Genomic DNA, 71,897 nt, shown 5'->3' with positions numbered 1-71,897 from the left:
CAGGATGGGTTTTCTACTACAAAACCAAGAGGAAACATCACTTGGATGGATGATATTATCTACGTGATCTCATCGTGCAAAGAAGGAACAAGAGAGGGCTAAATGCTGCTCATGTTTTGGGAAACACAAGATCTGGATGTAGGACACTTAAATTGAAAGCAAGGTAAACATTGTCATGATGGGTAAAAACTGCACTCCAGATGAAACGAAACATCTACACAACTATTCAGCCATTGTGGTGTCCAAACTTTTCTATGTGGAAGTCCCAAACACCCTCCTGATGCTGCATAAGAAGTCAACTTTTCCATCAGTGTTTTTTTATGAGATTCTCAATATCAAGTTATAAAACACTAGCGATGAAGTCCAGCAGAAAGTCTTTCTCAGCATTGGAACAATATTCACCTTAAAACTGTTCTTTTGTGGTAATCTGAAATTTGGGAATCCTGAAAGCCACCGACATCGATCAGAGGAGTCATCTTACTATCGATCTAGTTAAACACAACTTCATGAAATGTTGCATTTCAGCTGAAACTGAGAATCAACTGCAGCAGTCAGGGCAGGGCAGCAAAATGAAATCAAGAAAGGAGCAACTCTTCTTCTCCATAAACTCTCAGAATATACAGAAAGACCAAGTTCTGAGAATAAAAAGACTCCAAGTGCTGGAAACAACAAACTACAGCAAAACAACTGCCGTGTGGTTAGGCTGTGGTTTCTGAAATAGACTTTGTGATTGCACGTGCACTCAAAAATGAATTTAAACAATGATATATTTACATTTATGCAACATAATTTTAATATGAATTTATTCATGAATTTCCTAACCTAAACTCTTTCTGTGAAAGCAGAGAATTTGCATTTGGGATATTGTTTGATCTCCCTGAAAGTTGGAGACCCTTTGCAAGTTCTAAGGAAATCGAACCAAGAAAGATTTACCATTTATCCCTCAGCTGCCTATTTGAAATCTTAAAGGGATGATAGTCTGGGAAACCAAGAAGGGGGACCCATGAAGATTTGAAATCACCAAGAGAACACTCAGTTCGAAGAGATAATGAGAAGTCACAGACCCTTCCAGGTACGTCTGCTCCCAACAATAAGAGTGACTGCATCAGCTCAGCCTCTTGGCCTGAAACCACACGGGAAGACTCAAACACGGACACAGACATGGACGGAATGCAGACCCAACTTGGCCCTCTGCTCAGACCTAAGAGCAAAGGACCTTTTGTCTGAAGAGTCACTGTGATCCTGGCCAAGGGCTTCCCCTGCTCTCACATGACCTGGAGTGTGACTGCAAACACAAAGCTACAGGAATGCACTGGATCAGTTTCATCCTCCATGGGCCTGAATCACCCACCTACTTTAGCCCTAAAAAAACTAGTTCATCTGAAATTTCCAGATCAGATAGTTCCATATAAACTGCAAAGCTGGGAATTATCTGGTTAACCAGCTAGCTTAGGCCTAGTCTAAAAGGGAGTACAACCTGGAGTCTCCAGGAGAAAAATTCTTTATCCTTATGTTCAGTCATTTTGTGCGGCCTGGGATTTAATCATTTCCTTTGAGGGGGAAAGGATTATGGTGAAAACTCTCATCAGTTATTTGATATTCATGACACCCTGGTGCCTTTTCAAAGACTCATTTGAAGAATGAGAGTTAGAGTGGAAAGAGCATGGGTTTGGGAGTCTGAAGATATGGGATCGAATCCTGACTCCACCACTTCCCAGTTGCGTGACTTGAAGCAAGTCACTTAACTTCTCAGTGCCTCAGTTACTGCATCTGTAAAATGGGGATTAAAACTATGTGCCCAGCGTAGAACAACCTCATTACCTTGTATTTACCCCTGTGCTTACAAGTGTTTGGCACGTAGTAAGCGCTAAACAATTACCAAATGGGAAACTGGTTGTCAGTCACCAAATTTCTTGATTAAATTCATTTCTCATCATGAGAGGTGAATTAATAAGCAGTAAGAGAAACTTGGAAGCATTTATTAAAACTGCAAATAATTCATTAACCACATCTTAACAGTATCTTATTAACATTAGGAAATCATTTCTTTCCATAATCTGGGTCAAAGGTGGCATCCAGTGAGAGGGAAAGCTGATCAACGGATGACTAGTCCAAAAAGATGTGGACGCTGATGCTTCTGTCTCCCTTCAGGTCTCATATTAATCCCATCCCCAACCAGAACCACTGTCCACGTTCTTACTGATGCCAAAATAGGAGGAAAACTGACAGCTATCTTGAGTACTGTCCAAAATTGATCTTCTGAGGACTCTGTGAATATTTCCCAAAGTGTCTGAGCAGTGGATGATCCAGGAGGTGATTGGCAGTTATGGATTCCATTGGGTCCAAAGAAAAAGGTCACACAATGTTCTTCTCACAAATATAGTGTCTGTCCGTTGCACAGTCTCCCACGTATGCCGAGTCCCCACTTCCATATAGCACACAGCTTCCTCCATATCCTAAATCAACTAAAGAGAGACTATGGGAAAGAAAGATTATTTATTATAAATTCCAGATATTCTTCAATCTAGGATTCTTTGGGATGCTTTTAAGTGAAGATCTACATCACTTAGGGATCCCAGTGCAGTTTTCTCCACTGATAAGACATCACAGGGGTGAGGAATAGATCGCTTTGATGGTGAAGAGGATTATCACAGTGTCTTCAAAGACCAGCCTCGCTGTCTAGCCTCTCCTCCCTTAGTCCAATTCCCGGGCAATTATTCTTCTGCTAAACCAGCCTAGTCCTGAACACCAAGTAAAACCAAATATGTCCATGTTTATGAGGGAGTCGGAAAAGGTAAAGAGTCAGGAATTCTGGCTCCACCCAAGAAGGGGTTCTTAATTAACTTCCATTGGGTTTTCCATGGGGAATTGACTCAGGGAGAAATTCCAAGGAGTTGTACAAGGGAAAACAATGAAAATTGATAGGTGCACTTTCCATGGCAGAAAAGTGTTGTGGTTCCCTGTTCACAGCATTAAAGTGAGAACTTACCTAATTAGACTAATGCCTTAGTAATTAATAAATCAGGTAGCTCAGGAGTAGGAAAGAGTTCCACTCAATGACGAAGGAGTTAGGGACCCATCAGAATAAATGATCAACTCTCACAGTAATGCAACCTCACATGTTGAACATGCTGAATTCAGTGGATAAAAGGAAGAACAGAGGTGTTGATTTGACTGATATTTCCAGAGGGAAGAGCATACACAGAAAACTCTCCTCTCTCCTGGAATTGATTGATGACTGCGTACCTGCTATCCTGCCCCTGCACTGCTGTGATGATGGACAGACTTGAATCTGTGGCACCTCCAAGAGTGGATGAGAGAGGCCTAAAGACCTGAGGATATTTCCCAGAGAAATGTATAGGTTCAGACTATTTTTTCTTCCTGCTGCCGGAGCTGACATTGCCTCATGTCTCTGTCATTGCCCTATCTCGGGGTTCAAGACCCTTTTCACTGGGTCCGCAGGAGTGTCCTGGTGAAGCAAATCCTGGACAAACTCCAAGGTAAGACAGACAGACAGACAGTCCTCCTGTGACTTAACAGCTTACTGGAGAATTCTGTGCCGTTCTCCCATTGCCAGGAAGCACGAGATTCATTACGAATCAGTCCAATCCACCCATGAAGTGTCAATAATTTCAAGAAATCCTGCAGAATATCACCAACACAAAAGGTGAATTTTCCTCCCTTTATTAGAAGGGCACTGGCTGATCCCTATTGCTCGTTGGCCACCACATTTCATCCACCACTAAACATGCACATTCCTCCTAATTGGACCACACGAGCTTCCCTTCACATGTCGTCTTTAAACCCAGCCAAATCAGGAAAAGTGAAGACTTACCAGCTCTTCTGTGCTGTCTATGTGCAGAAGATTGGATTTCTGGGATGCACAAGCTTGCTTACTCTCCTTCCAAGATTTCCTTTCAGTTGAGTAGTGATAACAGCTCATTTTATAACGAAACCACTTCCCCGGACACTGGGAGAAGGAACAGTCTAGAAAGAGAAATGATATTACACAACAGAGAATATCTTTATAGAAAAGAGTGACTATCGTTAGGGAAAAGATTTTCAGCGTCAGCCCTAAGTCCAAACTTCTTCATTCCCTTGACAATATCAGAGCTACCTCCTCTACAAGTCAACCAGAGGAAATAAGACATGGGTCTTGTCCAGGGATGTGGCAGTGTGGACCTCTTCAATCATCTTTACTGACTTCACCCCTCCATATTCATCCCTCTGCTGATGAAAGCATGAGCAATTAGTTGCACTGTGGACCGGGAAGAGAATGGCTGGGAAAGTCACGTGACTTGTCTGTATCTCAATTCCCTCATCTGCAAAATAGAGATTTAATACCTATTGTCACTCCTACTGACTCTATGATCCCCAGATGGACCTGATTATCCTGTATCTACCCCAGTGCTTAGGAGAGTGCTTGGCCTATAGTAAGTACTTAACAAATACCACAATTATTATTAATGGTTGGGAGGTGGCAAAGGAGTATGGGAAGCAGCATGGCATAGAGGATGGGCCTAGGAGTCAGAAGGTCATGGGTTCTAATCCTAGCTCTGCCACTTGTCTACTGTGTGACCTTGGGAAAGTCACTTCATTTCTCTGGGCCTCAGTAACCTCATTTGTAAAATGGGTATTTAAATTGTGACCCCATGTGGGGGAGGGACTCTTTCCATTTTGATTGGCTTGTATCCACCCCAGTGTTTAGTACAATGCCTGGCCACAGAAAGCCCTTAACAAATACTACAGTTATTATTCATTATTTTTATTACTAGAGATCAGCTTTGAATCTGAGAAACGGGAAAGAACTGAAAATTTCTGGATGCTGTGGTCTCACCTTAGCTTCACCAAGCCGCGTGCCTTGACCCAGATAAAATCCCTGACCTGAATTAGCCCTCCCTAAGCTTTGGTGTTACCGAAGGACAGGACCTACTTTTTGTGAGGTCTTCCAACTCTGCATTCAAAGACTTGTTTTGAGCTTCAGAACTGGGCAATACTATGGAAGTGAAAATTAAGATGACTGTTAACACCGTTAAAGGTAATACTTCATTTTCCCAGACAACTACATAAACAAAAAGCTGTGGCTTCAGAGCATAAGGAAAAAAAAATCCCTTGATCCCACAGCTCCCTCCAGTTATCACCCCACCTCCCTCCTACTATTCTCCAAGCTCCTTGAGACAGTTTTCTACACCAGTTGCCTCAAGTTTCTGTCTTCCATTTCTCTCCTTGACCCTCTCCAATCTGACTTCTGTCCCCTTCACTCCACAGAAACCACCTTCTCAAAAGTCATCACTGATCTTCTTCTTGACAAATCCAACGGCCTATATTTCATTCATATCCTTTGCAACCTCTCAGATTGATTGATCTTTGATAATTGGCTAAGGAAATAGCAGAGCTATGGCTGCTTCCAGATATTAGTGGCAGGTTTAATTCCATTCCACATTATCTTCGTCCTATGTCTACTGTGTATATTTCTCTGGCATTGTTATACTGTTAAACCTGTAATCATTTTATCATTATAATACTGGCAACATGCCTGGAATATTGTGCTCCTAGGCCGTAAGCTCGTCCCCTAGACTGCAGCTCACAGTGGGCAGGAAGTGTGTCTACCAGCTCTTTTATGTTGTACTTTTCCAAGCGCTTAAGCCCAATGTGCTGCACACAGTGAGCATTCTACAAATACGAGTGATTGATGAACCTCCCTGCATCCTCCACTTATCATACCATCTCTTTCATGATGTTACTGTTGTGATCTCTGTGGTCATAAACGTTTTCCTCCTTGCCAAATCTAATAAATTCTAGAATTTCTTAATCTTCCTTGACTATTTAGCCACTATTGGGTTTTACCAATCACAATTCTCCATGGGTCCTCTCTGACCCCTCTTTTTCCAAAACCTTTGCTGGATCCTCTCTTCCCTTCTTCCCTTTTCTGTGTGTATCCCTCGAGGGTGTGCTCTGGGTCCCTTTTTCTTCTCATTCTATCCTCACTCCCTTCGGGAGCTTATCTCCTCACTTGCCTTTAGCCACCTCCTATATGCAAGTAACTTTCAAAACGATTTTCGCTAGCTCTTATCTCTCTCCTGCTCTGCCATCTCATGTTGTCTTCTGCCTCCAGAATATCTCCAAATGGACAGCCAGCCATCTCTTTAGGCTCAATATATCTAAACTCAAACTCCTTACCTTTCCTTGTAAATCTACTCCTCAACCCGATTTTTCCATCACAGTTAACATCACCATCCTCCCTGTCTCCAAGGTTCGCACTTCTTATTTTAGTTCTGCTTTCAGCTTCTACTCTCTCCATTCCATACTTGACTCTTCTATCCAGATACCTTGTTTAAAAATTTTCTCTGCATACGTTTCTCCTCACCTCAAAATTATGCAATGTTTTCCCACTGTCCCTATCAAACAGAAACTTCTAGCAATTGTCATTAAGTGCCTCTGCCAGCTCTCTTCCACTTATCTATCCATTATCCACTCTCTTCCTACACCAAAACCTAGCTCACATTTCATTTCTTCTTCTTTCTTTTGATAAATTTTGTGTGGTGTCTATCTCCTTTATTAGATTGCAAGCTTTTTGAGAACAGGGATCATGCATTCTACATATACTGCACTCTCCCAAGGACTTAAGACAGTGCTTTGCACAAAGTGGGCACTCAAATGTGACATTGATTAATCAGGTGATTGAAAATTAATCAACAGTTAATGAGAGCCATATCTATATAGAGGCCATATCCACAGTACTCCAAACAACAGGTTAAATTGGAAACGATATTTATTGTGTGGCACACCCAAGATGCCCATCCAATCACCCTTCCTGGAAGATTTTATAAAGAGGACAGGTTCTTCTTCTTGAAATATTGTAATTGTTGTTCTGCTCAGAGTTTAGGGCAATGATTGGACACCCACTCCAGTACCTTCCATCTTTAGAACTATAAAACTAGACCTTTGGGAATGGACTTTATCTCTGCCAGTCAATTTAGGTAAAAATGATTCCTCTGAAGGAAGAGTGACTGAATGGTATGCTACTAGCCTGAAAGAGTTAACACAGCTCTGCTCTTGCACCAAAGACATCAATTACCCATAAGGACCAACAAAAATCTGTGTTTTCAAAATGAAAATTTCCATGTCTGTTTGATATCATTATACATATGATTTTATTATCCAGATACTCACACTGAAAAAAAGTGACTGTCATAGATGCCACGGTGACCACCAGGACAAAACACAGGATCCCCAGTACCCCAGCAATGAGCCTCCATGAGGGAGACCAGGAATCTATCAGAGTGGGACAAAGAAGATGCTCAGAAAAATACTAGAGAGAGGAAACAACAGGTGGAGGGAGTGGCAGCAAGGGGCTCTGGCTTCTGGGTTCCATTCCCCAAGTCCAGGATGAGAAATCTGCCCCAGACTAAAGATCAAGGATTAGAACACAGTTAGCAAGCAGCATGGTTTAATGGATAGAGCACAGGCCTGGAAGTCAGAGGGACCTGGGTTCTAATCCCGGCTCCTCTACTTGGCTGTTGTGTGACCTTAGGAAAATCATTTCACTTCTTTGTGCCTCAGTTCCCTCATCTGTAAAATGGGATTAAGAGTGTGAGCCCCATGTGGGATAGGGCCTGTGTCCAACCTGATTAACCTATAGCTACCCCAGTGTGTAGAATAGTGCTTGGCACATAATAAATGCTTAAGAAGTACCATTATTATTATTATTATTATTCAACTATAAAATGAGGATTAAACTGTGAGCTCCATGTGGGACAGAGACTATGTCCAAACAGATATACTTGCATCTACGTCAGCACTTAGAATAATGTTTCACACATAGAAAACACTTATATTATTGTTATCATTATTATTATTATTACTAACTCAGGCTCCACTGAGAGCCCTGGGGCAAGAAAGACAGTCCTTGGGATGCCAGAAAACTCCATTCAGAGAGCCCGAATGTGGTCAACTGACCCTCTACCCCACTCACTTGAAGATTCGATATTTCACACAAGTGATTCCTTCATAAAGGAGAGAAGAGCAAAGCCCACGGTGTGAGCTGTTCTTAGCCTACCATACCTGTGCTCTGCCCAGCCTCACCTCTCCCTGACAGTGGGGCATGGCCGTGCAGGGTCAGCTCTATGTAGGTCACCTGCTGCTCACTCTCTGCACCAGCGGTCTGGGCGTCCTTAGACTGTCTGTGCAGCTGATGCTGAGACGGCTTGGAATTTTTCAACTCTGAATAGGTCGCCTGCTGCTCCAAACCTTTATTTGTGATTTTCTTTGACCTTCTGTGCTGCTGCTCAGAAGACTTGGAATTTTTCAACTCAGTGTAGGTCACCTGTTGCTCACTGGATGCATCCTCATTCTTGTGTTTCTTGGATTTGCCATGTTGTTGTGGGAATGAGTTATGAAGATTCAACTCTGAATAGGTGACTTGATGCTTTACCATCTCTGAGGGAGGGAGGACAGAGGTCAAGTTCTAGACGATCAGGTGGACTGTGATCACGTTGGAGAGGGAAAAATCTAGAATCGGGGGAGATACAAGTCTAGCGTATCAATCAATCGGTGGTATTTTTGAGCACTTACGATGTGCAGAGCACTGTACAATACTAGAGAATTAGTAGACACGTTGCCTGTCCCTAATGAGCCGACAGTTTAGAGGGGCCTGGGGCTAGGAAGGGCAGAGGAATCTGGGATCAGTACCATCCTCCTATCTCAGTGAACTGCAGGCGGGATGCAAAGGTTCTAGACCACTGTCTTCAACAGTCTAGATGGAAGAGAATCTTGAATTAGAGAGGATTAGAATCTCTGTTTCTCCAGCCCCGTTAAATATAGAATATAACAGACGTTCCCCTACCTCAACGAGCTCACAGTTTATAGGGGAGTCTACAAGTGTAAGCTCTAGAGGGGCTTACAGTCTGTTTCTTCCCATTAGAGGATTCTTCAGCTGAAACCCTGACTGGGCCCCACTCCTCCTTACTCCCTTCTCCCGGCTTCTGGCTCCTCAGCTCGCTAGTCCTCTGGTCCTCACTCTGTGAACCTCAGTGGAGGTGATGGAAAGGGTCTTTTTCACCACCAACCCCTTGCCCATATCCTTTCTCTGCCCTGGATCCCCACCCCAGTTCATATCTGACAGACCACTGCTCTCCCTAACTTCAAAGCCCTGTTACAAATCACATCTCCTCTAAGGGGCATTCAGGCAGTCAATCAGTCGGTGGAATTATTGAATGCTTACTTTGTGCAGACCTTTGTACTAAGCACTTGGAAGAGTACAGTACAAATGAGTTAGTAGACATGTCCTGTCCACAAGAAGTTTACAGTTTAGAGGCATTAATATAAATGAATTATGTTTGTATACATAAGTACTATTGAATGAATAGGTGCTGTGGGGCTGAGGGTGGGATGACTATCAAGTGCTTAGAGGATACAGATCTAAATGCATAGGTGATGAAGAAGGGAAAGAGAGCTTACTCAGGTAAGGCCTCTTGGAGGACGTGTGATTTTAATGAGGCTTTGAATGTCAGGAGAGTGGTGGTCTGTCATAAACTAAGAGAGAGGCAGATCCAGGTCACAGGGGATATGTGGGAAAGGGGAAGACAAGAAGATAGAGTTAACCTGGAAGGCTGAAGGGCAGAGAAGTGACTTTTAGTGATTTTTGAAGGGCCAGTGAAATGTCTTCTGTAAGCTTATTGTGGGGAGGGAAGATATCTTCCAACCCTGCAGTACTGGACTCTCCCAAGTATTTAGTACAGTGCTTGGCACACGATAATCACGTGGTCTAGTGGATAGAGCATGGGCCTGGGAGTCAGAAGGACGTGGGTTCTAATCCCAGCTCTGCCATATTTCTGTTGTGTGACCCTGGGCAAGTTGCTTAACCACTCTGGGCCTCAGTTACTTCATCTGTAAAATGTGGATTAAGAGTGACAGCCCAATGTAGTCTGCATGCGTCCACCTCAGTGTTTATTATAGAGCCTGGCATACAGTAAGTGCTAAACAACTCTGTAAAGCTGTCAAAGGGCAGGGACTGTCTCTATCTGTTGCCATTTTGTAAAGTTCAAGCGCTTAGTACAGTGCTCTGCACATAGTAAGCATTCAAAAAATACTATTGAATGAATAAACAACTAACATCATCATTACTATCATCATAATTACTATTAAGTTCCTTCATTATTATCATCATTATTGTTAATTAGTATGTGCTAATGATGATTTGTTTGCACCCACCCCAACACTTGGTACAGTGCTAGGCACATGGAAAGTGCTTAATAAATTCCATCATTATCATTGTTATTGTTAAGTTCCATAATTATTATTATTATTATTATTAATAAATAAGCTGTTGCTTATGATGACATCTCCCATTATTAGAAATACTGAACTTTCTGTTGCCTTCCATGGCTGTTCCTATTGTTGTTTAGAACCTCTCGCAACCTCAAGCCCATTGAAATGCTTTTAGAGCCACAGGAATTCAGGATAAGGAAAACTACGAAACAAATTTGGAAGCAACACATATGGTGGAAAAGAGTGTGGGACTTCGAAGTCTGAAGACCAGCGTTTTGGTCTCAACACTGCTACTGGCTTGCTGTGTGACTTGGACACAGCACATGGACACTTGGGCTCTTTGCCTCAGTTTCCTCATTTCTGAAATTGAAGCTCAATACCTGCTCTCTCTACCTCTAAGATTAGACCCTTAAGACCAGGGCAGTGTGCAAGGTGATATCTAACCCAGCCCCTAGTAGAGCACTTCATATAATAAGCACTGAATACCTGACATCATGTTTAATTATTACTATTAAGTCTACTTGCTAAGGTAATCTTTGTGGAGCCCAACCCAGCATTTATCTTCAGAATTTCCAACTCCATTCACCGCCTTTCTACAATTAACTCACCATCATTGTGATCCTGTCTTAAACATATCTATACTATAAGCCCATTGAGGGCAGGGAATGTATCTACCAACTCCGTTGTACTATACTCTCCCAAGTGCTTAGTACAATACTGTGCACCTAGTAAACACTCAATGATCACCACTGATTGGTTGATATTATTTTTTAAGGCAAAATTTAAAACCTAACATAATTAAGTTCAACTCTGCAGCCCAGATCTGCCCTCTGGAGAAGGGCAGAATTACAATCGCTGCTTTGGATGGCACTGTAGGAAAACCCTGAAATAAAATCCCATGAGGATTCCTTTAATTAAAGATATAGAATTTAAATACAAATGTCAAGTACCTGTTGTGAGAAAATATGTCCCAGTTCCGTTGTTTCTGATAGGTGGGTATGGGTGTTGCAATTTTCATAGGCGAATCTCAAATTTTTGGAATGATCCTTTGAGTGATGAGGGTAAATCCTGCGGGAATGTACGCCGGAGAGAGAGCCACAGCAAGTGACCCCATTGACTGTCCTGTGAGCAACCTTCACACTGAACCACCAGTGGAAATTCATGCACTTTGTTAGTGCTCTGGACGAGACCACCCAGGAAATTCTGATGTTGCCACTGGGGTGGAGTTAGCTCCACCTCCCGAACACTCTCTGGTAAGAGGGTTTTGATCTTTCTGGTCATAAGTGATTTTGAAATGATGTGAGCTGAATTTGAGATTGCTTAACTCTTACTCTGTAATCTGAGACTAAACTCAGACTGTGTCCAAGGCTCTCGTAAGGCATCAGGTTTAAAATCCACCCACTGGGCCATCTCTTCACAATGATGGATTTTCTTGTCTTCTTCAGGGTATCACGGTATCTTCTTCTATATCATCCCCAAAATCCGTACTTTCCTATCCATGCAAATTGCCACCGTGTTAATACAAGTATTTATTCTATCCCACCTTGGTTACTGTATCAGACTCCTTGCTGACCTCCCTGCCTCCTGTCTCCCCTGCTTCTAGTCCATACTTCTCTCTGTTTCCAGAATCGTTTTTCTACAGAAGTGTTCAGTCCATGTTTTCCCACTTCTCAAGCATCTCCAGTGGTTGTCCATTTACCTCCACGTCAAATGGAAACTCCTTCCCGTTGGCTTTAAATCACTCAATCATCTTGCTCCCTCCTACCTCTCCTCCTGACTCTCCTACTACATCCCAGCCCACCCACTTTGCTCCTCTAATGCCAACGTACTCATTGTACTTAGATCTCGTCTATCTCACCACTGACCTCTTGCCCTCATCTTGTTTCTGGCCTAGAAAGCCCACTCTCTTTATATCTGAGAGACAGTTACTCTCCCCCCCGCCCCCGACTTCAAAGCCTTATTGAAGGCACATCTCCTCTGTCGCGAGGTCTGCAAGAGTAACCCTCATGAGAAGAGACTAGGCAGATACTGAAAATGAACTGGGCAGCAGAGTGAAGTATGAACTAGAGTGGGGAGAGAGAAGGCAGGGAGGTCAGCAAGGAGGCTGATACAGAAATGCAGGTGGGATAGGATGAGTGATTTGATTAAAGTGGTAGTAGTCTGGATGGAGAGGAAAGAGTGGATTTTAGCGATGTTCAACTCAAAATCCTTAAGGTGAAAAAGGGTTTAATGTAGAACTGGAAAATAGCCTTCTCACAGGTTAGAAACTCAAAAGCCAACTCCACAGCCATTGCATCCCCTGAAATGATTCATTAATAGATTTTCAGAAGGAGCATTTACTGTGGAATAAGTAAAATGATCATCTGGAAAATGATCCAAATAAGAAAATAAGAGCATAGAAGATTCCGTTAGTCTGTCAAACCAATGGTCCTTTCAGTCCAGTAATGTCTCCAAAACTGCTAATAAAGGAGCTAATAAAAGAAGAGTTTGATTGTTGCCCGGCATGAGGCTCTAAACGTATCACCTAACTCCATAGGAATAATTGATTATGGCATTTGCTAACGCCAAACAGTTCTAAGCCTTGTGGTAGAATCAAGATAAGCAGTTCCAGAACAGTCCCTGTCCTGTAGAAGGTTCACAGTCTGAGGAGAAGGGAGAAAAGGTATGGCATCCCCATTTCACAGCTGATGAAGCTGGGACACAGTGAAATTAAGTGACTTATCCAAGGTCACACAGCGGGCAAAGCTGGAATTAGAATCGAGATCATCTGATTCTCTCTTTCCACAAGGCCACACTGCTTCTCCAAACCCCATTATGGAGCACTCGGTCATTAATCGTTTAAGTAATTCTCTGCCCAGTAACTTTCCTAACTAAACCCTCATTCCCCCTATTCACCTTCTCCTTTGTATTACAACACTTCAACACTTTGATATTCACCCCATTCTTGGCCCCACCGTATAGCAATTTTGTATATATCTTTATACTTTACCCTTTCCTCTATTTTTAATCTATTTTAATGCCTGTCTTACCCTCTAGGTCTGAAAGCTCCTTGTGACCGGGACCATGTCTACCAACTCAATTGTGACATATTCTCCCAACCACTCTGCACACAGAACAGTGCTTTGCACACAGTAAGTGCACAATATGAACTACTGACTGATTGAATGACTGATTGTGTTCCAAGTTCTATATGACTTTTATGTTCGCTCTAAAGCACCTTCTTTTATTACATTTGAATTCAGCAGTGTTCACTAAAATATAAATATAAAACTGAAGATCATGTTTCGATAGGTATTTCCATATCTCGTATTGTAGAATCTGGTGACCTACAGTGAAACTGGTGACAATTTTCTAAACTTCTCCCATGTCCCCCCTTCATCACTGTCTTTCTAGTCCATGGAGTCCTAATAATAATTAATAATTATAATAATGATTATGGTATTTGTTAAGGGGTTGGATACAAGCAAATCAGGTTGGATACAGTCTCTGTCCCCTGTGGGACAATTCCCATTTTACAGATGAGGTAACTGAGGCACAGAGAAGTGAAGTGACTTGCTCAAGGTCATACAGCTGAAAGGTGGTAGAGCTGGGATTAGAACCCGGGTCCTCATGACTCCAAAGCCCGTGCTCTATCCACTGTGCTATGGTTTGACTGTATCTTTTTCCTCCATCTAGCTGATCATGTGATTTCCTGTTTGCTGTAGCTTTTGCAGCTCTGATGGGCAGAAACCAGAACTGCAGATGCCAGCCATGGTTTTATGAAATCTTTAGAAAGATGTGTTCTACTGTGTTCTCATCACCATTCCTGATGTTATCTGACATTTTGCTGGTGTTTTGGCTTCCACTGCATAGTGAAAACTGATTTTATCAGACAATTCATGGAGACAGTTCCCATCTCTGAACTGCATCTGAGGGGAGAGGAACCATCATCCTGTAGGTACAGTTGATACGTTGGATTATTTTTCCCTAAGAGCATCACTTTACAATTACACATATTGAGCTCCTCTGCAATTTTTCAGCCCATGAAATCACATTGGCACTTATCCTTAGCAGACCACAATTTCAATCCATCAAAGGTATTTACTGAGCACTCACTATGTGCAGAGCACTGTACTGAGCAGTTTTACCTAAAAAATGGACATCTTGCTGTGTACATACTTTATATTTTTCGCTGAAGGATCTCAAATGATTAATCAGTGGTGTACAGTGGCATACGCTGATGAGCTGTAGATCCACCCTGAGGAGATGAGAAACATGGAACTGAAGAGTGAGGGCAGTTTTGCAGGGGAACAAATAGCTTGAGTCTTTGAATCTGTTTTAATGTCTGTCTCCCCATGAAGACCCTAAGATTTTTGGAAGGACTTCATCTACAGCACTCTTGGGTTATACTTTCCCTAGGAAACTATGCTTAGTTCTAATTTTTACAACTGATGCCTTGTAATGAAGTTCCTAAAGTCAGTTTGGTTTAGTAAATTTCCTACCTGTGCTCAGTGGTACAAGCCACGGCTTGCAGTTATTGTTTTGTTTCATTTTTTATGATGTTTAAGCACTTGCTTTGCCAGGGACTTTATTAAGCACTGGGGTAGACATAAGCCTATCAGGTTGAACACAGTCCATATCCCACATGGGACTCACAGTCTGAGGCACACAGAAGGTAAGTGACTTGTTCAAAGTCACAAGAGACTGACGATGGAGGCAGGATTAGAAACCAGGTCCATCTGACTCCCAGGCATGTGCTCTATCCACTAGGCCACACTGCTTCTCACACTAGCTAAGGTAAAGAGTGTGAGCCTGGGATTCAGAGGAATTGGGGTCTAATCGCAGATCTGCCATTTACTTCTGGGGGAGCTTGGACAAATCATCTAACTTCTTGTGTCTCAGTTTCTTTATCTGTGAAATGGGGATTTCAGAGATCCCTCATAGTGACTGGTGACACAGATTTAATTCTCTTAGTGTTTAGGTACAAAAACAGTTTGAGTACATCAACTTTGTAGAGTCCTACAATCATACCTATGAGACCACTGACAAACTCAACTTTAAATGTTTCCTAATATTTCATCCTTCTCACTAACTAGGCACAGTCTATGAGAACAGTTTGATAAAATATGCATCGTTAATTATCATTTAACCATTGGCCACTGACATCTGTTAGCGAACTTTTCATCTATAGTGTCAGGGGGAACTTGAAAGAAGGACATAAAACTGTATCTTCCACTCCCAGGTCCCATGAATAGAAAATAAATGATTCATAGATAATATATTACTAAAAATGAACCTTTTCATTTAACAGTCCATTTTTTTACTATCTAAAGGAAAACTTACCACAATAAAAACTGTTTCTGCATTTTGCCTGCACCTGCTGTACAGCAAAGATCATTTCTATTTAGTTACTGTTCTCTGAACTCTATTTGATCTCCCAAAATATGCATTCAATGACATTTTTCAATAGCCAGTTCAGAAAGACTCTGATTAGGACGTAGCATGTTTCTATGTATTGTAGGATCCACCTCTGAGGAGAGATTGTATGTTTAGGATAATACTGTAATATTGATATCTCGTCTCCAGGGTTTCCTCTGTCCTTGCCCCTCAAGAGTCTGGGGCTATCCTCACTCTCCCGAGGTGCTAAGACTGTTGACGGGGCCATATAAATTACTTAAGGATTTGTAGAAATCCTTCACTTGATGGTGGTCTGCATTGTGTTGGGTCACTTCCACTTGGGTGTCCCCAAAGCAGCTGATCTAAATCATCTAAATTTGCTGGTGTTTAGCTTCCTTTGTCTGAATCATGAGGCACTACAAACTAGATGTGTTAATTGCATTCCGGCAAACAGGCTTCTTATCTCAGATAAATTATCCTTGACCCAATCTTGGTGACAGCCTGATCACGCCCTATGTGCTGCCTGCTGCCTGGTAGCCTGGTTCACAGAAAAATGTCCATCCACATTACCTGGGGTAAGAGCGCCTTCACCCGAAAGGCCTACTGCAACTTAAGATTGCTTCAAACTATTGTTGTTATGGAAAATTTACTTTGGGCTCAGAGAAGACACTACTGAAGTGGAGATTTTGATCACTAAGTGTGGGGGTGGCTGATGAAACCAATGAGAAGCGAACAAAGCCTTCCACGTTGGTTGCCTATAAAGACGGACCCCTGAGGACCTGTTGAATGTATTGCCCATGGTGAGTGGTGCTACAGTAACTTTTTTCAAGGTTTCACAGCAGCCAGAAGGGAAAAGCATAGGGAGCCTGAATCAGTTATAGAGTCTGTGTCCTGGAAATTGGCTTGGTTCTTCCCCACAGATATTGTTCCTCAGGTACCTGGGCTCTTAGGAAGGGGGAGTGAAGCTTTTAAGGTAATCTTCGATCTTAGATAAGGCCAGAGAGAAGAAGCCTTCCTGCCCTGGTGGTCCTTGGGGGTGTGGCAAACTACAAACCAGAAGGGGTGACGAGACAGCTTCCTGTGCAGTGTCAGCTGGACCATCGAACAGTGAGCAGCTGTTCTGCTCTCAGCTCCCAGTTCAGTTGGGCTGAGCAGCAGAAAGTCTCTGGAGTCATCGGTCCAGATTTTTTTCTCTTGAGGGAATTGGTGCCATGGGTGGCTGAGACCTCCGATGCTCACTGAATATTCCTGGATTACCACTTCCACTGATCCCCTCCAGCCACAAGCTCGGGTCCCTGCACCAAATTGCCCCCAGAACGTCTCATCCAAACAGGTATTTGTCTACTTTTCTCCCCTCTCCAGACTGACCTACAGTAACTGCCACCCCGAGAGACACCGCACGTTTGTGTTTCTCAAAGAATTTCTAATTATTCTGTCAGAAAGGTTTCATACCAGTGCAGTAATAGAAGCTGCATATTATGAGATTTTTTATTTCTAATGTTTGCTGAACTCCAGGTAGCCTGTTCAGCAGAATCTTCTGTCTTTCAATCCTTAATTTAGAGTCTGTTCACTCATCACCCAATGAGAGCAGTTTATGGGAAACATTGACCCTAAGGAGGACATTTGCTGCTTCAGGTCACGAATTGACATTTTAACATCTGACTCAAGGAGAGGTAAGAACATAAATACAAACCAGAAGAGGACAGTGAATTGAACAGTTGCTTTTTAAAAGTTCTAACGTCTATAAATAGATCAACAAGAACCTTGAAATACACACCATGCAAAGGTTACTGTAGGTTGCCTGTTACAGTGGCAAGACAGTTTTCAACCTGATTTACCCAGCTGTTATGAGATGTGAATGACACGTAAACATTCCAGACATGAAGTTTTCATCCCATTTTCCTGGCATTGGTAAGAACTTGGCGGCATTTCTGGGTCCAGGACTAGACTCTCCAGAGTTAGAATCAGGAGAGGGATAAGGAGAAGCAAAGGGGTAGAGAAGGTTTGGAGAAGGATCTTAGTTTAGAAGAACTAGAATTATTTGGCCGCTAGAAAAGAAGGATGAAGGGTAAATTGATATGATCTTTAGGTTTGTGATACTTTGTCATGTGCAGAAAATGATCAGCTATTCTCCATCTCTACTGGGTCAGAACAAGAAAACATGAATCTGTTGAAAAATGATCGATGTCATTTGTATTCAAGGAAGAATAAACGGGCAGAAATAGATGATGATATCTGAAAAAGGTATCAGAGAGGGGTATTTCCTGGTTTTTATCAAGACAAAAAAATTGGTCTGACCCAGTGATAACATTTCTATAATTCTTAATCTCTCATGATAACTTTCTGCTCTGGATGTGAAGGTTTAAGAGTGCTCCAGCCTCAATGTGTGCGGACAGAACAGATGATTGTGTGGGGTCTTTTCCAGCTCTAGGATTGTAATGATCCTTAAATATTCTGTGGAGTTAAAACAAAAAAGGAGGCCTGACCATCAAGCCGATGAGGGTCCTGATGGGTTGGCAGGTTGTTCATTCTCTCAGTCAATCATTCAATCGTATTTATTGAACACTTACTGTTTGCAGAGCACTATACTAAGCACTTGGGAGAATACAATACAATAAACAGACACATTCCTTGCACACAGCAGCTCACAGTCTAGAGGGGGAGACACACATTGATATAAATAAATGAGTTCCAAGTATGTACGTAAGTGGTGTGTGACTGGGAATGGGGATGAATGAAGGGAGCAAGTCAGGGTGAAGCAGAAGGGAGTGGGAGAAGAGGAAAGGGGAACTTAGTCTGGGAAGGTCTCTTGGAGGAGATGTGCCTTCAGTAAGGCTTTCAAGTGGGAGAGAGTAATTATCTGTCAGATATGAGGAGGGAGGGTTCCAGGCCAGAGGAAGGTCATGAGCGAGTGGTCAGCGGTGAGATAGGCAGCCCTGAGTTACAGTGAGAAAGTTAGCATTAGAGGAGGGAAGTGTGTGGGCTACTTTGTAGTAGGAGAGTAGCAGAGTGAGATTGGAGTGGGTAAGGGGATTGAGTGCTTTAAAGCTGAGGGTGTAGAGTTTTTGTTTGATGTGGAGGTGAATGGGAAGCTATCAGAGTTTCTTGATGAGTGGGGGAACATGGCCTAAATGTTTCTATAGAAAGATGATCTGGGCAGCAGAGTGAAGTACTACTGGAAGTGGGAGAGACAGGAAGTTGAGCAGGCAGCAGGGTGGGATAGGATAAGTGATTGGATTCATGTGGGGAAGTTTTAATGGAGAAGAGAGTGCAGATTTTAGTGATGTTTTGAAGATGGAATTGACAGAACTTAATGATGGACTGAATAGGTGGGTTGAATGAAAGAGAGGAGTCAAGGATAACCTCAAGATTACAGGCTTGTGAGATGGGGAAGTTGGTAGTGTTGTCGCGTTACAGGGATGGGAAAGTTGGGGGGAGGTTAGGGTTTGGGTGGGAGGATAAGTTCAGTTTTATACATATTATGTTTGAGGTGTTGGAAGGACATCCAAGTAGAGATGTCTTCAAGGCAGGAGGTAATGTGAGACTGCAGAGTGGGAGAGAGATCAAGCCAGGACATGTGGATTTGGGAATCCCCCACATAGAAGTGGTAGTTGAAGCCATGTGAGCGAATGAGTTCTCCAAAAGAGTTGAAGGAGAATAGTTGGAGTTGACAGGAGGACATCCAAGTAGAGATGTCTCCAAGGCAGGAGGATTTGTGAGACTTGACTGTGAGCTTGTTATGGATAGGGATTGTCTCTCTTTATCTCTGTGTTTTATTTTCCCAAGCACTTCGTACAGTGCTCTGCGCAGAGTAAGCTCTCAATAAATACGAATGAATGAATTTATGAGACTAAGGAGAGGGAGAGAGATCAGGGCTGGAGAAGCAAATTTAGGTATCATCTGCATAGAGGTGGTAGTGGAAGCCATGGGAGCAAATGAGTTCTCCAAGGGATTGGGTGTAGATGGGGAATAGAAGGGAACCCAGAATGGAGCCTTGAAGGACCTCCACATTTAGGGGATAGGAGGCAGAGGAGGAGACCATGAAAGAAACTGAGAATGAGTGGCCAGAGAGATAAGAGGAGAACCAGGAGAGGACGGTGTCATCGAAGATGAGGTTGACTAATGTTTCAGAGCCCTCAGGCTGATTTTAGAAATGGAACAGGGGAATGAGGGGAGATAGCAACAGGAAGTATGAAAACCTCATGAGGAAACTACATGTACCTGAATGCCAAACTGTATTTGCAGAGGCTGTGTAGATGAAGTCCCCTATCTATCCCCATCCTGTCCTTGTTTCTGTACTCTGGCTATGCTTTCACCTTCCAAAACTGCTTGATGGAGACCTGCTTTAGTAGCTTTTTGAGCTAAAAAGTGTATTGTCTTTTCAAATGCATGGCATTATAAAGTAGTAAGGTTTGGAAGGTTTAGATTGGGATTCCTGTAATGGAGATTATTGTATGATTTTTCCACTGTTTTTTGGGTTTTTTATGGTATTCGTTAAGGGCTTACTATCTCCCAGGCACTGAACTAAGCACTGGGATAGTACAAGCCAGTCAGTTTAGACACGGTCCATGTTCCACATGGGGCCCAGAGTCTTTTTCCCCATTTTGCAGGAGATATTACTGAGGCTCAGAGAAGTTAGGTGACATGCCCAAGACAATGTAGCGGACAGGTAGCCGAGCTGGGATTAGAATCCAAGTTATTCTGACTTCCAGACCCATGTTTCTTCTCACCTTTATCTCATGTGTCTATGGATATTGATTTTCCTGTGAAACCTTTTAATAATGGGTCATATATTTGAGGTTCAGTTCTTTTTGGATAGAAATCTGGCATGCAATTTCTTCTCTTTGGAGGAATATCTTAAAGCCTCCTTTTCTTCCATGCAGCTTATCCCTCATTTTTTCAATGTCTACCTCCCGCTGTAGTGTACTACACATTGAGCTTAGTACAGTACTCTGCATATAGTAAGTGCTCAATTAAATTCCATTGATTTATTGATTAGTTATTGCTCGTGGCTGGTAGATTAGTATTGTAAATACAGTGGGGATCATAAGATAATTTCAAACTGCCCCATGACCTGACTCACCCTCCTTTCCTGTGATGCATCTGAATCCTAGAGAAGGATTCTTAAATATCCACTAGAGATCAGGAAGACTGTACCAGATCCTGAAATTCCGCTCCTGTCTCCAGCTCATTTTTCACCTCATCATCTCTCCCCATGCAAAGACACCTGCACTCTCTCTCTCATTCATCTCCCCTCTACAGAGATGAGTGAACAACAAGTCTTCTACATGGAATTGAAAAAAAATAACTTGTCACAGCCCCATCCCCAAAGACCAAAGAACAAGAAGAACAAAGATTCAGGAAAGGAGAAGGAACTAAGCTACGTTGAGTTGAAACTGCATAATTCTCAACAGGAGAGCAAACGAGAGAGACTCAAAGACAAAGGTATGGCATGTTAATAATAATAATAATAATGATAATAATGTTGGTATTTGTTAAGCACTTACTATGTGCCGAGCACTGTTCTAAGCGCTGGGGTAGACATAGGGGAATCAGGTTGTCCCACATGGGGCTCACAGTCTTAATCCCCATTTTACAGATGAGGGAACTGAGGCACAGAGAAGTTAAGTGACTTGCCCACAGTCACACAGCCGACAAGTGGCAGAGCTGGGATTCGAACTCATGAGCCCTGACTCCAAAGCCCGTGCTCTTTCCACTGAGCCACGCTGCTTCTCCAGCTGTTAAATGCAGCTGACTTGGCAGAGTGACACGTTTTCCTGGTCTTAGTACAAGCAGAGGTTGGAATGGGTTTCGTGGAGACACGGTTCAAGGCCTCAGATGGCTGATTCTCACAATGCTTGACTCCTCCCTTAACATTCCTCGGTCTTGGGCATTCCTGTGGAGCTCCATTTCCCCGGGAACATCACATTATCTTAATAATTCCCAGGCAGGTGCTTTCAGACTCCAGACTCGGTGGCTCTTTGTGGTTCTGTAAGCTATACTCTGGTCATTACTGATTTTGTCCTTTGGTCTCAGATGGCCCTGTTATCACTGATGTTACCTGAGCCCCTGAGTACAGGGCTCTGAACACAGTAAGCACCCATTAAACACAATTGAATGAAGGAAGGAGCCCACCTCTCTCCTAGAAACCAGGAGAATTCCACTCATGATGGAATTGCCCAGAGACCTAAGCTTTCCCACTGACCTCACAAGGAGCTCATGTCTTGTCCAGGCCTGGGGATTGTATGATTACCAGTGATTGGGACACTGATGAGACTTAGGTCCTGCCCTGCTCATCTCCTATCGCTTGTCAAATCCATTTAAAGAAACTGCAAAGTGACTGAGGAAAGATGAGACTGTCAGTGAAGAGGATTGACCGAGGGGCCTGGTAGTCCAGGATTTCAGGTTGGATTCATGTCTGTGTGTGGAACCTGCCTCACTATGATCATCCAGGACCTCTCCAGTTTCTCACTGGGGCAACTGGGGAAATTCCCCAGGAGTTCATGAAAAAGCCAACTACTGATACTGAGGCTGAGCTTGCTGTCTCTCAGTCAGCGAAAACAGCTGAAGTTTTCTTTGGGAATGACTTTCTTAGCCTTCTCTACTTTTTGGCTCATTTTAGAGCTCTTGTCTCCCTCCCCACTCCCCCACCTTGTAGCTTTGGAAGAGCAGGAAATGGCAACAGGGATTTCTCCACCCCAGACCAGGACTTCCTGACTGAGGGCTTCTCCGGCGTCACTCAGGATTGGGGAGAATTCTACTCAATAATGGGGAGGAGCTAGGACCCCACTTGTTTTGTCTCCATCTCCTCACCTCTCCTTCTGACCAAGAGCACAGGCTCCTAAACTTTCCATCCCGTTCACCTCCCCTCTACAGAGCCGAGTGAACAGCAGGTAACCTACTCAGAGCTGAATAAGGAAAGACTTGATCTGCCATGGCAGGGCCAAACAGTCACAGGGCACGAAGGGCAGAAGATCAACGAATGAGCAGTCAGTGACCTACACGGAGCTGAAATGGCATAATCAACCTCAACGGTGCAGCCCATCTAAGAATGCCCAGAGTAAAGGTTCCACAGGCCACCTGCCCCAGCCTCAGTCACCTGCATGAATCTAATGGGTTTAGGTACTTTACCATCCTTAGCCAAGAGGACCAGCCAGTTGAATTTGTGTTTTTGAAGAATCCTTTTGGGGATGCCTATTAAGTGCAATTTCCCCATGTAATTACAATTTTGTTTTTATTCAGATATTACCAGTAAGGACGGTACTTCCCAATGTGGTTTTTTATCAGTTCTCTTTCTTGACGTGTCTCTGGAATTTCCATATGGGTTTGTTTGGTTTTGTCATTAGTATTGTGTCTGTTATTGTTGGTGGTGTTGTTTGATATCTTTAGCAGGCTAGATCAGTCCAGGGACACCCCAAAACCTCTCCAAAGGCTGACCACTCCCTTTCAAGTTCATAAGGAGCCACCCTCACCTAAAGGAAACCATGGGTTGAAGCTTGAAGGAAGCTCACCAGGATGCGGCTGCTGGGAGGAGGTAGAGACCAGCCAGGGCAGCTGCCCTGTTCTTAACCCACCCCCCTCTCCACACAAATGTGTGGAGAACCTGTGGAGTGCTGCATCCCCGAGCAGACCGTGGGGGGAAGGTAGCTGATGATTCACCCTCCCACAAACAGCAGACTCACAGAGCCCAACTGCCATCTCTTTTGACCTCATTACCACTATCTTCCCCTGCCCTGACATGAGGAAATGATGTTTGTTTGAATTGTGGATTCCCAGTGACAACCTTAAAACAGGCTAAGATTGACAGGTTTTCCAGCAGGATCACATGGTGAGTCTTCTTGGGTAATTCATCAAAGAAATCAAGAAACCTCAAAGCACAACACAATCAGCATCCACTGCATTTCATTCTAATTTGACAATACAAGTATAGCTCTCCTACAATCCCACACACCCCTTCACTTTGCTCAGGATCAACCTTCAATCTTACAACATTACTGTGCAGCTATATTTACCTCCAGTCTCTTGAGACACTTGCAGGGATTGCAGGGATTGATATCCCCTCAAGCGCAGGGATTGTGTTTACCAACTCAGTCAGAGTCTCCCATGAGTTTAGCTCAGTGTGCTCTGCATACTGTAAGGCATTACTTCTGACTCTGTTTTATTTCCCTTCAGATATTTCTGTCTCTTCCCAACAATTTTCACTCCTGCAACTCTGAAATGACGACTAGGTTTGGGACCATGTTGAGAAATGAAAAATAAGGTGCATCTTCAAAATGTAGTGTCAGGAAGTTGTAGGCAAACTCTGCTTCATCATCCACCTTGTACTATCTCCAGATTATAAAGTCCTTGAGTGCAGAGTTAATGTCTCCTTACTCTATTGTATTCTCTTGAGCACATTATGCAGTACTTTGCACAAAAAAATACCACTCATCGATTGATCTCTCCTTCACCCCAGTTCTCATAAACTTATGCTCCAGAAGGAGTCATAGGTCAGGTTAGAAAGTTTGTTAGAGTGAGCAAAATGAAGGTCTGTGTTCTTTGGACTTTTATGTGTTGCCTATGCTTTTTAAACCTCTCCAGCCCACTCTCCATGTCTCCCTCTTTGACTCTTTTTCTATCGGTTATATTTCTCTCTATCATCGACTATAATTCTCTCTTCACCTGGTACCTTTTCTATCTCTCTTCCCCTTTCTTGGCCTATATGTGTCTTTGTATCAGTCAAAATCAATAATTGAGGATGTCAGTTTTAAAGAAAAAAAGATAGAAGATAAGTGAGTCATTAATGGAAATTGCCTAAAAGGTGAAGGGAGAAATTATTTCTCTAAGACGTGTCACGTTTTAGTGGGTGAATTAAAATTTCAGCGCATTTTGGGTGTTTGATGATAGAGATATTTTTTTCCGTTGAAAAGATTATCATTATTGACATTATTATGACCACTATTAGGTTCACAAAGCACAGTCTGCAAGTTCACTGCAGTGACTCTGGGAATCATCTGCCTTGCATTACTGGCCACAGCGGGTTTCTTGGCGGCCCAAGGTAAATAACTTTAAAACCAGTCCTAAAATGGTGAAGAAACTTAGTCTTTTAAATGACTTGCATCTAAAGAATGATCTAAATAGTGCAGTCCTGATAGTGCTTCTTATCTGATTTCTATAGTGATCCAGGGACAAGGAGTTTCTACAAACGTCTTTCTAAACCCATCTCCAAGCAATATCAAAGAGACAGGTAGGTGCAAGCACTGAGCGGGCCGAATAAACACCCCAGAGCAGCTCAGACAGAGACCAAAACTGCTCCTTCTGAGGCTGCAGTGTCCCTTACATGGAACCAAAGTTTTTGTGTGCATGAGAGAAAGAGGTGATAGAAACATTGACAACCAAAGCTTGGGAAACATCTGATTCTGTGCATAATTCTAACCCATTCTTGTTATCTAGGATGTGACTGGGGCCCTTGTCCAGAGGACTGGATTCAGTGAAGAAAAAGCTTTTACCTCTTCTCTAAAGATAAAAAGAACTGGCGCGACAGCAAGAAGACTTGTGCAGCTCTGAATTCCAGCTTGCTGTGGATAGATAGCAAAGAAGAGGAGGTAATTCTGAGGTTTCACATGAAAAGGGGAGAGGTTGTATAGGGATGGTCCATGGATAGTCTCCCTGTGCTCTGGAGCTCTAGTCTTGGCTCTGCTTGGGAGCTGTTGTGTCACCGTTGGTTGGTCATTTAGTCTCCCTGATCTTCACCTTTTCCATCTGTTGTTTGGAGGGAAGAACCCCTGCAATTTCACTGCATTCTGAGGCCCTGTGAGATAATGTGGTTTGGATTCTCCAGGTGAAGGGCAATGTGACTCGAGGAAAGGACTTAATCCAACCCTCTTTGAAATCTGTAGGGTGACCATTATTGAGTACTCACACAGTATTAGACTTTCTAAACCCCAAATCACACAGAGCTGGGCCCTGCCTCCTGGCTGCATAATTTAGCCACCGTTGCAGAATAAAACTAGAGTTAGAGCCCTGGTTGAAAGTCATTCAGTAAATCAATCGGTGGTATTTATTGAGCACTTAGTTCGTGCAGATTATTGTACTCAGTGTTTGGGAGAATACAGTAGAGTGAATAAGAGCTAGAGAAGCAGCATGGCTTAGTGGAAAGATCCCGGGCTTGGGAGTCAGAGGATGTGGGTTCTAATCCCAGCTCCGCCACTTGTCTGTGTGTGACCTCGGGCAAGTCACTTTACTTCTCTGTGCCTCAGTTACCTCATCTGTAAAATGGGGATTAAGACTGTGAGTCCCATGTGGGATAACCTGATTACCCTGTATCTACCCCATTGCTTAGAACAGTGCTTGGGACATAGTAAGCGCTTAGCAAATACCATAATTATTATTATAAACACGATTGCTGACTTCAAAGTGCTTACTTTCTAGAAGGGATTGATTGAGTGAGTATCAAGGAGACTGAAGGATGGTGTATCAGGATCCAGGCTGTTTATAGGAGCCCTGAGACAAGATACTCTCACATCTCCACCTCTTTCATGAGTACCGTGCCTGGGCTTGCTATGATGGGACTCGGTAGGGGCTTGTCTTCAAGGAAGGAAAGACTCAATTTTCAAGCCAGTCCCCAACAGCCGAGTCTCAGGTTAATAATAAAGTGTTCCTGACACCTTTTTCTGCCTAGGGAACTGGGTTGAAGGGGGATGAGAGAAAGAAGAAAAGAGAGACAGTGATTTGTGCCCTGGACTGAAATAGTCCTGGAATAGGGTGGAATGTGGTTAGCAGGTTGAGTCTTCTACTAGACGAGAAGGCTGGGAACCATGGATACTGTCAAGGGATTGGTAACTCCATACCTCTCTGACACAACACTGTGCCTATTTGGTTTGCTTGTGATTCTCAATAGGATTTCGTAGCATTGTTTTCCATCTTTGCATGGATTGGGCTGACTCGTATTGGACCTGCTAGTCCTTGGAAGTGGGAGAGTGGCACAGTTTTCTCCAGTCATAGGTAAGCCTCAGGCTCTGAAAGACTGTTCTATCTCCAAGGGGATTGTCAAATGGGGGATACAGATATTTATATGAATAAATAAATTATGGATATGGACGTAAGTGCCGTGGGGCTGATGAGGTGGTTTATAAAAGGAGCGGATCCAAGTGAAATAGTGACAAAGAAAGGAGTAGAGAGAGGAAGTGAGGGCTTAGTTGAGAAGGTCTCTTGAAGGAGATGTGCCTTCGGTAAGGCTTTGAAGGTGGGAACAGTGATCATCTGTCAGATGTGAAGAGGGAGAACATTCCAGGCCAAAGGCAGGATGTGGGAGAGAGGTCAGTGGCAAAATAGACGAGATTGAAGTACAGTGAGTAGGTTGGCATTATGGGAGTGAACTGTGCAGGCTCAGTTGTTAGTGGGAAATCAGGAAGGCAAGGTAGGAAGGGGAAAGGTAAGTGGTTTAAATTCCATGATAAGTAGTTTCTGTTTGATGCGGAGGCATATGGGCAACCACTGGGGATTCTTGAGGAGTGGACCAACATGGACTAAAGAGTTTTGTAGAAAAATGATCCAGGCAGAAGAGTGAAGTATGAATTGGAGCTGCGAGAGACCAGAGGTAGTAAGGAGGCAGATATGGAAATCAAGGTGGGATAAATCAAGACTTGGATTATCGTAGCAGCTATCACTAATCAAAAATCATTTCTATTGTCCTTCACAGGCTCACTTTCATCAAGATACAAACAGGGGGTAACTGCATCTATCAAAGTGGAAATTATGTCTTTGAAAGTAACTGTGAGGGTCTCAGGTTGTTCATTTGCAAATAGAGGACTCACTAGTCTCTGTCTATGAAAAACCCCAATTTTGGAATTTCATCTCAATCCCATCCCAGGTACCTCCTCACAAAGAATCCTGGATGCTCACCTGGTCAACTGCACTGATTTCTTGGTCATCAGAATGGTGCCCCTGTTTTTACAAATCAAAGTGTTTGTGGATAGAATTGAACATTGTAGACCTGAGAGGAGTATCCTCCCCAGTGATTCAGGGCCTCGTGAGATATTTCCACTCTAAACTCATTGATTCCCACGTGAAATCATTCAGTTACAGCTACTTTAAAGAGATAGTGATATCTCTGTTACATAAAACAACAATTCGTCTTCCACACTTGGTTGTCATGCAGTACCATTCAATATCTTGTGGCCCACCATAAATAATTATTACAGAAGAAAATGAAATTGTCAGTGACTATAATTCTGAGATTCATTAACATATCCCACTCCCTTCAGGCTCATGGCTTCATGAATCCTGAAAAATGTTCTGGAAAAAAAAAGAAGGTAGGCTATTGTAAAGTACCAACTTTTTACAGCTTCCAAATGCTATTCAACTGAATTAGAAAGTCAGAAAAAGACGACAGTGAAAGGTGGTATTTTCACACTCTTTGAATGGACCTCGTTCATTTAACAGGAGTTATTGATTGTCTCCTGTGCCCGTAGGCCCTCAAAGACCAAAAGACATTCTTCCTGCCCTTTGAACAATCTATTGAAGGATGCAGGCACAAACTGTATGCTTCTAGTAGGACAAGAAGAAAAACATGAATAAGTGGTATTTCTGGCAGTGAACGGAAAAATAAATGAGTGGATCTACCATCTCTGTTGTCTTGAACCTTGTTAAGTGCTAAATACAGTGCTCTGCATATGATAAACACTCAATACCACTGAATAATTGATCGATTGCTGAGCACACAGTAAATACTTCACAAATAGCCCTTTATTGTTATTATCGTTACTACCATTATTATTGTTGTTGTTAGATTAAAATTTTTCATATAGAAGGGTTTCTGAGGTCACCTGAGCAGATGAGCTCCCTGAGAGAGAGCATCAGCAAGATTCATTCATTCATTCAATAGTATTTACTGAGCGCTTACTATGTGCAGAGCACTGTACTAAGCGCTTGGGATGAACAAGTCGGCAACAGATAGAGACAGTCCCTGCCGTTTGACGGGCTTACAGTCTAATCGGGGGAGACGGACAGACAAGAACAATGGCACTAAACAGCGTCAAGGGGAAGAACATCTCATAAAAACAATGGCAACTAAATAGAATCAAGGCGATGTACAATTCATTAACAAAAAGATGAATAAGGGATCCAGAGTACATCCTTGTGAGCCTTTGACAGTGCCTGAAAGATGGAAGGAAAGCCAACAGACAGGACTGGAAAACTGGGAAGGAGAGATCAGTGAAGTAGGAGAAGAACTAATTTAGTGAAGTCGGCAAAACTGAGACCTGGTATATTTCAAGGAAGCTGGAGTGTTCCGTAACATTAAAGGTGACTGATTCAGAGTTAAAGGAGGTTTAGAACAGAAGAAGTGCCATTGGCCAAGTGTGGATTGGAGCTTGGAGAGACTGGAGACAGTGGTGGGGAGGGGTGGGGGGATGGGGGAGAATTCATTAGCCACTGAAAGAGTGAAATTTTGATGCAGTGAGGAAAATAGGACATGGACCATAGGTGCCAATTTTTCATTTTGAGGGTGGGAGTAAAAAGGAGATAGAGGACATATGTATCAAACTTTTCCTGGATGACAAAAGGGATCATCTCTACCAAATCCGTTGCTTCCTAATCTCCCAAGGGGTCTGCACACATAGGTGCTCAATAAACACATTTGATAGATGGATTGATGCCCAGGTGGATGTCCAGTTGGATTGCCCGACCTCTCCAAATCCACATCTCCAGACGGGACTGTTGAGGTCAGGGGACTGTGATGTATGACTCTATGTCTGGGCAGTTGGAGTGGCAGGGGTGAATGGAAGGTGAAGGATGGTCTCCAAAAGGGGTAAATCAGTTCCTCCACCATTCCCTGACCAATCCCATGGCTCACCTCGATTCTTGAGCTTTCTGCCTTAATCCTCATCCCCAAACAGTTCAGCTGTGCTTGAGATTGGTGAGAAAAACAGGAACTGGAGCTCAGCAAGTTGGAGCAATAGACTGAAGTCTTTGAACAGTCTTATGTCTATGACAGCTTTGAATGCAGAGGACATCGAGCCGTGGCCGATGAGTTATACATTACAGAATTTGCTCAACCTGGGTCACAGTGGTGCTCGGTTCAGTGTTCGATGTGAGGTTCAGTTAGAAAATATTGCGCTGAAGAGGAATTTGTGTCAGAGCAGATCAGTTAGTCACTAGCACTTATGAGTATCCATAGCGTGGCTCAGTGGAAAGAGCACGGGCTTTGGAGTCAGAGGTCATGGGTTCGAATTTCGGCTCTGCTACTTGTCAGCTGTGTGACTGTGGGCAAGTCACTTAACTTCTCTGTGCCTCAGTTACCTCATCTGTAAAATGGGAATTAAGACTGTGAGTCCCACGTGGGACAACCTGATTCCCTTGTATCTACACCAGCGCTTAGAACAGTGCTCTGCACATAGTAAGCGCTTAAAAAATACCAACACTATTATTATTAGAGAAGCAGCGTGGCTCAGTGGAAAGAGCTCGGGTTTGGGAGTCAGAGGTCATGGGTTCGAATCCCCGCTCAGCCACTTGTCAGCTGTGTGACTTTGGGCAAGTCACTTCACTTCTCGGTGCCTCAGTTACCTCATCTGTAAAATGGGGATTAAGACTGTGAGCCCCGCGTGGGACAACCTGATTCCCCTGGGTTTACCCCAGCGCTTAGAACAGTGCTCGGCACATAGTAAGCGCTTAACAAATACCAACATTATTATTATTATTATTATTATTACTAAATAGCTTGGCTCAAATTCTAAGGAATTAGTATAGAAATGGAATTGCTTGGAGCCGGGTAGAATTAATCTGGAAGGCTGTGTGGAAAAGGTGTGATTTTTGAGTAATTTTTGAAGGACAAGTAAGGTGTCGTTTGGAGAGGGAACATTTCTACCAACACTGTTTATTGTATTCTCACAAGCACTTATTACAGTGCTCTGACACGGTAAGTGCTCAACAGATCACATTGATTAATTGATCAGTTGGTAATGATCACATCGCCCAATCTGACAAATCCTGAAAATTCCGTTGCCTTCTTTGGATGTTCCATCTGATGTTAAGAACCTCTCCCAACTTCTTAGCTTTTGAAAATGCTGTTTGGTCTAGGAACTCGAGATGAGAAAAACTGTGAAACGAGGCTTGGAGGCAGCACATATGGTGGAAAAGTTCATGGGACTTGAAGTCAAAAGGATTTTCAGAAGGTTTTCAGAAGGGTTTTAAATCCACCTCTGCCACTTGTCTGCTATGAGACCTTGGGCAAGCCACTTAACTTCACCACGCCTCAGTTACCTCATCCTAAAATGGGGATTAAGGCTGTGAGCCCACTGTGAAGCAGCATGGCCTAGTGGATAGATTCTCGGACCTGGGAGTCAGAAGGTCATGGGGTCTAATCCCGGCTCCACCACTTGTCTGCTGTGTGGCCTTGGGCAAGTCACTTCTGAGTGCCTCAGTTCCTTCATCTGGAAAATGGGGATTAAGACTGTGAGCCCCATGCGGGAAAGGGACTGTGTCCAACCCGATTTGCTTGTATCCACCCCGCTGCTTAGTACAATGCCTGACGCATATAAGTACTTAACCAATACCTTAATTATTATTATGTGGAACAGGGACTGTGCCCAGCCTGATTTGGTTTTATCTACACCCGGGTTTAGCAGAGTACCTGGCATATGGTAAGAGTTTAAAAAATACCACTAAAAAAAAATTTGCAGCTCGGTCAGGCCTCAGGCATTTCAGTCACTTTTTTCACTGTACCAGATATAAGATGGAGTGGATGTCAATAGACCATAGAACAATGAAAGCAGAAAGAACTTAAAAAGAGAGAAGACACTAACCCGGAGGACGTTGATTCTTCATTAAGAGATTATGTACCTGTGATTACAGCAGTTGTGTCAGTACAGGACCAGACAAACAGTATCACCACACAGCATTTAAGATTGTAATTTCCTTGAGGACAGAGATATGCCTACTTATTGTACTGTACTCTCCGAAGTTTTTGGAACGGTGTTCCGCAAACACAAGAACACTCAGTGATTAACTGCACATCATGGAGACATCCTGCAGATAAATTTAGAATGTAGGTGACACTGTTCCCTGCGAGTCTGGGCTGCCTTACAATCAACTTGCTTTGCAGGAAGAAAACATACACTTCACCGAGTGGAGGGAATCAGAACCAAAGTAGGTGATAGAAAATATCAATCTTGGAGAACACATGGGAAGAATCGGAGTGTGGAAAGAAATGGAAATTGTTTGTCCCAAAGTCTTGGCTCCATTTCTGTTATATCTCTGCTGATTATCAGTTGCAGGATTCTCATGTAAAGTGATGCAGAGTGACAACACAGCAGGACTGGCTAAGAGCTGAGCTCATAACTGTTTTGTGGCTGGAAACGGCTCATTTGGCGGTGGGTGGGGTTGTCAGTTCTGACTAAATCTACAAATAGCAGTAGCTGGTTAGCTAGATGAACCTTGTGCTTGGTAAGCAACACAGAAAGCTCTGAAACAGCTCCCAACTGCATCTTAGCATCTCTGCTGGAAACAGTGAGGAAATGAGCAATGGCAGGGACTTCCAGGATTCCCTCATGCTCAGTATCAGTTTGACCAATCGCAGTTTTCTAGCCATCGTACGCAACCACAAAAGCACTCCAGGATACCTAAATTTGTCTGCCACTGATACCTAATCTGAGATTTTCTTGTGACATAGTTACTCACATTAATTCCCGAGTGACGCCCTCTTTCAGGAGCCTAGTACTCTTTTCTCCAGACTCAGGCAAACTCCTCATATAACTGAAAACCAGACCCCTCAGGTCATGTTTTTTAAAATGAAAACATCCTGATCACCTATCCCTAAACTAGTTCCCATTCACAAATCGAACTCCTGGGAATCCAACTCTCCACTTTGCTTGGCTCCAACTCGCTGACCCCAGCAGACTCTCTGTTTCCTCAGACATTCTCCAAATCTGTGGTAATGTGGAGCTGAGATAACTGTCATTTCCCTTCTACAGCACAGGTCTATTTTTGCCTTAGGATATTGTTCTGGCCAAAGGTGAAATCCTTATGACTTTCACAAAGTTGGCAGAGAAGTCGCCTTCTCTTTTAACTACAGGGGAGATAATTTGATTTCCCCGGTAGACATCCGGCTTAGGAAATAAGAGCTCTTGGAGAAGAATCCTTCTAGGAATCACTAGAGCAGGGAGTGACATTTAACCCACACTCTTTTAGTGCAGAATAAGAGAAACCTGTTGGTTGATGAGAGGTCAATTTCTAATGGCATTAGCATAAATGAAATAATTCCATTTCTCTGATCATTATTTTCTGTGGGTTACGTCTATCATCCACTTGCTATTTAAGGATTTAAATCTTCTTGACTTTTGTCTTGAGTACGTTCCCTGCATCCTGTGTTTACAGCTGATGCATTTTGAATCTCTCTTTTCCTCTCTCTCTCTCCAATATAAAGTATGAATATTTGTATAAATATAAAATATAAATATATCTATAAGTATATGACTATTGAAAGAATACAAAAAGAATCTCTTGATATGTATGTGTATATATATATATATATATACATATATATCTCTATATATATGTATACTGCTAGTTCATGTAAATTGGTATATTGTTGAAGAGCATTGGGTGGTTTGCAGTCTACAGAGCCTCAGCATCCAACACTTAAGGGTAGGACAAGCTACCTGAATCCTAAATACTTCACTTGTCTTCTGAAACTTCAGAATCTAAGTCCTGGGATGGGACTGGCATGTTGTGAGAGCAATCTCAGAGCAAAAAGAAAACCTCCTAAAAAGTTCAGATGTTGAATATAAATAAAGCAGGTGCTAGGATCAGGAGATTCTTGACTCTACAATTCCATAAAGTGGTAAAAAGTGGTTGTCAGGTACCAAGGCCTGGTGTCTAAAGCACGGATCTGAGAGTCAGAAAGACCCGCGTTCTAATCTCATCTCCAGCACTTGTATGCTGTGCAGCCTTGAGACAGTCCCTCAACTTCTCTGTGCCTCAGTTATCTCATATGCAAAATGGGTATTAAGACTGTGAGTCCCATGTGGGACCTGAACCATGTCCAACCTGCTTAGATCATATCTAACCCAGTGCTTAGTACAATGTGGGGCACATAAATGCCATGAAAAAATACCATAGGGGGCAATGGAGATCCAGTAACAGTCAATTCAGATCAGAATGAGGAAGTGACAGCATTAACTGTATCCTTCTCCTAGGGCAGAGTTCTCCAGGAACAGTGCTGTTCACCCAATCCTGTGACGGAAAAGAAAACAATCCCTAAAACCATTTGCTTCTGCCAAATTATAGATATCGGCCAGCCCCAGGCAGCTGGCCATCCACTGCAGCGTTAGGAAATAGATGGAGGAATCTCAGATTCCTGTTTCTGAAGATGTTGGTTCATGCTCAGGCAGTGACAACTTCCTCAACCAGTGATCAGTGATCATGGCCAGGGTGGAATTACAAAATCTATGCTAGTGATCCTGAATGACACAAAAATATTCAATTATTTTGGATCTAACCCAGCTCTTTACCTCTCCAGATCACACCTGGAGAATTTCCAGTACTCTACCAATCTCGACAATAGGAGGGAGAGTCAAGCAGAGGTATACACATTCCATTTGTACCTTGGGCAGTGACTCGCAAGTGGAAGTCAATTTGCTGTGTCAAAACTCACATGTGCTGGGCAGCAGCAGCATAGGAGAGAGTCGAGGGTGGAGACACAGGTTTGTTGCTTGGAAGAAGGCAGCGGTAAACCAATTTCACATTTTAACCAAGGAAACTCTATGAGTACACTACCTGAATGACTGCAGGTGGAAGTGGGGCATTCTCAGAGAGATGAGTCCACAGAATCACTATGGGTCGGAGGTCACTCAACAGCATAAGAAAAGACAAGAGCCCAGTTCTTAATAGAGTGCATGGAACCCAGGAAGGAAGAAATACTACTATCAGCATCATCATTATGATTATTTGGTTATTATTATTAGTGTTATTATTTTCCTTATCACTCTGTAGAACACACACAGTAAATCACTTATATCCACTAATCACTAAGCACCATCTTAAGTCAGGAGGCCTCTTCTCTAAGACAGAACAGAAAAGTTGTACTGAAGACCTATTGTAAAGTCTTCCATACACTCTGTTGCTTAATGACTGTCTCCCCACTCCCAGACTGTAAGCTCATTGTGGAAAGGGAATGTGTGTACTGACTGTTATATTGTACTCGCCCAAGAGTGTAGCACAGTGTTCTGCACACAGTAAGTGCTCAATAAATCTGATTGATTGACTGAATATTGAATGGGTCTTGTCTAATGGCAAATTCCATAGAAAAAAAAAAGTGACATTACAACAGTTGACAAATTTCAATTACCAGAAAGCAAATTGAGCACCCGCAAACCTCCAAAGAGGCACCTAGAGTTTTGCACTCTCTGAGAGTCTGTCTGACTCCCCTACCTTCCATAGAGAACGGCTGAGGGTGCAAACTGCAGGATGAATCCACTGAATGAGTAGAAACACAACCATTTCCAAAGAGGGTGGAGAGCAAGAGGGTCTCCCTGATTATTCTTCTCCTGTCAGCAGAAGTCTCTGACAAGGTTGTTTGAGGGGTTTGTCATGGTATTTGTTAAGCATTTATTATGTGCCAGGCATTGTACTAAGCACTAGAGGAAGCTACAAGCTAATCAGGTAGGATAGAGTCATGTTTTGCAAGGGGCTCACACATGGATTAACTGAGGCACAGAGAAGTGAAATGATTTGCCCAAGTTCACACAGCAGACACATGACAGAGCCAGGAAGAGAACACAGATTCTCTGACTCACAGGCCCGGGATAAATTCACTAGACGATGCAGCTTCCCAAGATTTAAACTGAGCATTTGGTAATTGGTTGAATCTAACATATTCCTTAGCAGTTTGCAGGAGGCTAGTTACTAGAGCTCACACTTCACCATTTCCAACACATCTGATAATACTTCTGCTCATCCTGTTCCCCCTCCATTTCCCGACCCTACATGAGAAGCAGCATAGCCTAATGGGCAGAGCATAGGCCTGAGAGTCAGAAGGACACGGTTTTTAATCCCAGCTCTGCCACATGTCTGCTGTGTGGCCTTGGGGGTGACATAAACTTCTCCAAACCTCAGTTCCCTCATCTGTGGGATTTAGACTGTAAACTCCATGGGGAACATGGGCTGTGTCCAACCCGATTAGCTTGTATCTACCCCAGCACTTAGTACAGGGCCTTGGACATACTAAGCACTTAACAAATACCTCAAAAAAAAACCAACCTCATCCCACATGAGAAATAAATCTAAGCCTTATGCAATAGTATTTATTGAGTGCTTACTATTTTATCTACAATAGAAAAGGGAACTTTACATTTTAACTATCACACCCTCATGACTCTGGCCTCTCAGTGAACTGCAGCACTTCAGTATCGTGCGGCACCATGGGAATTTCCTGTGTGGTTTCAACTAGGGCATCGTATAGCAAACGCTTCGTCTCTCTGAATGCATTCGGCACATTTCTAAGAGTTATCGTAGTTTGTCTTCCTGTCTCGGGATTTACCAGGCCTTTCAAGGTCCTCTCCAGAATGACGAGTCCTCTGAGTGGATATCCAAGCATCAGAACAGGTAAAGATGATTAAAGTATCCGCATTGTCCATGGAAGAACTGAAAATTGATGTGTTATTGCTCTTGGAAGGCGATACAGGAATTAATTAGAATCCCAGAAGTCTGGGGCCAACTAGTATCAAGGGGAGGATTCAGGGAGAATTGTTGCAAAGGAAAATTCTCTTGGCATAGAACAACTGGAATTGGGAAATAATGATAATTAGTAATTATGGTATTTGTTAAGTGCTTTCTATATTCTGGCACTGTAATAGCAAATCAGTGTGGACACAGTGGGGTCCCATGTGGGTCTCACAGTTTCAATCCCCAATTTACAGATGAGGTAACTGAGACACAGAGGAGTGAGGGGACTACCCTAAGGTCACACGGCAGACAGGTGGCAGAGCTGGAATTAGAACCTATGTCCTTCTGACTCCCAGGCCCATGCTCTAACCACTTCATTATGTTGCTTCTCACAATGGTCATGTTCCATCTTTTCATTGTCCATCAATTCATATTGGCCTGAGAAAGTGCTCTTTCTGAGGAGGATTTGATGTATATTGAACATTCTTTGTGTACTATTCAGGTTTTTGAAGTTTAAGATTAAGAGAAGCAGTTATCATCAGGTAATCATTATTTTCCTCACAGCTGGGGAACAGTGCATTACAAGACAGCGAGTGACTCTCTCTTGGGGTTCACAGGTGATGAGAAGGAACAGACTGTAGATTTAGACCCCAGAACTGTATTCCCAGAGTTTGAATTCAGTGCAAAGAGATGTCCAGGGCAGGTCACAGAGGATGGAGAGGAGGATGGAGGGGAAAGCTCAGGGGACAGGTCAGACTGACTCTCGTGGAGTTGGCATGCCCGATCAGTAAAGCCTGGAGAGAATCTCATTTCAGTTCAACTGAGTTTCTTGGTAAAGAAATATGCCAGCAGCTCCTAGGTTCCATGTAGTTGTTCCTTCCCCACAGTTTTGTAGACATTTGAAAACCCCAAAAATCTAATTATGAAAGAACTGCCATCATTCAGTCAATTAATAAATTGGCATTTCTTGTATCGTATATTCACTGTAAAGTGAGCACCAAAGTAAACGTTTGAATAAGTAAAATAGGGGTAAAAGACATGGGCTGTGACCTCAAGGAGCTGACTGTTTAATGGAGAACACATGGAGAGGTACATTCTTTACAGTAAATGGAAGAAAGTGGAAAGATAAAAATACAGCTGGGCTACAAAGGGGTAAGGAAGATAGAAAGGAGAATAATACAATGAAAAAATAAGGAGATTATGTAGATTGATAAATCTCTTCATGCTAAGGATGTATTCATGAACATGAGTGCTAAGTTAAATGTTGGGGAGAGATGAGCTGGGATTTTAGAATTTAATAAGGACTTCCAGAAAATACTAAATCTCAAGAGAGTTTTATAGCTGTGCAGAGGTTTTCTCTCATAGATTGGAAGAGTATCAGTAAGGGGGAAAAAACATGAGGAAAGAGGTGGAGGTGGGAAAGGTAACTGTGGAGCAGTGAGAAATTCGACTTTGTGAGGAAAGGAGATCCTGAGGTAAGGAGTACTGATTCAGTAGCAGCTGTGTCAGAAGGGGAGGATGGATGGAAAAGTTGGAGGTTGATCAAACATCAATCAATCAATTGTATTGGTTGAGTGCTTACTGTGTGGAAAGCAGGGTACTAAGTGCTTGGGAGGATACAATATAACAGTATAAGAGAGTTGGTAGACACATTCCTTGCTCACTGAGACCTAACAGTCTAGAGGAATGGTCAAGAGTTTCTTCTGGATGAGAGGGAAAGGGCTCATGAAAGTACAAATCCATAGCAGGAGAGCAGGCAAACAGAAATCTACACAGAGGTCATGTCTCTGTGTCATGACTTCTTCTCCCCTCAGTCTCTGTCTGGGATCTGCAGAAAGGCTATCCCTGGGCACTAATCCTTCAGACTAAGATTATCCATATTCTCTGTCTGTTGTTGTGAAGCAGTCAGTAACCCTTTGCCTGAGCCTGCTGTTTTCTCCCCCCGAAACAGTTGGATAATTTTTATTATCATTGTCATCATTATAATGTCAAACTGTATTGTTACCTTTTTGCAGCAGCTTGCTATTCTCTCTCCAACCTTCATTGGGGAAATCCCACAAATAAAATCAATAATAACAGTAAATATTAGGGATTTATTTGTTTTTACCAATCGCTGGCCTAAGATCTGGGATAGGTACAAGATAATCTGATTCTGATTCTATTTATTTGCCATTGTTTTAAAGAGATGTTCTTCACCTTGACTCTTTTTATTGTCATTGTCTTGTCTGTCTGTCTCCCCCGATTAGACTGTAAACCCATCAAAGGGCAGGGACTGTCTCTGTTGCTGATTTGTACATTCCAAGCACTTAGTACAGTGCTCTGCACATAGTAAGTGCTCAATAAATACTATTGAATGAATGAATGAATAATCATATCTGATACAATTTCTTTTCCCACATGGGGCACACCAGCTACAGGGGACTGGAGAATAGGTATTTACTGTTATTATTATAATCATTATTTTTAATAATAATGATAAAAGAGGTATTTGTTAAGCCCTTACTATGTTCCAGGGACTCTACTAAGTGCTGGGGTGGATACAAGCAAAGCATATTTAATGCCCACTTTACAATGAGAAAACAGAGAAAACTTTGGGGCACAGAGAAATTCGGTGACTTTGCCCTAAGCTCCCCCAGAAGGCAAGTGGCAGTCAGAATTAGACCCAGGCCTCTTAATTCCCAGGCCTCTGTCCTTTTCACTAGATGACATTGCCTCTCCAAGAGGGTACAAAAGTTTCATGTGTCCCCAAATTCTGCTGGATCCCTGCCCTGTGTCAACATTTCACTCTGCCTGAATCATTCCCTGCTTTGTTTCTCTCCCTTTCAGATTCCCCCTTTCCACCCTGGCCGATCTTGGCGGTGACTCTGGGGCTGCTCTTCATGGTGCTACTTGTGTCCGTCCAGCTACTGCAAGCAAAATGTAAGTGATGGGAAGAACCATTAATAATCCGGGAGCTGTTGACCATTTCATCATCGGCTGAGGAAGAATGAGGACAGTGAGCCAAACATTTGAAAGAAGAAGCAACAAGTCAGCTCCTCCAGAGGATAATGACAAACTTGTCCCTTTGCCATTTTTTTAGGGTACTTGTTAAGTGTTTACTATGTGCTAAACACTGTTCAAAGCACTGGGATAGATGCAAGGTTGGAGACATTCCTTGACTCATATGGAGATCATAGTCTAAATCAGAGGGAAGAGGTTTTATTTCTTATTTTGCAGCTGAGGTAACTGAGGCATGGAAAAGTAAAGTGTCTTGCCCTGGGTTGTACAGCAGGCAAGTGGGGCAGCTGGGGTTAGAACCCAGGTCCTCTGACTCCCATTCATTCATTCATTCATTCATTCATTCATTCATTCATTCAATCGTGTGCAGAGACCTGTACTAAGCATTTAGAAAGTACAATTCAGCAATAAAGAGAGATAATCCCTGCCCACACCGGCTTACAGTCTAGAAAGGGGAAGACAAACATCAAAACAAATAAGCAGGCATCAATATAAATAAATAATAATGTTGGTATTTGTTAAGTGCTTACTATGTTGAGAGCACTGTTCTAAGGACTGGAGTGGTTACAGGGTAATCAGGTTGTCCCACACGAGGCTCACAGTCTTAATCCCCATTTTATAGATGAGGTAACTGAGGCACAGAGAAGTCAAGTGGCTTGCCCACAGTCACATAGCTGACAAGCGGCAGAGCAGGAATTCGAACCCATGACCTATGACTCCCAAGCCCAGGTTCTTTCCACTGAGCCACGCTGCTTCTCTCAAATAGAATTTTATATACACATCAAGACAAGTAAACAGGCATCAATACAAATAAATAGAATTATAGATATAAATACTTACACATAAGATCTTTGGGACAGGAGGGAAAAGAGCAAAGGGAGCAGGTTGAGGTGACATGGAAGGGAGGGGGAGCTGAGGAAAAGGTGGCTTAGTCTGGAAAGGCCTCTTGGAGGAGGTGGGCCTTCAGTAGGACATTGAAGGGGTGAAGAGTGATTGTTTGGCTGATCTGAGGAGGGAGGGCATTCCAGGCCGGAGGTAGGATATGGGCCAGGGTTCGACAGTGGGACAAGAAAGATCAAAGCACAGTGAGGAGGTTAGCACCAGAAAGGTGGAGTGTGTGGGCTGGGTTACAGGAGGAGAGAAGGGAGGAAAAGTAAGAAGGGGCAAGGTGATGGAAGGCTTTGAAGCCAATAGTGAGGAGTTTTTGTTTGATAAGGAGACCTTACTCCAACTAGGTCTCTTTCCACTAGGCCTTACTGCTTCCCTATTTTTGGATCATTTTCACCTTCATTGAATTAGAGGTTCAGGGAAGACAGCATTTTTAGGTGTCACAAAATATGGAAGATATATCCTCCATCCACAGCTCCTAATCCATCAGTCAGTGATATTGACTGAGTATCCACAGTGGGCAGAGCACTGTGCTAAGTGTCTGGAGACATAGAATGAATTAGAGTTGGTTTAGACGTGATCCCAGCCCACAGGCTACTGCGCATGCTAAAGTTGCTTAGATTAGAAAAGGGGAGGGGGTGACCTGAAGCAGGTTAAGTGTTGTATTGTTGGATGCATAATGAGATGTTGGGGAAGACCTGCAGTGAAGTCTTGAGTGCCAGAAGGAAATAAATTGTTCTGACATTAACTGAACATGAGTGGTTAAGTGATAGAGAGATTACCAGCAGTGATGGTTTGGGGGAGCAGTTTTAAAGAAGATTTGGGGCTAGTGAGAATCCAGCTGATGGCTGGGAGTATTAAGGATATGAAAAAAAAGGGAAAGCAGGTGGCAATAGAAAGACTTGCAGACACAAAGTGCTGGAAAAAAGAACTATTCATTCATTCAATAGTATTTATTGAGTGCTTACTATGTGCAGAGCACTGTACTAAGCGCTTGGAATGAACAAGTCGGGAACAGATAGAAACAGTCCCTGCCATTTGACGGGCTTACAGTCTAATCGGGGGAGACAGACAAGAACAATGGCAATAAATAGAGTCAAGGGGAAGAACATCTCGTAAAAACAATGGCAACTAAATAGAATCAAGGCGATGTACAATTCATTAAAATAAATAGGGTAAAGAAAATATTTACAGTTGAGCAGACGAATACAGTGCTGAGGGGACAGGAAGGGAGAAGGGGAGGAGCAGAGGGAAATGGGGGGAAAAGAGAGTTAAGCTGCGGAGAGGTGAAGGGGGGGCGGTAGAGGGAGTAGAGGGAGAAGGGGAGCTCAGTCTGAGAAGGCCTCTTGGAGGAGGTGAGTTTTAAGTAGGGTTTTGAAGAGGGGAAGAGAATCAGTTTGGCAGAGGTGAGGAGGGAGGGCGTTCCAGGACCGCAGGAGGACGTGGCCCAGGGGTCGATGGCAGGATAGGTGAGACCAAGGGACGGTGAGGAGGTGGGTGGCAGAGGAGCGGGGCGTGCAGGGTGGGCGGTAGAAAGAGAGAAGGGAGGAGAGGTAGGAAGGGGCAAGCCGATGTGGAGCCTTGAAGCCTAGAGTGGGGAGTTTTTGTTTGGAGCGGAGGTTGATAGGCAATCACTGGAGGTGTTTAAGAAGGGGAGTGACATGCCCAGATCGTTTCTGCAGGAAGATGAGCCAGGCAGCGGAGTGAAGAATAGACTGGAGCGGGGCGAGAGAGGAGGAAGGGAGGTCAGAGAGAAGGCTGACACAGTAGTCTAGCCGGGATATAACGAGAGCCCGTAGCAGTAAGGTAGCCGTTTGGGTGGAGAGGAAAGAGCGGATCTTGGCAATATTGTAAAGGTGAAACCGGCAGGTCTTGGTAACAGGATGTGTGGGATGAACGAGAAAGACGAGTCAAGGATGACACCGAGATTGCGGGCCTGAGAGACGGGAAGGATGGTCGAGCCATCCACGGTGATAGGGAAGTCTGGGAGAGGACTGGGTTTGGGAGGGAAGATGAGGAGCTCAGTTTTGCTCATGTTGAATTTTAGGTGGCGGGCCGACATCCAGGTGGAGACGTTCTGGAGGCAGGAGGAGATGCAAGCCTGAAGGGAGGGGGAGAAGACAGGGGCGGAGATGTAGATCTGCGTGTCATCTGCATAGAGATGGTAGTCAAAGCGGTGAGAGCAAATGAGTTCACCAAGGGAGTGAGTGTAAATGGAAAACAGAAGAGGGCCAAGAACTGACCCTTGAGGAATTCCAACAGTTAAAGGATGGGAGGGAGAGGAGGCACCAGCGAAGAAGACTGAGAATCACCGGCCAGAGAGATACGAGGAGAACCAGGAGAGGACGGAGTCCGTGAAGCCAAAGTGAGATAAGATATGGAGGAGGAGGGGATGGTCAACAGTGTCAAAGGCAGCAGAGAGGTCAAGGAGGATTAGAATGGAGTAGGAGCCATTGGATTTGGCAAGAAGGAGGTCATGGGTGACCTTAGAGAGAGCAGTCTTGGTAGAGTGGAGGGGACGGAAGCCAGATTGGAGGGGGTCCAGGAGAGAATGGGAGTTAAGGAATTCTAAGCAGCGATTGTAGACGATTCGTTCTAGGATTTGGGAAAGGAAGATAGGGAGGGAGATAGGGTGATAACTGGAGGGGGATGTGGGGTCAAGAGTGTTTTTTTTTAGGATGGGGGAGACATGGGCATGTTTGAAGGCAGAGGGGAAGGAGCCATTGGAGATCGAGTGGTTAAAAATAGAAGTTAAGGAAGGGAGGAGGGCAGGGGTGATGGTTTTAATAAGGTGAGAGGAAATGGGATCCGAGACGCAGGTGGAGGGGGTGGCACTTGCGAGGAGGGAGGAGATCTCCTCTGAGGATACTGCAGGGAAGGATGGAAAAGTAGGGGAGAGATTGGTGGGGGGAGGGGAGAGGAGGAGGGGTGATTTTGGGGACCTCAGACTTGATTGTGTTGATTTTTGTGATGAAATAGGTGGCCAGATCATTGGGGGTGAGGGATGGGGGAGGGGGAGGAACAGGGGGTCTAAGGAGAGAGTTATAGGTCTGGAACAATTGGCGGGGGTGACGGGCATAGGTGTCGATGAGGGAGGAGAAGTTTTGCCTGGCGGAGGAGAGGGCAGCGTTAAGGCAGGAAAGGATAAATTTGAAGTGTGTGAGGTCGGCTTGGTGCTTGGATTTTCCCCAGGAGCGCTCAGCAGCTCGAGCATAGGAGCGTAAGAGGCGGACAGAGGAGGTGATCCAGGGCTGTGGGTTAGTGGAGTGAGAGCGGCAGAGGGAAAGGGGGGCGAGAGAGTTGAGATGAGTAGAGAGGGTGGAGTTAAGAGCGGAGACCTGATCATTGAGAGTGGGAAGTGAGAACAGGGCGGCAAGGTGAGGAGAGATGCTTTTGGAAAGACGGATGGGATCAAGAGAGCGGAGGTCTCTGTAGGGCAGTAGCGAAGATTTGCAGGGGGAGGGAGTGTGAGAGATGAGGCAGGTGAGAAGATTATGGTCAGAGAGAGGGATTTCAGAGTTGGTGAGGGAGGAGATAGTGCAGCGGTAGGAGATGACGAGATCGAAGGTGTGACCGAGTCAGTGAGTGAGCGCGGTATGGGGGAGGAGGAGGTCGGCAGAGTCGAGGAGGGAGAGCAGGCGGGCGGCAGAAGGGTCATCGGGTACGTCCATATGGATGTTGAAGTTTCCGAGGATCAGAGTGGGCAGAGAGAAGGAGAGAAGGAAGGTGAGACAGGGGTCTAGGTGGTTGAAGAAGTCGGAGGTGGGACCAGGAGGACGGTAGATGACAGCGACAAGTATCTGGAGGGAGTGGTAGAGGCGAATGATATGGGCTTCGAAGGAGGGGAAGGAGAGGGAGGGGGCAGGAGGGATAGTGCGGAAGCGGCAACGGGGCGAGAGGAGGAAGCCGACGCCTCCTCCCTTACCGGTGAGTCTGGGGGAGTGGGAGAAGGAGAGGCCTCCGCTGGAGAGAGCGGCGGCGAAGACCGTGTCTTCGGGAGAGAGCCACGTTTCTGAAAGGGCGAGGAGGAGGAGAGAGCGGGAGAGGAAAAGGTCATGGGCGAAAGGTAGCTTACCCGTAATAGAGCAGGGGTTCCAGAGGCCACACTTGAAAGTAGCTGTGGGTGCAAGGGCAGGGGGGGAGGGCGGGGGGAGGGGAGGGTTTGGATGGGAAGGAGGTGGCGGGGCCCTGGACGGGGAGAGGGGGATGAGGGGTAGCGGTGGGACAGGAGGACTGGGATGGGGCATGGGTGGGGAAGAGAGAAGGGGAGGGGTGGAACTAAAGCAAGGTATGTTATCCGGTCTTTATATTCTTCCCTGCATCGTTTCTCTCTGTCTTTTAATTTCAGCTTTCTTTCTCGCTCCAGCTCACTCTTTTTGATACTGTCTCTCTCTTCGATTTTCTGAATTGAATGTGTGTGAGTTAATTCAATGCAACTCTGCTGGAGGATGCAGCAGGAATACAAATGTTAAAATGTCCTTTGGCTCCTCTAGGAAATTCTTCCAACTCCACAGACATTGTACATTATCTTAAGTCCCATAACAGTTGTTATTCTACACAGAACTGTCTCCTAGAAAAACGGGTGGCAGTATCCCTTCAAAGATGACAATAATAATAATAATGATGATGATGACATTTGTTAGCTTGTACTATGTACTGAGCACTGTTCTAAGCGCTGGGGTAGATACAAGGTAATCAGGTTATGGCTAAAAAATACCAGGTTAATATAGTAGTTCCCTCCAGAGAAACTGTGGTTAAAAGACAGAACTGAATTATGTTACCTGGGTGGTTCACTGACCGATGATGCAGTGATAGATAAAAAATAATAAAATAAAATCAAGAAGTCCAACACTTACAAGAAAGTCAGCCAACTAACACTGAAGTTATGCTCACTTCAACACAGCTTTGCTGGGTGGGGCATGTGAGGAGGATGGGTGACAGAAAGCTACTGCCCTATGGAGAGTTGGGATTGGGAAACTGAAAGCAAGGAGAAGATGGAAAACATTTTAAAGGCCCAGTAAAGCAAAGCCTCAGATTAGGCTACATTCCACCTGAACCCACAATTGCCACAGATGCATCATCATGACACGTTGTCCAAAGGGGAGCCTCTTTTTCCAAGTAGAAGCTTGGGAAATGCCAGGATAAAAGGAGACCAAAATGAAGACAACACCAGAAGCACAAGAAATATGACAGCACAAGAAAGGACAGGTTTTGATGGGCACCATGTGGTAAGACTGTGTGTTTTCCACTGACATTTTCAGGCACACGTGTGTCATAAGCTCCCAAGCAGCAGCGACAATGGAACACTCTTGTGATTCGTCTTCAGTACATCTTTTCTGTTTTGTGTCAAGGAGGGTAAGATGCTTCTTGACCAGAGGTGGTGCTAAGTGATCAATGGATATAAGTGGAATGCTCTGAATGTGCTAAGTAATGATGATAATTCATTTAATAGTATTTATTGAGCGCTTACTATGTGCAGAGCACTGTACTAAGCGCTTGGGATGAACAAGTTGGCAACAGATAGAGACAGTCCCTGCCGTTTGACGGGCTTACAGTCTAATCGGGGGAGACGGACAGACAAGAACAATGGCACTAAACAGCGTCAAGGGGAAGAACATCTCGTAAAAACAATGGCAACTAAATAGAATCAAGGCGATGTACAATTCATTAACAAAATAAATAGGGTAACGAAAATATATACAGTTGAGCGGACGAGTACAGTGCTGTGGGGATGGGAAGGGAGAGGTGGAGGAGCAGAGGGAAAAGGGGAAAATGAGGCTTTAGCTGCGGAGAGGTAAAGGGGGGATGGCAGAGGGAGTAGAGGGGGAAGAGGAGCTCAGTCTGGGAAGGCCTCTTGGAGGAGGTGATTTTTAAGTAAGGTTTTGAAGAGGGAAAGAGAATCAGTTTGGTGGAGGTGAGGAGGGAGGGCGTTCCAGGACCGCGGGAGGACGTGACCCAGGGGTCGACGGCGGGATAGGCGAGACCGAGGGACGGCGAGGAGGTGGGCGGCAGAGGAGCGGAGCGTGCGGGGTGGGCGGTAGAAAGAGAGAAGGGAGGAGAGGTAGGAAGGGGCAAGGTGATGTAGAGCCTTGAAGCCTAGAGTGAGGAGTTTTTGTTTGGAGCGGAGGTCGATAGGCAACCACTGGAGTTGTTTAAGAAGGGGAGTGACATGCCCAGATCGTTTCTGCAGGAAGATGAGCCGGGCAGCGGAGTGAAGAATAGACCGGAGCGGGGCGAGAGAGGAGGAAGGGAGGTCAGAGAGAAGGCTGACACAGTAGTCAAGCCGGGATATAACGAGAGCCCGTAATAGTAAGGTAGCCGTTTGGGTGGAGAGGAAAGGGCGAATCTTGGCGATATTGTAGAGGTGAAACCGGCAGGTCTTGGTAACGGATAGGATGTGTGGGGTGAACGAGAGGGACGAGTCAAGGATGACACCGAGATTGCGGGCCTGCGGGACGGGAAGGATGGTCGTGCCATCCACGGTGATGGAGAAGTCTGGGAGCGGACCGGGTTTGGGAGGGAAGATGAGGAGCTCAGTCTTGCTCATGTTGAGTTTTAGGTGGCGGGCCGACATCCAGGTGGAGACGTCCCGGAGGCAGGAGGAGATGCGAGCCTGAAGGGAGGGGGAGAGGACAGGGGCGGAGATGTAGATCTGCGTGTCATCTGCGTAGAGATGGTAGTCAAAGCCGTGAGAGCGGATGAGTTCACCGAGGGAGTGAGTGTAAATGGAGAACAGAAGAGGGCCAAGAACTGACCCTTGAGGAACTCCAACAGTTAAAGGATGGGAGGGGGAGGAGGCTCCAGCGTAGGAGACCGAGAATGATCGGCCAGAGAGGTAAGAGGAGAACCAGGAGAGGACAGAGTCCGTGAAGCCAAGGTGAGATAAGGTATGGAGGAGGAGGGGATGGTCGACAGTGTCAAAGGCAGCAGAGAGGTCAAGGAGGATCAGAATGGAATAGGAGCCATTGGATTTGGCAAGAAGGAGGTCATGGGTGACCTTGGAGAGAGCAGTCTCGGTAGAGTGGAGGGGACGGAAGCCAGATTGGAGGGGGTCTAGGAGAGAATGGGAGAGAATGATAATGATATTGTAATAGTAAAATTGCTATTTCTCAAATGCTTACTATGTGCCAAGCATTCTACTAAGTGTTGTTGTAGATACAAGATACATCCACATCCTGCCTCTGGCCTGGAATGTCCTCCCTCCTCGTATCATACAGACAATTTCTCTCTTTACCTTCAAAGCCATATTGACAGCACACCTCCTCCAAGAAGCCTAAACTGACTAAGCTCTCCTCTCTTCTCTTCCCACTCTCTTCTTCATTGCCCTGATTTGCTCATTCCCCGCTCCCAGCCCCACAACACACACACACACGCACACACACACACACATATATCTTTAACTCATTTATTTATTTAAGTATATTAATGTCTGTCTCCCCCTCTAGACTGTGAGCTTCTTGGTGGGCAGGGAATGTGTCTGCTTATTATTTTACTGTGCTCTCCCGAGCACTCAGTACAGTGCTTTGCACATAGTGCTCAATAAATATGATTAAATGAATGAATGAATGAAAGATAATCACTCATCTTTGTCTCACTCACGATTGCTCCCTGGCCATAATTACTGGTCACTGCTTTGGACAGTTGTCACTGTCTCTGTACAAATAGCCCAAGAAGCAGGGTTCTCAAATTTCTTCATTGACTCCCTACTCCTGAGGTGGATGATCAGCTGACAGTGGTTGGAGATTTGCAGAAGCCAGTGGTTTTAGGGATCATTTTCTCTCCCTTCTCTGGATGTGGTGAGCAAATCTGTACCTGAAGAGGCCGGCTCTGCCCTGCAAGAAAGGTAGACTGATGTCATAGCTTCTGGTTCAATGACGAAGGACTACTGCTCTCACACCGCCTTCCGCTTGCTCAGGGCAGGTTTGTGTTTAAAGACATCTGGAAGCCTTTTGCCCACCCCCATATTTCCTGGCCCACTGCCACAAAATTTTGTTAGGAAGGTTTCAGCACCAAGAAGTGGGACAAAGCCATATCATTTACACTTGTTTGGCTCCCACCTCCTCCCCCCACCCCCCATCAGTCCTGTTCCCTCAGGGGCTCAGGGAACAACAAGTTAGAAGACAGGCAGATAAGCCACTCCAAGCAAAGGCCTGCAAGAGTTCTCCATGCAGAGCACATTTACGGTTCAGTGTTGATGCTGTTCCATAGGGTCACAAAGTAAAAGTCCTTGTGGTGTTCACTTCTTCCGTAAACCAGCTACTTTCAGGATGCCTTTAGTATTTCTTAGGTCAAAAACCTGCATCACTGGGAACATAGGCCTAAGCAGCTACTCCTCTACAGCTAGTTATTATCCCTGGCACACAGCCATGATAGGTAGGTCGGATGGACTCTGATGGATGTGAGCAGCCGGGGCAGAGAGCTACAATGAGTTTGTCTTCCATTTTCCTCCCAATGGACATTCTGCAGGCCCCAACCTCTGTACAGCACGCTTTTCATTCTCATCCTGGTTCAGTGGGGAAGACTTGCCCTGCTTTCCTTCACATTAAAGAGGAAAATCATCAACACTTCCAGGGTCAGCTTTAAAAGTGACTGGAATTCACAGAATTGAGCTTCCTGCATTTCTCCCTCCACAGTCTTGTAATAAGTGAGAATGAAAGGGAAGAAAAGAATCATGTGATTTGCGGAGCAGAAGAAGAAGCACGTGCAGGAATGGAACACACTCTGAATCAGATAGAATCTCATCATCAACAGTGACTTCTTCACTCATAAATCCAGATATTGATTTTATATTTTTGAATAAACAGAAGTACACATATTAAAAGATTCATCTGGGAGCACAGAGCTGCCAATTATCTTTCACTGGACCCCACAGAACTCAAAACTCTAAACAACCACATCCAACAAGAGTCATTGCCGTTGGAACTGAAGACATTATTGCTGTTTCCCAGTTTGCTGGCTCTGTGGGCAAGATGTTCATCTTAGATCATGACTAAAAAGGAGAAAGAGGAGATTGGTGCTCAAGAAATGGTGCTGAAGGGACCAGAACAAGGAACTGTAGAGTTACTAGTGTCCTCCATTCACCTGGACTATCATCAATCCATCAGAGTTCCCTCGTAGTGGCTGGGGACACTGACCTAATTCACTAAGCACCAAACAGGTACATCAACTTCATGGGGCTCTAAAATCTTACCCATGAGACCGCTGACTGACTCAACACCAAATGCTTCCTAATCTTTCATCCTTCTCACTAACTAGGAATTCTCTTTGTTGGTCTGATGAGATATGTATCGCTAATTATCATTAGCCATTGGCCATTGGCATCTTCTAGCTGACTTTCCATTCATGGTCCCAGTGGAGCTTTAAGCAATGAGGTAAAATTTACTGGTCTTCCACTCCTGGGTCCCATGAATAGAAATTCAATGACTCTTATAGATAATCTATAACAAAAAATATGTATATATTCTCTTCTAATTTTTGAAATGTTTATTAGCTATAGGAAAATGTAGAACAATGAAAACCATTCCTGTATTTTTCCTGTATCTGATGCAACTGCGGAGATCATTTCTACTAAATCACTCTGTTGTCTGAAATCGCTATTTGATCTCCCCAGAATATGTGCTCAGGGATATTTCTCAGCAGCCATTCCAGAATCCAAGATTAGAATCCAAGTCCTCTGCCTCCCAGGCCTATGGTCTTTCCACTAGGCCAAACAGTAATAGCATACAGGGCCATATACATTCTTTAAAGATGGGTAGAAATTCTTAGGTTAGTGGTGATCACTGGAGCCTTGAATCTCTTTCACTTGGGTGTCCCAACACTGAGCATGGTAAACCAACTAAATTTGCCATCACACCAGTTTCTAAAAGCCTCTTTTTATGTGAATCATGAGGTATTGCATACTATCATGTAATGCTGCAAACAGACTTCTGTACATCGGAGTAATTGTCCTTGGCCCAATCTTGGTGACCTAGCCTGATGAATCCGAACATCCTGACTATTGTTTGATAGACTGCATTGCAGAAAGATGTCCATCCTCTGTTTGTGCTGTAGATTTGAGTTAGAGTCCCTTGTTCTGAAAGGCCTAACGAGAATTAAAGCTGTTACAGACTGTCATGTTGTTTTGGAACATGCACACATAGAGAGATTTGCAACTCGGGTTCAAAGATGACACTATTAAAGGGAAGATTTTAATCAGCATGTGTGGGTGTGGATGAGGAACTAAAAACCTCTTCTACATTGGTTACCTTTTAAAGACAGCCCCTTTCTGACCTTTTCCATTTACTACCTGTGGCTCCTGATGTTACAAAGGCTTTTTTCACCATTTCATGACACCCAGAAGGGAAATGCATGAGTATATTTCATCTGAGTCCTGGAATTCAGCTTTGTCCTGCTCCTCATACCCCTGGGCTCTTAGAGGGGAGGAAGAGTTGGGCCACGAGAGAAATTCTTGCTCTCACGAAGCTAAGTATAGAGAGATGATACTTCGCTGGCCTGGTGGACCCATGGTGTGGCAAACTACAAACCAGCAGCAGTAACGAGTTTCCTGTGCAGTGTCAGCTGGACCACTGTACAGTGAGCAGCTGCTCCACTCTCGGATCCCAGTTCAGTTGGGACTGAGCAGAAGAAAGTCTCTGGGGTCGTCGGTCTGGATTTCTCTCTCTTGGGGGATTTGATGCCATGGAGAGCTGAGACCTTCTGTTTCCTGTTGGATTCCTGGGTTTTCAGTTCCCCTGGTTCCCACCAGACACAAACCTGGGCCCCTGGACCAATTGTCCCCAGAATGCATATTCCAAGCAGGTATTTGTTTCCTTTATCCTCTCCACACTGACCTAGAGAGCAATGGCCACCCTGAGGTATTGTCTGTGTGGGTGTGTGCGTGTGCAAGAATTTCTAATTATTGTGTTAGAAAATTTAAAATTTAATTCAAAAATAGATGTGGCACTCTATGAGATTCTTCATACCTAATGTGCTCAGAAGCTAGAGGTAGTTGGTTAGTCATAGTCCTCTGTCTTTCTGTACTTAATTCAGAATCTCAGAGCTCATCCCCCAGTCAAAGGCAACAGATAAAGGGAAAGTTTGAAAGGTTTGCTGCTTCAGATTTCAAATTGTTTCTTAAACATGGGACTCGGGCAGGGGAGAGAAAACCCTCCAACATAAATACAAACCAGGTAGGGGTACTGGATAAAACAGCAATTTAAAAAAAATTGTTCAGTGTTTATAAGTAAATCAGGAAGAATATTGAAATGCATTTCATCTAAAGGTTATTGTGGGTTTTGTAATTCAGTGGCAAGACAATTTGAAACCTAATTTACCAAGCTTCTGTGAGGCATGTATAGCACTTAACCATATCAGTTCATGAAGTTTCCCTGCTGTGTCCCTGGCTTTGGTCAGACTATGACACCAGTCATATTTCCAGGACTAGACTCTCCAGGGAATGAATCAGGGAAGAGGACTAAGAGACAGAGGAGTAAAAGAAGGTCTGGAGAAAGAGCTCAGTGAATAAGAATTGAAATTATTCAACCACTAGAAAAGAAGGTTGAGGGGGTAGTTGACATGGTCTTCATATTAGTGATATTTTTGGGGGTCTACAGTAAATGATTAGTTATTCCCCACCTCTACTGGGTCAGGGTAAGAAGAAATGGGTTTGTTGCTAGATAAGTGAAGTAGCTTAGACTTGAACAAGAATAAACTGACAAGGATGGATTTGAAAAGTGAAAAGGGAGCTGAGAGATGCCTTTCCATTTCCATCTCTAGGACTGAAGATTGGTCTGACCCATTGATGATATTTCTATTGTTAAGAAAAGCAGCACCAGCTAGTTAGTGGAAAGAGCACAGGTCTGGGAGTCAGAGATCGTGGATTTTAATCCTGATTTCACTGCTTCTCCACTGTGTAACCTTGGGGAAGCATTTTAACTTCTCTGGACCTCAGTTATCTCATCTGCAAAGTGGGAATTCAATACCTGTTTTTTCTCCTACTTATGCTATGAGCCCCATGTAGGTCCTGATTATCTTGAATCAACCCCAGTGAGAGCTTAATAAATACCACTATTATCATTATAATTATTATTATCACTCACAATTTGTGTGTGAGAGTTTAAGAAAATTCCTGTCTCAATGTGTGTATCTGGAGCATGCAAGGTCTTTTCCAGCTCCCAGATGGGAATGATGTTGACTCTCATTTGGAGTCAGAAAAATGCCAAGAACATCATGTTGATGAGGGTCCTGATGGTATTGCTGGTTATTAAAAGCCCATAGGAGACTTTTAGAGATGGATAAGGGGAAATAGGAACAAGAACTTATACAACCTCCTTAGAGAACTATATCTCCCAGAAGACCAAAGACTTGTATTTGCAGACACCTTGAAGATGAAGCCCTCTAGATATCACAGTGATGCCTTGGCTACCTCCTTGAAACTCCTGTTTCTGAACATTTGGACTGGCTTTCTCCTTTCCATCAACCTCGTAAAGATCTGGTTTAGTATTTTTTGAGCTAAATAGCCTTCTTTTGAATTTACAAGTAAATGTCCCTTGTAAAATGGCAGATGCTGAAGACTTTAGACTGGGCTTCCTCTAAAATGAGTCTATCTTTAATGTACCCCTGATTTTTCTCATAGGTCTGAAGATATTAATGATCTCATGAGACATTTTACAGGTTTCCTGTCACCCAATGGAGAGACGTATTTTTGAATTTCAAATATATCTGGATAGAAATCTGACACACATCTTTTTCTCTTTTGAGCCTCTATCTTCCTCGAAGTTTATTGTCTTTCCTTGTATTCTGGTTCAGTGCTCAAAAGATAATTTTACAATACCCCTGACTACCCTGTGCTGGACTCATCCTCCAAACCGTGCCTGCATTCCAAAGGCCAAGGATTCTCACAAGTCCATTGGGACTTGTAGAGGAGGAAGTTCCAGGTCATTGCTTGCTTATCACTCCATCATCTATCTCATTGTAAAGGAGAAGCAGTGGGGCCTAGTGAATGAACTCAGGCCTGGAAGTCAGAAGGACTTGGTTTCTACTGCTGGTTCTACCACATCTCTGTTGTGTGACCTTAGACAAGTCACTTAACTTCTCTGTTCCTCAGTTTCCTCCCCTGTAAGATGGGGTTGAAGACTGTGAGCCCCATATGGAACATTGTTTGTGTTCAACCTGATTAACCCATATCTACCCCAGCATTTAGTACAATGCCTAGCATATAATAAATGCTTAACCAGTACCATATATAGAAAAAGGAGTCTGCTTTCTCTCTCTCTCTTTCTCTTTCTCTCTCTTTCTCTCTCTCTCTTGCTCCTCTTCCCTCTGCAGAGGTGGGTGAACAACAAGTCTTCTATACTGAGTTGAAACAAAAAAAAGTCCTCTCAGTCTCATACCAAGAGACCAAAGATCAACAAGATTAAAGACTCAGGGAAGGAAGAAGAATTGAACTATGTTGAGTTGAAACTACATAGGCCTTCTCAACAGCAAAACAAACAAGAGAGAGTCAAAGGCAAAGGTATGGCGTGCCACATGTAGCTGACTCAGCAGGGATAGACATTTAGTTCATCTCATTACCCTGGGAACATCATGTTTTTTCAATAGATGACAGCAAAGGTGTTCTCATACTCCAGACTCAATGGCTCTTTGTGGTTCTGTAAGCTACTCTCTGCCCTTTGGTTTCAGATGCCCCTGTTATCAGTGACACTACCAGAGCCCCTGAGCCCACTTCTCCCCTGGGAATCAGGAGAATGAGCTGTCCTTCGCTCCTGTTGGGATGTCCCAGAGACTTTAGCTTTTCCCTTGCCCTAACAAGGGGCACATACCTCATTCTGGAGTAGTGGGGGTGTGTGTTTGGTTGCTGATGATTCAGCCACTAATGAGGCTCAAGTGTTGTCCTGCTCCTCTCTGATTCCTTGTTAATGAGATGCCATCTGTCAGTGCCATTAAAAATCCTGCCAAGGGACTGAGGAAAGAAGAGACTGTCACTGAAGCAGATGACTGAGGGGCCTAGTAGGAATTCCAAAAATGAAGTCCGTGAATCCAGGCTAAATTCTCTTTTGTCTGTGGAACCTGCTTCTGGATGAGATTCCCGAGTGTGATTATCTAGGGCTATTCCAGCTCCTCACTGGAGTGATGGATGAAATTTCCTTGGGGTTCATGAAAGAGCCAACTAATAATAATTACATAATTTGTTAAGCACTTACTATGTGCCAGGCACTGTACTAAACGCTGGGGTGGATACAAGCAAATTAGGTTGGACAGAGTCCCTGTCCCACGGCAGGTTCACCGTCTCAATCCCCCTTTATAGATGAGGTAACGGAGGAACAGAGAAGTGAAATGACTTGCCCGAAGACACCCAGCAGACAAGTGGCAGAGCCAGGATTAAGATCTATGACCTTTTGACTTCCAGGCCCATACTCATATTAAGGCTGAGATCTGAGCTGTCTCTCAACTCAGAGAGGGCAGCTGAAGTTTTCTTTGGAATCAATTCCTTGGCCTTCCCTAACTTGGGGCTCATTTTATGTCTCTTGTTTCCTCACTTGGAGAATGTGGAGGAGCCACAAATGGTAATAGGCTTTTTTCTGCCCCAGGCTAGGGCTCGGCATGACTGAGGGGTTCTCCGGTGTCACTCCAGACTAGAGAGGACTCTACTCTGCAATAGGGAGGGCAGGGACTCCACTGGCTGTCTCTATCCCCTTACCTCTCCTTCTAACCAAGTACACTGTCCTCTGAACTCTCTCTTCCACTCATCTCCCCTCTGCAGAGTTGAGCGAGCAGCAGGTAACCTACTCAGAGCTAAATAAGGAAAGGCTTGATCTGGCATGGCAGGACCAAAAATCAAAGGGTGCGAAGGGCAGAAGGTCAGCGAGTGAGCAGTCAGTGACCTACATGTAGCTGCAACTGAATAATCGACCTCAGCGGTGCAGCCCATCTGAGAATGCCCAGAGCAAAGGTACCACAGGCCATTCAGCCCCAGGTTCGGTCACTTGCATCATTCCAACAGATTTAGATGTTTTATTATCCTTAGCCAAGGGGATCCTGTGAGTTGAATTTGTCATCTTGAAGAATCCTCTTGGATAATCTATTAAGCCCAATTTCCCCATATAATAACAGATTTGCTCAAATTCAGATATTTCTTATGAAGTTACCCTCTTTTTGTAAGCAGCATTGACTTAATGGTGGTTTCTGAAGTGGATTTTTATCACTTGTGTTCCTTCATCATGTGTCTCTGGCATTTGTAAATTAATTCATTCAGTTGTATTTATAGAGCATGTACTGTGTGCAGAACACTGTACTAAGCGCTTGGAAAGTACAATTCGGCAACAGATAGAGACAATCTCTACCCAACAATGGGCTCACAGTCTAGAAGGGGGGAGGCAGACAGCACAACAAAGCAAAGCAAGTAGACAGGCCTCAGTAGCATCAATATAAATAAATAGAACTCTAGCTATATACAGGTGAGGCCGAGAGAGGTGAAGTGATTTACCCAAGGTTACACAGCTGGTCAGTGGCAGAGCCGGGACTAGAATCCTGGTCTCCTAGGGCCCTGTCGCCTACTCTTTCCACATGGCTAAACTACCCCTCCACTCAATCAGTACTATTTCCTTAGCACTTACTGTGTGCACAGCCCTGAACCAAGCACTTTGGGTAGGTCACTTCACTTCTCTGCACCTCAGTCACCTCATCTGTAAACTGGGGGTGAATAATAAGGATGGTATTTGTTAAGCGCTTACTACGTGCCGAGCACTGATGTTGATGCAGGCAAATCGGGTTGGACACAGTGTGCCTGCCCCACATGGGGCTCACAGTATCGATCCCCATTTCACAGATGAGGGAACTGAGGCCCAGAGAAGTGAAGTGACTTGCCCAAGGTCACAGCAGACAAGTGACAAGGTCAGGATTAGAACCCACTACCTCTTGACTTCCAGGCCCGGGCTCTCTCCACTACGCCATGCTGCTTCACAGTGAAGACGGTGAGCCCTATGTTGGACAACCTGACTACCTTGTATAATAATGATGGTGTTAAGCACTTACTATGAGCCAAGCCCTGGTCTAAGCAGTGAGTCGGAGATACCAGGTAATGAGTTTGTCCCACGTGGGGCTAACAGTCTCCATCCCCATTTTCCAGATGAGACAACTGAGGCACAGAGAAATTAGGTGACTTGCCCAAAGTCACACAGAAGACAAGTGGCGGAGGCTGGATTAGAACCCACGACCTCTGACTCCCAAGCCCGGCCTCCTTCCACTGAGCCATGCTGCTTAGAGTCGATAGACATGTTCCTGCCCGCATTGAGTTTATCATTAGTAATAATAATAATCATATTTGTTAAATGCTTGCTCTGTGCTAAGCACTGAGGTAGGTACAAGTTTCTGAGGTTGGACATAGTCTCTCTCCCACATGGGGTTCACGCTCTTAGCCCCCATTTTACAGATGGGGCAACTGAGGCCCAGAGAGGGGAAGCACTTGCCCAAGCTCACACAGCAGACAAGTTTACAATCTAGGGATCCGGCCTGGACCCCGACAGGATCGAGAAGTCCTGGGTATCCTCCCCTCCCCGCTACCTTCCCCAAATCCCCCCTTTACCTGCATCTGGCTACCACAGTCCCCGGGAACATGAAGTGCTTATCATGTGCAAGGCACTGTTCATTCTGGGGTAGATGTAAGCTAATCCGGTTGGACACAGTTCATGTCCCACATGGGGCTCACAGTCTTAATCTCTGCTTTAGAGATGAGATAACCGAAGAACAGAGAAGTGATGTGACTTGCCCAGGGTCACAGAGCAGACTAGTGGCAGAGACAGGATTAGAACACAGGTCCTTCTGACTCCCAGGCCCATGCTCTATCCACTACTAGGCTATGCTTCTTCCACTTGGATTTGGACAGATTTGTCATTATTATTATTTCAACCGTCACTGTTTTTGTTTATGTTGTTGTTTGATAACTTGATCCGGCTAGATCAGCCCAGGGGCACCCCAAAACCACTCCAATGGCTGACAAGGCTGGTGTCCCATTTCCTCTCTAGTTAGTAAAGGACTGGGGGTCTGTGAGGGCAAAGATCCTTAGTGTTGGAGTTCCCGAGCGGGGTGCGAAGGTCCAGGTTGGGAAAGGATGAGGCGGGCGTGGGTCCAGGCGGTCCAAGGCTCAGCTCCCCAGGGGAGGCAGAGGAGGCACAGATGAGTCGGCGTGTGGCAGGCGAAGGGGAGGCTTGTCGGGAATCGGGGCCGGGCAGGCCGAGGCTGCGCCTCAGGCGAGCAGAGATCCCGAGCCCACATGGTAATGGCTCCAAGGGTCCAGGCAATGACAAGGCTCAGCTTCCCAGGACCAGAGGCGGTCCCTGCGTGGATGAGTCGGCGGTCGGTGGCCAAAAAGCAGCTAAAGTCGGCGGTCGGTGGCCAAAAAGGCTGCTAAAGAGCTAGCCTGGAAATGGGGGGCAGGCAGTCCAGGGAACCACTGCCTGGGAGGAGAGCTCCCGAGTCCATGTGGTGGCCGATTCGGTTGGGAAGAGGGGGACTGGCGGTCTAAAACTCACCCCCAGGGGAGCAGAGATCCCGAGCCCACGTGGTAATGGCTCCAAGGGTCCGGGCGATGGACCCTTAAAGGGTTCCAATTAAAGGGTTCCAATTAAGATCATGGATGAAGGTCAACCAGAGGTGGTCCGGCAGGCAGAAATCCTTTTAAGTCTCAGAAACTAGATGGAACACATTCTACCTGTGCTACTTAGGCTGAATTGGCTACCTATTTCTTCCTGAGTGTAATTCAAGATGTCAAGACCAATCTATAAAGCAGCTCAATGTGTTTTGGACTCTTTTACCTGAGAGACTGCACCTTCATGGTAATCAGGCTCTGACAAGCAAGAGCTGCTGAAGGTTTCTAAATTTTAAAGTATCTGTATGAGAATGACTCCTTACCAGCTCAAGAAATGAATTCTTGTTCTGCTTTTAATTTCCACTGTGCACTTGTACCCCTTTCTGTTTATCTTTTCATTTCCACTTCATTGCTCTTTCATGTTCTTTTGAACACTGTATCTCTCTCCATTTTTTCTCAATTGTATGTGTGTGAGTTTATTTTATCTAGTGATGATGTATACACTGAGACTTGGATGCAGGTGTTAAAATGTGCTTCTGCTTTATCAGGAAACTTTTCCAACTGAACCGAATCTTTGTGTTACCCACTGTATTAGGAACTGATATTTCTTTCACACAGACCTGAGTTCTACAGATGTGGTGCCTATTTCACAAACCCCTAACCTTCGCATTATCCTGAACACCCTCCCTCCTCAAATCTAGAGAATCCATTTCATGCAGCCCACTGTATGAGGCACAGGGGGACGACAGATCAGCAAGGTGATGCATTCCAGATCAACAAGGAGGTCACACTCTAATGGGGAAGACACACTTGCAATGAAATCCATTGAAGATAAATAAATAAAGCTGGTATGTGTAAATGAAAATCAGTTGGAAAACATTGTAGCCCCTTGTCGTTATCCTGAAGGCTATCAGCCTGAATTATAGACAGAAGGAACGCCTAAAGAAAAGCAACGTAGTGTGTCAACTGTACACATGATGAAGATTCAATTCTACAGAAACAGAACTGAATTCTGTTTCCTAGGCATCCCAGTGACTGGTGCAACAGTAGACAAGAAATTATACAAAAATTTTACAAGAAATTATAGACCAGCTATGTTTGCTGAAGAAATGAGTAACATTTTCCAGCAAAATCTTTATAAATGTCATGAGAAAAGGAAACGACAGTGAAAACAGCATCAGGAATCCAACCAATATGGCAGCACACAGAAGACAGTGTTTGTATGGGGTCACTGTGGCCGGACTCTGGGTTTTCTATTGACCTTTGCATCCACACAGGCAAAAATAGGTACAGTTTTCATCAGTAATTTTTTCTTTGAGCGCTAAGTATAAATATACATATACATGCAGATATGTGTGTGTGTGTGTGTGCGTATACACACAGATTTATGGGAATATATACACATATATGCTTATATGTATAATTTTTTTTCTCTTTTTTATGATAGCTTTATGTTGTACACCTTTTGAAATAAGGATAAAGGATACCTGTTGAGGACAACAAATGAGAAACAGAAAGTGAAATGATTTATGGAAGCAAGAGACAAAAGAGAGATGATGGGAAGTGGATAAGAGAAAATGAAAAAAAAATTCTCTTGTCATTAGAAAGAACCGATTTTAGGACTTTCCCTGAAATCCAGGGCCACCTTAGTTTCAGAATAATGCATATTAGTTTAGTTTATAATTTTTTGTTGATCTTCATATTATTATAAAGTTAATTGGGATAACTAGCTAGTTTACTGTCTTTCATGGCTGGTTATGCACAATAAGAGACTAATGGGTTAGAGTTGGAGAAAGGGTCAGTGTCAGGATTCTCATCCAGTATCAGAATTTCCCATAAACACTGGTTTGCTTCTAAGCAGTGATGTCAACATTGGAATCATCTAATTCTGCTGATCCTCACTTCTTAGTAACTCTGCGAAAAGGAGCTTCTTCAAACAATTGGGAGCAGACAGGTAAGCACAAGCGCTGTGCAGCCTGGCAGCCATCCTGGAGGAGTTTGGAGATGGAAAAAGTTTTGTCTGACCACAGTGTACAGGGTAATGTTGGGGCCAGAGCTCAGAGTCCAAGCCTTCTTCCCTCCCTGCAAGATACTTCAGGCACTGCAGACAAGCCTTAAGTGAAAACTCTCCTCGCCACCATCTTATATCATGAGTCCCAACTGAGATGTTTGTCCTGCCTGGCCTCCCCCAGGCTGCTAAATAGTCACCTCCCCCAGATCCCTGGTCCTCTGGGGCAGATCTGCAGATTCACCTCCCACACTTGGCAGCCCTAATTAACCAGGAGCTCCTAGTGGTTTAAGCACATGCTGACAAGGTCATGGGTTCCAATCCCAGCTCTGCCGCTCATCTGCTGTGTGACCTTGGGCAAGTCACTTAACTTCTCTGTGCCTCAGTTACCTCACTTGTAAAATGGAGACATGGACTATGTCCATTCTGATTTGCTCGTATCCACCCCCAGTGCTTAGTACAGTGGCTAGCAAATAGTAAGTACTTAACAAATACCACAATTATTATTATTAATAAATTCAAAGTGAAACTAAACCACCACTGTATACAGAGTAAAGTGCGTGGCTCAGTGGAAAGAGCACGGGCTTGGGAGTCAGAGGCCATGGGTTCAAATTCTGACTCCACCACTTGTCAGCTGTGTGACTTTGGACGAGTCACTTAACTTCTCTGTGCTTCAGTTGCCTCATCTGTAAAATGGGGATTAAGACTGTGAGCCCCACGTGGGACAACCTGATTACCTTGTAATCTCCTTAGTGCTTAGAACAGAACTTGACACATAGTAAGTGCTTAAATACTATCATTATTATTATTCCATGCTTAGCCTAATCCAAAGGGGTAAATGAATACATGCGCATTTGATCGTGTGCACACCAACACACACACCTATTATCTACCCATCTGACTGTTTTCCCCAAGTTTGTACAGATGGTCCCACGTCAGAGGAGTTGAAGGAGTCCGGCTCCCCGCAGCTTGTCTTCCTGGTTTGTCTTATGTGTTTCCCGGCAGGCATAGTATGTGTCTCAGTGCACTTCTTAGATGGTTTTGCCTCTGACCAAGGGAACAAGTTCTTTCCCCCTTTTATCAGTTGCTTCAGGGGGATTGAAGGGGGTGTTGCTGATTCACTGCTTCGGGGGTGGCGGGGGAATGACTACCCCTCCCCTGGCTCCTACCCCCAGGCTCATCCCACAGTCTTTCTCCTGCCCATCGGCAGGGCAATTCAGTTCCTCCTCAAACTCCTCTGCGAGACAAATTCTGGGAGACCTCAGAAACATAAGAGAAAAGAGGCTTCCAGTGAGCAGCAGGTGACCTATAGAAGGAGATGAAAAATTCCAAGTCTTTGCAACAGCAGCAGCACAGAAAATCTAAGAGCAGCCCAGAGGACCATTGCAGCAAGTGACCTACTTGTAGATGAAAAATTCCAAGCTTTCTCAGCAGCAGCACAGAAAATCTAACATCCCAGAGGACCAGAGAAGCAGGCGACCTACACAGACGTGAAAACTGTGAAGCCCTCTCAGCACCGGCAACACAGAAGATATAAGGATGTCAAGAACGCAGGTCTTGAAAATGATCAGCAAATGACCTACACAGACCTCAAACTGCTCAGTCAACCTCAGCTCCAAGGCATATGTGAGGTTGGACGGAGAAAATGTGTGACAGGTTACCTGCCCCTTACACTGAAGACTTTTAATAATAATAATGTTAAGCACTTACAATGTGCCAAGCACTGTTCTAACTGCTGGGGTAAATACAAAGTTATCAGGTTTTCCAGCGTGGGGATCACAGTTTTCATCCCCATTTAACAGATGAGATAACTGAGGCCCAGAGAAGTTAACTGACTTGCCCCAAGTCACATAGCTGACAAGTGGCGGAGCCAAGATTAGATTTTACTATTCTCCTTGCCATGACGAGGGTCAATCAGTCAGTCAGTTGTATTTACTGACCACTTATTCCGTGTGGAGCACTGTACTAAGTCCTTGGGAGAGTATAGTACAATATTCCCTGTCCACGATGAGTTTACAGTCTAGTGGAGGAGACAGGCATGAATATAAATAAATACAATTGCAGATATGTACATAAGTGTTGTGTGGCTGGGAGGGGTGATGAATAAAGGGAGCAAGTCAAGATGGCACAGAGGAGAGTGGGACTCAGTCAGGGAAGTCCTCTTGGAAGAGATGTGCCTTCAATAAGGCTTTGAAGGTGGGGAAAATAATTTTCTGTCAGATATGAAGAGGGAAGGCATTCCAAGCCATAGGTAGGACATGGGAGGGAGGTCAGCAGAGAAAAAGATGAAATCTAGGTTGGCATTAGAAAAGCAAACTGTGCAGGCTAGATTGTAGTAGGAGAATAGGGAGATGAGGTAGGGAGGGTCAAAGCGATTGGGTCCTTTTAAAGCTGATGGTAAGGAGTTTCTGTTTGATAAAGAGGTGGATGGGAAACCACTGGAGATTCTTGAGTAGTGGGGAAATATTATTGTAGAAAAATGATCCAGGCAGCAGAGTAAAGTATGGACTGATGTAGGGAAGACAGGAGGCAGAGAGGTCAGCAAGGAGGCAGATAGAGTAATCAAGGTGAAATAGGATAAGTGCTTGGATTAATGTGGAAGAAGTTTGGATGGAGAGAAGAGGGAGGATTTTAGTGATGTCTGAAGGTATAACTGACAGTATTTAGTGATGGATTGAATATGTGGATTGAATGAGACAGAGGAGTCAAGGATAACTGCTAGGTTACGGGCTTGTGTGAAAGGAAAGATGGTGGTGCCATCTGCAGTGATGGGAAAGTCAGAGTAAGGACAGTATTTGATTGGAAAGATAACGAGTTCTGTTTTAGGCATGTTAAATTTGAGGTAATGGCACGACATCCAAGTAAAGATGTCTTGAAGGCTGAAGAAATCTGAGAATGCAGAGAGAGGGAGAGAGATCAGGGCAGGAGATGTAGATTTGAGAATCATCCTCCACTTTGCACAATTGAATGAAGAAATCAGTGAGATGAAAGGAAGAATCTTCAAGTGACAGAGTAGAAAATTGATTGGTCCTGTTTGGTACTTTGACCACTTGCTCCTGGTAAGCCATGGAATGACTGTCTTCCCACATGACTCTCACTGGGGCCAAAATTATTGCCTTGTTCTGGAACAAATTTCTCAATCCTAACTTGGGGGATTTGGGCTTGTTCTTGTTTTGCTCTTTGCTTCCTCTGACCGTCATCCTGCTCATCATCTCCTTGGCCCTCTCTGTCAGATTCCCTGTCCCCTCCGTGGAGGCTCATGGCAGGGACTCTGGGTATCCTGTGTCTTGGGCTGGTGGCCACCGTGGCCACTATGGCTCTACGGGTTTTCAAGCGTATTTGGAGAATGAAATGATGTGTTGGATAATGATCTGACGTGGAAATTCTTTACTTTGAAACCACTGATTTTGCAGGGTTTTACCGGTAAATGACCTCTTTCATGCATGAGAAAAACTGCGTTAAATCTTTCAGCTCATTAGAGTGTTACTAGTCAATCTTCCACTAATGAAATCAGTTTTTCTAAAGTGGCCTGAAAGAGGTAAAGCTTGTTCCAAAGGTCTAATCGGATAGTCATCAAGATGGAAGGGACTCGAGCAGGTCTCGCATCTTGGAGCAGGGTCTCAGTTACATGAGTTGAAGAAGGAGACCTGTCCTATTTATGAAGTCTGCCATCTGAGGGGATCAGACAGGCATCCCCACTAGTCTGTAAGCTTGTTGTGGGCTTGGAATGTGTCTATCAAATCTCTCATATCAAGCGTTTCTCCCAGGTGCTTACTACAGTACTCTTCACATAGTAAGCACTGAATAAATGCCACTGAGTAATTAATCATTCATTCATTCATTCAATAGTATTTATTGAGCACTTACTATGTGCAGAGCACTGTACTAAGCACTTGGAATGAACAAGTCGGCAACAGATAGAGACAGTCCCTGCCGTTTGACGGACTTACAGTCTAATCGGGGGATACAGACAGACAAGAACAATGGCAATAAATAGAGTCAAGGGGAAGAACATCTCGTAAAAACAGTGGCAACTAAATAGAATCAAGGCGATGTACATTTCATTAACAAAATAAATAAGGTAATCCTTTCTGATTAATCTCTATATGCCATTTCCAATTAAACCTGTGGGTAAACATGCAGTCATGGTGACTGTCATTACCCACTAATGTCATCTTCAATCAAGTGGGAAGCTACACCGCATGGAGAAGATACGATCCCCATCCTCAAGATCTTGCAATCTCTAAGAGCCAGAAGGAGAATCAATACTATTTGTAAAGAGCTTCTGAGAAGACGCTTCCAAATTGGTCCTCTGTGCTTAATCCAATAATTTCCATTTTGAATATAATTCAGATCTACTGTGGCAGTGACTCCCATTAACCGGTTATGCAATTTTAACTATTGTTGCCTTGCTAACCACACAAATAATCCTCGCTATTTCTGTTAACCTTTCCAAATAAGGACTAACAGTAATATTTTCCATATGAGCAGCTGAAAGAGGTAGGTAACATTTGTTAGTTGTCCTGGATGTCAGCCTAGTGCAGTTTGGTCAGAGAAATTTCAAATGCCTTTGATGATGGTGATAATGGTGGTATTTGTTAAGCCTTTACTATATACCATGCAATGAAATAAGCTCTGGGGTACATACAAGATGATCAGGTCATACACAGTCCCTTTACAATCATCAGCTTTATTTTCTAATCAAACGTATGTGCCATTATACATAAATCTATGTACAAATATAATATATGCACACATATATGTACGCATATATATGTGCATAGATTTATAAGTATATATAATATATACATATTTGTATGTATGTGTGTATGTATATATATAAGCATATGCATACTGCTTTACTGCATAGGCATACTGCATATGGCTTTGACTACCATCTCTACGCAGAAGACACGCAGATCTACATCTCTGCCCCTGTCCTCTCCCCCTCCCTTCAGGCTCATATCTCCTCCTGCCTCCAGGATGTCTCCACCTCGATGTCTGCCCACCACCTAAAACTCAACATGAGCAAGACTGAGCTCCTCATCTTCCCTCCCAAGCCCGGTCCTCTTCCAGACTTCCCTATCACCGTGGATGGTACATCCGTCCTTCCCGTCTCTCAGGCCCGCAACCTCGGTGTCATCTTTGACTCGACTCTCTCGTTCACCCCACAAATCCGATCCGTTACCAAGACCTGCCGGTCTCACCTTTACAATATCGCCAAGATCTGCCCTTTCCTCTCCACCCAACCGGCTACCTTACTGCTACAGGCTCTTGTTATATCCCGGCTAGACTACTGTGTCAGCCTTCTCTCTGATCTCCCTTCCTCCTCTCTCGCCCCGCTCCAATCTATTCTTCACTCTGCTGCCTGACTCATCTTCCTGCAGAAACGATCTGGGTATGTCACTCCCCTTCTTAAACACCTCCAGTGGTTGCCTATCAACCTCCGCTCCAAACAAAAATTCCTCACTCTAGGCTTCAAGGTTCTCCATCACCTTGCCCCTTCCTACCTCTCCTCCCTTCTGTCTTTCTACTGCCCACCCCACACGCTCCACTCCTCTGCCGCCCACCTCCTCACCGTCCCTCGGTCTCACCTATCCCACCTTCGACCCCTGGACCACATCCTCCCGCGGTCTTGGAATGCCCTCTCTCCTCACCTCCGCCAATCTAATTCTCTTCCCCTCTTCAAATCCCTACTTAAAACTCACCACCTCCAAGAGGCCTTCCCAGACTGAGCTCCCCCCTTTTTCCCTCTGCTCCCTCTACACCCCCTTCACCTCTTCACAGCTAAGCCCTCTTCTCCTCCCTTTCCCTCTCCTCCTCCCCATCTCCTGTCCCACCCCCTCAGCACTGTACTCGTCCGCTCAATTGTATATATCTTCATCACCCTATTTATTTTGTTCTTGGAATGTACAAATCGGCAACAGATAGAGACAGTCCCTGCCCACTGACGGGCTTACAGTCTAATCGGGGGAGACAGACAGATAAAAACAATAGCAATAAATAGAATCAAGGGGATGCACCTCTCATAAAAACAATAGCAATAAATAGAATCAAAGTGATGTACATCTCGTTAACAAAATAAACAGGAGTGTCAACATCCCACATTTCTGGAAACAGTGGAAAAAATACAGTAGAAACTGTAGAAATCTGAGAAAAGCCCGAAGGGTACGAGAAATAAAGAAACAGATTTTCTGCTTGCTGGACAGATGTCCACAGAGTCATTTAAAGTGGGGAAGTATGTCCAGAAGAGTGTGTACCAACACCACAATATGTAAACTACCCCTGGCCAAAAAACTACGGCATCTGGTCCTTATTCAAATGTTAAACATTAGTGTCCTGGTTTCATTCATTAAAGTTTAACATTTGGATAAAGACCAGATGCCATAGTTTTTTTCCTGTAAAAAAGTATCCCTCCACATTAGACCCTGATCCCCTGTGGGGCACAGAATGAGTCCAACCTAATTATCTGGAATCCAACCCAGACTGGTACATAGTGTTTAACAAATACTCTTATTGTTTTAATTATTAATAGTATTAGCATCATTATCGTTATTACCTTGTTGCTCTAAGCATTTTCAAGTATCTATCATTTTTAAACACATCAAAGCTAATAACCATTTTAATAATCATTTCCAAAGCACCACCCAATCTTGGAGCTGAAAACACTTCTTCACTGTCTTCCACAGGCCCCAGTACTGGTAAGTCCTCTCTTTCAGCAACTTTAATGTTTATTATTAGTAGTAACTTGTTGCTCAAAACTGTTTTTAATTATTGACCATGTTTAACCACAGCAAAGTTAATAACCATTTTAATAATAATTTCCATAGCACTGTCCAATCCTGGAGCTCAGAGCACTTCTTCACTGCCCACAGCAGGCCCGGGTACAGGTAGGTTCTTTCAGTGACCCTAATATGGTCAGAGATGGAGTTGTGGTGACAGCCCAAAATCCAGGATTTTTCAATTCCAGCCAATTCCTCATATTCATTCCTGACCTCTGTGTATAAACATTCATCTCACTCCTCATACCTCCCTTCCTATTGGGATGAAGATGGAGTGGGTTAGTTCAGTAGACACCAGTAAAATGTTTCACATTGCCCACACGCAGTTATACCATAACCCATATCTCTGCCAGATTTTCAGAGGAAGGTGGTTCTGATTTCTTCCCGGGACAAGAGAGGATTTGGTTGGGGATGTGACTCCAAGAACAGTCTAATGATGATATGCTTCTCCCCTCAGGAATTGATATAATTTCTCATCCTAGATTGTTCCTGCTCTCCTTTGCTCAGGGAACTGGGTTCAGTTCAGCACGAGTTGTTACCAGTATTCTGCTGAAAAGAAACCTTGGAAGGAGAGCCAGCAGGCCTGCAAGTCCCAGAACTCCACCCTCTTGCACATAGATGGCCTGAGAGGGCTGGTATACGTCCATACCTTATTCATTTATATTAATGTATATCCCCCTCAGTAGGCTTTAAGGTCATCGTGGACAGGGTACATGTCTAACAACTCTGTCATATTGTGCTATCCCAGGCACTGAGTGGAATGTGCTGCACATATGCACGCAGTAAGTACTCAATTAATTCCCTTGCTTGAATGAATAATTCATATTCCCTCTCCCTGGATTGGTTGGCTTTAACACTGGCATCTGGAGGGAAGCTGTTCTGGTTGAAGTAGGAAGAATGTGACTGTCCAGATGTGGGTATCACTGAGAGAGCCAATGAGAAAAGTGGATTTGCTTGTGCCTTTCCATAGTGGAGAATTGAATTTCCTCCTGTGTTCCTGATTTCCTACAGAATTTCTTTAAATTCTTCACACTTTCTGAATGGATCGGACTATCCCGTACTGGACCTGGTAGTTCTTTGAAGTGGGAAGATGAAGCAACTTATACCAGAAATTTGTAAGTCTCTCCTCAGTAGCAGGAGTTATCCTTGACCTGCCTATGAACACTTGGGCTCTGTGACAAAGGAGGAACTCTGGGGTCTGAGCCCTGGGTTGGAGTGACAATCGGACAGGCAGCGATATCATTGGGTTCCTGCATAGCCGCAATTGTCTCCAGCCCCAGAGGGGAGAGTGCCCTTGATCCCATAAAATTCCATGGGGATTTTCCTCAGTTCCCTGTGTCTCTCTCATTCACCCTTTCAGTTTCCAGAGATAAAAGTCTCAACCATCAATTCTGCAGAATAGGGTCCAAACAACATCAAGCAAGGCTCATTTAGTTCCAAAAGTAGAACTGAATTCCTCTGGGCATTTCCCACAATGTAAATGTCTGTATATTCTCCCTAGTGTCCTCTACTCCACTGAATTCCCAGTTCAAACATGACATATCATCTTGAAACTGAAAGATTTACTTGGACAGCCCCCTGATATTTCTCCCACTTAGATGAACCCCTTCCATGTGCCTCATTTTTCAGATATAAATTAAAGAGTGCCCTACACAAGAGGTGAAGGGGAAGTCACAACCTTTTCTGATGTGAAATAATTAGTACTCGGTTATGATCTTTGTTAAATCTTTACAATGGGCCAAGTATTGTATTAAGCACTGTAGTAGGTAGAGGCTGTTGGGGGTCAGATGCAATCCATATCCCCCATGGGGCTTATAGCCTAAAGAAGAAGGAGAGCAGGTATGGAATCCCCATTTCTCAGATGAGGAAACTGAGACACAGAGATGTTCAGGTGACTTTCCCAAAGTCACACAGCAGGCAAGTGAAATAGCTGGAATTAGAACCCAGGTCTTCTGACTTCTCAGTTCATAATCTTTGTGCAATTTTTGTTTTCTTCCTTGAACCTCCCTTTGGACAGTCTCCCTGAGAAATCCCCCATTCAGAAACCTGTGGAATCCCATTTGAAATCACCAGATTCCTGTTTCCTGTGGTCTGTCATTTATACATGTCTCCATGTATTTTGCTAAGAAATTTGGACTTGGCCTGGTTAGACCTAAGGTTAGAAAACATAACTGTGCAGTGATTGTTTTAGAGAGTTAGACACCAGGCAGAGAGGCCAGGGGCATTAGGGGAACAGTTGGGCACTCAAGGGTGCCCATTCCACAGGGGAAATCTGGAGTTTGATTTCCCGGTAATTTAACCCTTCACAGCAAGCATTATTTCTGAATGCAGAGGTATGTGACTGAAATTTCTTTACTTTTTTTCCTTAGTCTCTCCTTCACCAACGAAAGAAAGGGTGGAGATTGTGCATTATATTTAAATGAAAAATCAATAAGTATGGAAGACTGTGCAATCGGGAAACCGCATATCTGTGAGCGCCAAGTAGTGTAATCTCTTTCCCCGGAATCCATGGAACCACCACCTCCTGGAGCATCCTCTGCACAGAGACTTAGTGAAATATTCACAGACTCCTCATCGCTTCAGTCTTCAGACACTATTTCTAGGTGTATTTTTTCTGTCTTCCTTGTCTGGCATCTCAGAAATCATCAGCACAGCAGCTAGATGGGATTGAAGCATGCAGATTAAGAGTAAGAGAGAGAGAGGCAGAAGCACCACTAACCCCCTCACCTTGAAATTTTTTACATTCCATGAGCATTCCCTCTATCACTAACCTGAGTTTTTTAAAAAAAAAACTGTAAAGAAATGAATTTCCCAATGATGGATTATTAAATTCTATGTCATTTTAATAAATTATCCTTCTAGACTATAAGCTCGTTGTGGGGAGGGAATGTGTCCATTATATTGTTATATTGTACACTCCCACTTAGTAAAGTGTTTGGCATGCAGTAAATGCTCAATAAATACAACTGATTAAGGAAAGTTTTAATTCATGCCCTACTCTTCCAGGAAGCCAAACTCCAATGAGGGGAAAAGATGACAATTAGTAAAATGGTACCTCACACAACTTCCATAGTTGGGATTAGTACCAGATGTGTTGTCTGTGTTCATATATATGGGGTCTTTGAAGGATAAAACGATGCTTCAGCAAAGGTAAATTCCAACCCAGATCTCCAGGAAGGCTGCAGCCTAAACCAAACATCTGAGACTGCTTGGCCATACTACCAATATTTGATATTATGTGGAGTATTTCTTATGCCAGAAATGGGCTACTCCAGGATCTCTGCTTCAAGGAACTGTGGACAATGATAGAGAGACTACTGCTGGGTTTAGAAAACGAGAAAAGGGAAGCATAGAAATGTCATGTTGAATCAGTTCAGGAATAAATCACCAAGGCTTAACCTTGGTCCTAGGTAATGTCTGTTCAAATACCCCATCAGTGGGAACTAGTGAAAATGATGATGATGATAATAATGATGATGATGGAGGATTACATTTACAGAAAGATCCAGGGAAGCAATTGATGCTGTACAGCAGTAGAATCCATGTTTCTGGAGGAGTCACGAGGTGCTGTCTTCCTAATGGTTAAGGAAGGAAGGCATCACAGCAATTCCATTAACAGCGTCCTTAAACCCTCAAATGTCACCGAGCAGGCACATTTATTTTTTGTGTTTTGTCTCCCAAATTCAGTAAGCGCAAAATTTCTCAGGCTAAAGCAATCATTCCTCCATGGTTCCAGGAGGAAAGGTTTTAGGAGAACCCTGGGGTTCCATTTGTAGGAAATGGGATTGAGGGGATGGTAGAGACAGATATCCTGGACAGCTCTTCAATTTTCCTCCCAGTGACATTCAGCAGGCCTCCTCCCTTTAACTCACACTTCCACCATCACCCCTATCAAGTGGAAAAAATGTGACTTGCCTTGCTTCACATTAAGCAACCTGCATACCACTTTCCATTTTCAGTTTCAGATGATTGGCATTTTTCTGTGGGTTTCTCTCTGGATTTTCATGTACTAACCGATGTAGAATTGGAATTGAATGGTCTAATTCATGTACCTGAAGACTAAATACTCGTGGGTGACTGTGAATATGATAAACAAGAAACTCATAGACACAGAGAGGATTTCATCAGGAACCTCAGCTTCATGAGTTATTTATGTATTCATTCAATAATATTCATCGATCAGGTACTTACTTATGCACTTACTTATACATTTATATGAGTTTACAGTTATATATATTAACAATAGGAGAATAACATATGCACCTGCTCTTTCAAATTCCCCTCCTCCAATTTTCTCCTGGACCCCCTCTAATCTGGCTTTCATCCCTTTCACTCCACAGAAATCGCCCACCCCAAAGTCACCAATGAACTCCTTCCTGCCATATACAAAGGCTTCTATACCATCCTAACCCTCCTCGACCGCTCAGTTGTCTTAGACACTGTGGATCATCTCCCTTTCCCAGAAGCATCCAACCTTCGGTTCACTGACACTGTCCTCTCCTGGTTCTCCTCTTACTTTTCAGGCCATTCATTCTCAGTCTTCTGAAAGGGTTTCTCCTCTGCCTCCCATTCCAGGACCTCCTCTACCTCCCCACTTACTCTGGGGTCCCTCTAGGTTCACTTCTGGGTCTCTTTCTATTCTCCATCTCCACCCACTCCCTTGGAGAACTCATTGGCTCCCATGGCTTCGACCACCTCCTCTATGCAGATGATATCCAAATCTGCATCTCCAGCAGATGCAGTTTCACATTTCTTCTTGTCTTCAATACTTCTCTACTTGGATGTCTTCCCATCATCTCAAGATTTACATGTTCAAAACAGAACTCTTTAACTTCCCATCCAAACCTTGTCCTCTCCCTGACTTTCCCATTACTGTAGGCGGCATCGCCATCCTTCCTGTCTCACAAGCCCATATCCTTGGCATTATCCTTGACACCCCCCTCTAATTCAACTTACATATTCAATCCCTCAATAAATCCTGTCAGTCGCATCTTCACAGCTTTGCTAAAATCCTCCCTTTCCTCTCCATCCAAACTCCTATCATGCAAGGATTACTGCATCAGCCTCCTTACTGACTTCCCAGCCTCCTGTCTCTCCCCACTTCAGTCCAAACTTCACTCTGCTACGCCAATCATTTATCACCAAAAGTATTCAGTACATGACTTCCCATTCCTCAGGAACCTCCATGGTGGCTGACCATCACCTTGGCATCAAACAGAAGCTCCTTACCTCTGTCTTTAAAGCACTCAGGTCGCCCCATTCTATCTCACCTCAGTAATCTCCTCCTACAGTCAAGCCTGCACACTTCACTCCTCTAGGTCCAGTTTAATGATCCAATCACATTTATCCCAGTGCCACACCCTTTCTCCCATCT

At 44.1% G+C, this 71,897-nt stretch overlaps 2 long non-coding RNA genes across 2 annotated transcripts; both read left to right on the top strand.

Annotated features, from left to right (window-relative positions):
- Positions 1-24,592: 24,592 nt before the first annotated feature.
- On the top strand, positions 24,593-25,223 carry LOC114817916. Its single transcript, XR_005660965.1, has 3 exons — positions 24,593-24,682; positions 24,803-24,871; positions 25,078-25,223. It is a non-coding gene; the product is annotated as an uncharacterized LOC114817916 (long non-coding RNA).
- A 10,919-nt stretch (positions 25,224-36,142) lies between these two features.
- LOC103167724 lies at positions 36,143-69,690 on the top strand. Its single transcript, XR_005661008.1, has 4 exons — positions 36,143-36,225; positions 66,383-66,442; positions 66,572-67,638; positions 68,893-69,690. It is a non-coding gene; the product is annotated as an uncharacterized LOC103167724 (long non-coding RNA).
- The last annotated feature ends 2,207 nt before the right edge of the window (positions 69,691-71,897 follow it).

The sequence above is a fragment of the Ornithorhynchus anatinus genome, chromosome 17, assembly GCF_004115215.2.
Source record: "Ornithorhynchus anatinus isolate Pmale09 chromosome 17, mOrnAna1.pri.v4, whole genome shotgun sequence".
NCBI classification, from domain to species: domain Eukaryota; kingdom Metazoa; phylum Chordata; class Mammalia; order Monotremata; family Ornithorhynchidae; genus Ornithorhynchus; species Ornithorhynchus anatinus.
This window is presented reverse-complemented; position numbering and strand designations above follow the sequence as displayed.